Source organism: Colossoma macropomum, unplaced genomic scaffold, assembly GCF_904425465.1.
Source record: "Colossoma macropomum unplaced genomic scaffold, Colossoma_macropomum, whole genome shotgun sequence".
Lineage (NCBI taxonomy): Eukaryota > Metazoa > Chordata > Actinopteri > Characiformes > Serrasalmidae > Colossoma > Colossoma macropomum.
The window spans coordinates 8445-80533 of NW_023494915.1; the positions used below are offsets into that span (position 1 = coordinate 8445).

General features: G+C 38.3%; 2 protein-coding genes across 2 annotated transcripts in view; both read right to left on the reverse strand.

The window, feature by feature from the left end:
- Window positions 1–9521: 9521 nt before the first annotated feature.
- On the reverse strand, window positions 9522–15805 carry LOC118800587 (adhesion G protein-coupled receptor E1-like). The gene is made up of 4 exons (XM_036560858.1): window positions 15768–15805; window positions 14489–14639; window positions 12080–12279; window positions 9522–9758 (listed from the first exon to the last, which is right to left on the reverse strand). Exons 2-4 carry the CDS (start codon window positions 14583–14585, stop codon window positions 9522–9524), a joined length of 534 nt encoding a protein of 177 aa, XP_036416751.1. The 5' UTR covers window positions 14586–14639; window positions 15768–15805.
- Window positions 15806–66877: 51072 nt separating this feature from the next.
- The window catches only part of LOC118800586 (secretory phospholipase A2 receptor-like), a 10852-nt gene continuing 5640 nt past the window's right edge, over window positions 66878–72089 (reverse strand). Inside the window, exons 2-4 of the mRNA XM_036560857.1 lie at window positions 71549–71638; window positions 67341–67508; window positions 66878–67221 (exon numbers count right to left, since the gene is read on the reverse strand). Of these exons, the coding sequence (XP_036416750.1) occupies window positions 66878–67221; window positions 67341–67508; window positions 71549–71638 (602 nt within the window). The remainder of the gene's footprint in view (window positions 67222–67340; window positions 67509–71548; window positions 71639–72089) is intronic.

Sequence of the window (72089 nt, forward strand, 5' to 3'; positions counted from 1 at the left end):
TTTTTATATACATACATTTTCCAGCTGTTCCTACTCTAAAAGTTCATGATGAACAGATATTTTAGGGCGGTTAAAAAAATCTCCTGGGGGCCTCCCTATCCATAAATCTTTAGTGACACCCCTGGCATAAGGTCTGTTTTTATAGTTATATAGATGATGCACAGCTACACATATCTGGAGTACCAGCTGATGTCACTACTTTAGCTGTTAACCTGTCTGTCCAGCATTGTTAACTGGGTGAATCTTTTTTCTTCAACAAAATGAAGACAATACAAGACAGATAAAGCTGTATAACAGACTTGGAAATCTGGTTCTACAAACAGAAGTTAGGAATGTTGGTGTCACTGTGGACTTTACACCACATTTCAATAACATTACACAAGCTGAATTCTATCATCTAAGGAATATAACAAGGATGAGACCTTCCTCCAATATTGAAATGCTCATTCCTTCTTTAAGCACACGGTATTCAAAAAGGAACATTTAGATTGTTACCAGCATAAAGTTCAAAAGTCAGCATCTGTCATGGTATAGGAAAGTAAAAGTGGGTAACCTACACATCTGTGAAAGCATGTTTAGTGCTGAATACATTTTTGAGCAATATAACACACATACATAGAACACATATCAGAGTGAGCGTGTTTCCTATCTTCCTGTGGTCAGCCTCAGATGATTCGGGTAACCCTAGACTCTCATTTGAGGTCAGAGTAATAGTAAAATAATTTTAATCGGCACATAAAGTAGTAACTAACGATTAAGCAAATTTGTTATGACCCCTGGTCGTAACACACCTGCTGTGTGCCTTATGTGGGCACTCTGTGTTTTCCCTGTTGTGTTCCCTTACATGCAGGTACATGAATAGGCCACACGGGGGTGCATTGATGTATAAGAGGTTGCCAAGCCACCATCTTGGGAGACGTTCAGGGCTCTTTCTATTTTGACATGACCTGGAAGAACACCTGTCCAGACCAGCCCGGCACTCTTCACACCACGCTTCGATTTGCTTCGTTTGTAAACTCAATGAAAGTTATTTAGACTCTGTGCAACTTTCTGTGAACATTGGAAAAGTAGGGGACGGGTGGTTACTTTATCTCCGGTTTAAGGTAGGGAGTCAGGGTAGCCATATGTCTTTTTGTTTCTTTTGTTTTCAGGTTTAGTTAGATTTGTACTCATTAGTACTTTTGTTTGTATTTTGGCATATGCTTGTCTCTAAGGCCATCAACCCAACTTACGTTTGAGCTTTTGAAGTAAACCGGACATTTTCTGACTTCCATGGTGTCCAGTGTCTGGTCTGGCAGCAGGTCTGGGGAGTGAGCCCACCCTCGTTCTCTTTTACGGCTTGACCCTAGACTGAGTCATAACAATATGAAGTAATGAGTGAAACAGATGTAAGGACAGCTCTGAGGGTAGTGCGGCAGCTTAATATGTGGAGTGGAAGTGAAGTGTAAAGGTTAAGGACTGTGCTCCACATAACACCTCACAGTGGAGGAAAATATAATGATAGATCAGTAGATTAGTTAATAGATAATAAATGAGACAAGCTTTAGTATGAACATTTTAATTCTTTACATAAGTAAACACAATTATCAGTTCATTAACTGTGTAATAAGTGGCAGTTAGTATATAGTTAATGAGTGAATATGCTATAAAGTAATAACAAGCTAACATTTTGGTCAGCAGTGTAGTCAATTACTAATTCCTAAGTACTTAATCAGTAACTAAGTAATAACTAATGATCAATGAACACTTCATTAATATATAAATGGCTTATGAGTAAGAATTTGTTTTTCATGTGTGACCCTTAATGTACCTGTCCCTTAAGTGTTACCCGTCAAGTACAACACTTATGAGGCTTTATTATAATTATGAATATTTCTGAAGAGAGGGAGATTCATAGTTCAGTATGTTTATTTAAATATAATTTTAATATTTAATCAAGGTAAGAACTTGTTTACATATTGAATAACTGTTTAATGGCACATTCCTAATGCAACAATATCTTAAGCAAAAGTGCCCAGTCCTGGTCCTGAAGATCCACCACACCTCCAGGTTCACTCTAAAGATAATCAGAGCCAGATGTGTTGGATCTGAACTCTCCAGGCTGGTAGATCTCCAGGATAAAGATTGAGCGTAATGTCTTAATGCTAATAATGAATATAAAACAATTTTAAAACACTTATTATATGATGCTCCCCTCTCCTATGGCACTGTATAAATCACTACATTTGGAAATCATAAACTTGGATTACCATCAGACTATTAGCTATTACATTAATGCATGGTTAAACATTGAAAGCATAAATATAAAATTTAAATATAAAATGTTTGCATAGACCATACGTTATGTGTTATTTTTTTTCAATATGTTAAATTCAGTAAATAAACAGTAATTGTGTATTAAATGTGTTCTCTACAGAAGTTGTGTTAAGTTATTTTGGCAAAACATGTCATTTGCAAACTTCAGCACAGGACAGGATCATCACTGTCATGTAAAAAACCTTGCATCTCCATTTTTTGAGTTTTTTTTTACTGTTTTGCATAATTTGTGTTAAAATTTCGTGATTAATGGATCAATATAAATCACAATTAGTTGGAATAAAATCTTGTTACCATTTTGGAGATAGAAGGTCTGAAAGAAAGTTAATAACAGAGTGACATTCAGCATTACAATAGCATAAAGAACAAGATGATGATCTGATAAAGGAATTAAAGTAAATGTAAAAAGATATAGTGTTCACTGTTGTAACACCACATACACCTTTCTATGTTTCTTTGCTGGCTACTTAAGAGATAAAATATTGCCAGAATACAAAGCAGTGAAAGTAACATTACTTTAAATGTAGTGAAATTTTACCCTTTATTTTATGTAATTATACAATGTTGTCATCATGCTGAGTGGAATTAGTAGATGGATATGATGCTTCTGTCATTTGTTCATCATTAATGGCGGTGACCTTTTTGCATGGACAGCAAATGCGTAACCACTTCCTGTACTGCTGCCTGACCTGGAAGCAGAAGAAACAGGGAAAGTTTTTATGAGAAAACTTTGAATAAAGTTACATGAATAAAATCAAAGTGAGAGCGAATGTAACAGATTTATTATGGCTTGACATAGTATTTTCATGAACAATAAAATAAAATACATATATCAGTATCAGTATACAAATACAGTAATCAAAGATGTCAGGAAAAAGACATTGTTCAAAATGCACAGTGAAGACAGTCAGTTGATACTACATTTGTGCTTTAAGTAGGAGATGTTTTATTATGATTTAAACTTAAAAAGTAAATGAAAAAAACATTATTTCTGAAAAAAAAAAATCTTTATATTTCTATTACTTTTAAGCCTCTAATCTATTGATTTTTACCAAAAGTAAATTGAATGTAAATGTAAATCATTATGTCATTAACATATGACATAGGTAGTTGTGCAGTTATGTGATTACATTTAAACAGAATTGCACAATTACAGTAATACCTTTAGACCACTCAGGGTTTTTTATACTTACATTTTTATTTTATTTTGTATTTAAAAAAAAAAAAAAACAGTAATTAAAATGCACTGATTAAACCATTATTATTTTTGGTAACATGTTCTATGAATGTCAAATTTGTGTGCATCTATAAACATATTCATAACCTGTTATAATGCATTCATAAGGCATCATAAACATGGCTATAAATATTTATAAAAAATCATTACACGTTATAGCCATGCTTATTATGCATTACAAATTGTTAACATAATGCATTATAAGTACTGATCGTAACAAATTATGAGCTCATAAGTTGTATTTGTCCGCTCTAAGTAAAGTGAAGCGTACTGTACTAAAGCCTCCTCCAGTGTTCAGAGTGAGGCTTCAAGTTGAAGTATTTACTGAAGGATTTACTGAAACACTAAAACATACACAATGAAGCTCATTACAGGCTTCAAATGTCAGAGTTTAAACTAGTGCTGCCATCAGTGCTTTACCCAATGTGGGAAAGTCAATGTACACCACCATTAGCTTGACACTAACTTAACACTGCATATCCAATAGAATGCTAGCAGAAATTAGCATTAATGTACTGTAGTGTAGTATTATAGAGCGAAGGTTACAGAGTGAAGGGCGTAAAAAGACTTTGTATGTGTCTTTACTTTAGTTCACTTTTGGCACTGACAGTATAACATGTTATTAACAAAACTTGTAATATATTATGGTAACAATTCATAATGTGCAATAAACATGGCTATAAAGTATAATTCAGTGTAATTCGTTTTTATAAATATTTATAACCATGTTTATAATGCCTTATGAATACATTATAACATGTTATAAATGTGTTTATAGATGCTTACAAACATGACATTCATAGAAAGTGTTACCACATTTTCTTTCCTTTTAATTCTTTTTAATATATTTTGTCAAAACACTGGATCAGGGAATGTTTTGGTTCAGAATGAAAGAAATCAACCAATGTTTAGTTTATAAACCCTGATTTTAGGCGTGAGTATAAACAGCATCTGGGAGGGAGAATCGTATGTGAGAGTGGCGGTCAGTGTGGTGGCTGACCTCTTGGTTGAGGACACAATGGACCAGGAAGATTACGGTGCCCTGCTGGGAGATGAGGATCACAAAGATAATCTCCAGTACGATACTACTACTGATGGACAAACCCAGTATCCAGGGGCAACCAAGGATGAAAAACTGGGCCATGGTTTTAAACAGCACACTTCTGATGAGTTTCTTATCAGCCTGAGTTTGTGTCCTCTGCAAGATCTCATTGTTCAGGCTTTTCAGGCTGAAAGTGACAGTGATGAAGATGGCGATGAAGAGAATCACATTTGCCTGCATAGTGAAAAACAATTCAGAACGAAAGTGTTAGTGTGATGTAATGTGACGCAAAGAAATAAACGGGCATATTGTTGTCGCATAAAACCTTGTATTTCTATTTTTGTTCTTTTTGTTTTTTTGTTTTTTTTTTTTGCATAATTTGAAAAGTCCAGTTACCCTTTACACTGTGTAAAAAATTCATAATGAATGGATCAACAAAAATGTTTACCTTGAAAAAAGTCCTGTTACATTAACTTTCATTAAAGTTAAGATTGTATTTTCCTTCTTTAAAATTACCATCTTAATTCCGACAGCAAAGAACCTTATAACAAGCAGTTGTTACATAATAAGCAACAAATCTTATAACAAGCAGTGAGCCGCTAATGGAAAGACTATAGAGCAAATGTTGCTTCACTTAATAACTGAATGTATGGTTTGTTAACCATAAACACATTTTGCATTTTCTTCCCTTCTTTGTTTTGCAGTACTTACTGCAAGTATGAAATACACGGGGCCCAAGAAACTCCAATAAAAGCCCCTGTTGTTCTTTAGCCAGCATCTAAGGAGAGAAAATGTATAATCGGTTTCATTCTTATGTGAAGAAAACATCTGACATTAGCTATTTTTTTTTACTAATATTTGTATTGTACCATCACAATGAATGGCATATTCTGCACCTTTATATATAATCATTACGAACATGTCACACATCGCATTACAGAATGGTACTTTATGTGGAAACCTTCATTTTAGAAGTAGACTCTATTAGTAGTAGTTTATGAAAACAATCCGAAGAGAATGCTAATTTCTTCTAGCATGTATATAAGATTTTTTATTATGTGTTAGCATCAAGCTAATGGTGTTTTTTTCCACACTGGGTTCAAAATCACATGACTTCACCTGCACATGAAGTCTGGACAAACAAAGCTTGTAAAAGTTTCAGATAACTTAGTTTCCTTTATATGTTTTAGCTTTATGCTGAATCCTTAAACACAGTGTAATTCAGAATATTACTGGATTAGCCTTTTAGTCCATTAGCAATCTGCCAAACTGCTTGTTAAACCAAACTAGGTGAAATTCAGTATTTGTTCTGACTTTTATTTCATGCACATACACATTTTGATGGAAACATACATGAGACTGGACAGTTTTCCCAACTTCTACTGTGCTGTGGCTTTGCATGGTGGGATTGTTCAGAAGCTCTGCCCAGATAAGGGGCCATATCACATAACCTTATCGTGAGTGCAGCAGGAGCTTGTGAAATATTAGAACTGTAGCTCTTATCCTGCACTTTGAGAGGGTCTTAACTAGAGGTTTCTAAAGAGTAGATTAGTTTCCTCACTAATATACTTCAGTAGAATTGAAAGTATTATTACAAAAAGTAAAAATCTAAAATTTACTTCAGTTCAAGCAAATGTAATTAGTTCTTACCACATACAGTGCAAATATTAGACTGTATAGACAAATTATAATTGACTAAACTCAATACACATCTAATGAAATTTGCAAAATCATCATCATCATCATCGTCGTTAACCGCTTAGTCCAGCTAGGGTCGCGGTAGCAGTTGGGAGAGCAGATGACCCTGTCTCCCACAGCTTCCTCCAGCTCATTCCCGGGGATCCCAAGCCGCTCCCAGGCCAAGCTGGAGATATAATCCCTTCAGCATGTCCTAGGATGACCCCGGGGTCTTATCCCGGTAGGCCGTGCCAGGTACACCCCCACAGGGAGGCGTCCAGGGGGCATCCAGATCAGATGCCCGAACCACCTCAGCTGGCTCCTCTCAATGCAGAGGAGTAGCGGCCCTACTCCGAGCTCCTCCCAGATGGCCGAGCTCCTCACCCTATCAAATAGAGTGTAGCCCACCACCCTGCGAAGAAATCTCATTTCCGCCGCTTGTATTCGTGATCTCATTCTTTCGGTCATTACCCATAGCTCATGACCATAGGTGAGGGTCGGGATGTAGGCCGACTGGTTTACAGAGAGCTTCACCTTACGGCTAAGCTCCCTCTTCACCACTACAGTCCGGTACGGCGACCGCATTACTGCTGCCGCCTGTCCCAGCCAGCGTCGATCTCACGATCCTTCTTCCCATCACTCGTGAACAAGACCCCGAGATACTTGAACTCCTCCACCTGGGGCAAGCCCTTTCCCCCTACCTGGAGTGGGCATGCCATCCTTTTCTGGGCTAAGACCATGGACTCAGACTTGGAGGTGCTGATCCGCATACCAACCGCTTCACACTCAGCTGCAAACTGCTCCAGTGCGTGCTGGAGGCATGCATGTGATCCAGCCAAAAGAACAACATTGTCTGCAAATAGCAGAGATGCCACCCTTCGGCCTCCACACATAAAGCTCTCCTGACCATGGCTACGCCTTGACACCCTGTCCATGAATATCACGAACAGGAGTGGAGTCCATCGCTAACACTGAAAGAGTCTGACTTAATGCCGAATATACGAACAAAGCTCTCACTCCGGGAGTAGAGAGATTGAATGGCCCGGAGTAGCAGCCCCGGCACCCCATACTCCCGGAGGACCTCCCACAAGATATCTCGGGGAACACAGTCGTAAGCCTTCTCCAAATCCACAAAACGTATGTAGACTGGGTTGGCAAATTCCCATGCCCCCTCAACAATCTGTGAGAGGGTGAAAAGCTGGTCCATTGTTCCACGGCCGGGACAGAATCCGCATTGTTCCTCCTCAATCCGAGGTTCAACTATCGGTCGAAGTCTCCTTTCTAGCACCTTGGCATAGACTTTCCCAGGGAGGCTGAACAGTGTGATACCCCGATAGTTGGCACACACCCTCCGGTCCCCTTTCTTAAAAATAGGGACCACCACCCCGGTCTGCCAGTCCAAGGGTACTGTTCCTGAGGTCCATGCAATATTGCAGAGGTGTGCCAGCCACGACAGCCCCACAATATCCAGAGCCTTAAGCATCTCTGGACGAATCTCATCCACCCCCGGTGCATTGCCACTGAAGAGCTTGCCAACTACCTCAGTGACCTCCACCAGGGAAATGGAGCTTGACATGCCGGAAGCCTCTAGCCCTGATTCCCATTAGGGAGGCATGTCTCCTGGATTAAGGAGTTCCTCAAAGTGCTCCTTCGACCGACCGACAATATCCTCATTTGAAGTCAGAGTTTCTCCACCCCTGCCGAATACAGCTTGGGCGCAGCCACCCTGACCGCTCCTGAGTCGCCAGACAGTCATCCAGAACCTCCTTGAGGCTGACCGAAAGTCTTTTTCCATGGCTTCTCCAAACTCCTCCCACACCCTGGATTTTGCTTCTTCCACCGTTGCGGCTGCCACCTTTTTCACCTGTCGGTACCTATCTGCTGAGTCGGGAGTCCTTCGGGCCATCCAGTCCCTAAAGGCCTCTTTCTTCAGCTTGACGGCCTCCCTCACCCCCCATGTCCACCAGGGGGTTCTTGGGTTACTGCCCTGACAGGCACCAACAAGCTTTTGGCCACAGCTACGCCTGGCAGCTTCCACAATGGAGGTTTTGAACAGAGTCCATTCAGACTCCATGTCCCCTACCTCCTCCAGGACATGAGAAAAGCTCTCCCGGAGGTGGGAGTTAAAATCTTTCCGAACAGGGGCCTCCGACAGTCGTTCCCAGCACACCCTCACTATTCGCTTGGGCCTACCGGGTCGGACCATTGGTCTTCCCTGCCATCTGATCCAACTCACCACCAGATGGTGATCGGTTGACAGCACAGCACCTCTCTTCACCCGAGTGTCCAGAACATATGGTCCCAAGTCCGCTGAAACAACAACAAAGTCGATCACTGACCTATGACCCAAGGAGCTCTGGTACCATGTACACTTATGAACATCCTTGTGTTCGAACTTGGTGTTCGTTATGGACAATCCATGCCTGGCACAGAAGTCCAATAACAATTCACCATTTGGGTTTAGATTGGGCAACATGAGCATTGAAGTCTCCCAGTAAGACTATGGAGTCTGTAGGTGGGACCCTTTCCAGAACCCCACCCACTTGCTCCAAGAAGGCTGAATACTCCGACCTGCTGTTTGGTGCATAAGCACACACAACAGTCAGAGTTTTCCTCTCTGCGATTTTAATTTGCATTGAGGCGACCCTCTCATCCACCGGGACAAATTCCAACTGCACGGCTGCCAGCCGGGGACTTGTGAGTATCCCCACACCCGCCCGGCGCCTCTCACCTTGTGCAACCCCGGAGTAGGAGAGGGACCAACCCCTATCAAGGAGTTTGGTTCCAGAGCTGACACTGTGGCACAGCCTATACGGCACTGCACCACTCCCCCATGCTGGACCTTGCGGGTGGTGGGCCCACATGGTCCCCCCATGTTGCCTCTTCGGGCTGAGCCCGGATGGGTTACGCGGGCTGCCCGGCCACCAGGCGCTCGCCGGGGGACGCTACCCCCAGATCTGGCTCCAGGGGTAGGTCCCAGTGACCCTCTCCCGTACACGCTTGTCTGTGTCCATTTTTCATAGAGGATTTTTGGATCGAGTTAGTCTGGGTCTTCACTCCAGACCTGTTCGCCCTGGGAGACCCTACCAGGAGCATACTGCTCCTGACGACTTAGCTCTGAAGATCCCTAGACCACACAAGCTCTTCCGCCTCGACAAGGCCCCGATCCAGGAAGGGAAATTTGCAAAATTTTGACATAAAATTTGTTTTTGAGCTAAGCCCCTACCCAAAGAAACAACACCACAACACTTACTCTTCACTGCTGTATCCATTAGGCACTGCTGCAACAGACACACCCACCACAAGCAGAGGAATAACATATCCAATCACAGTCAGATATTTCCAACCAAGCATCCTCTTCTGCTTTGATCTGAACTTTGTGAGGTTCTTTGCGGAGATGAAGAGCAGAACAGCATCAATGAACATCCACACAAAAGAAGAGAGGAAGAGGAAGTGCAGCAAACCTGCCAGCACTGCACACGCCAACTGGAGAAGAGACAGAAATACAGAATAAAAAAACTCAGTATCATAATGTCACTTTGTTAATGTCAATCAAAATGCTTTTACATTTTACCCGATTTTCTCCCCAATTTAGTCGTCTCCAATTCCACCCGCTAGTTAGGACTCCCCCAATCACACGATGCTATCGACGCTAGGAGGGTGAAGGCTAACACAGGCTTCCTCCGAGACCTGTGAAGCCAACCACCGTTTCTTTTTCGAACTGCCGCTCACGCAACGTCACTGGACAGCCGAACGCGCTCGGAGGAAAGCGCCAACCGCCAGATCTGTTACGTCAGCTAACAGACGCCTGCGCTGACTAGCATCGCGCTGAGTGATGGGGGGAGAAGGAGGGGCCATCCCACCCACCCAGAGAGAGCGAGGCCAATTGTGCTCTCTCGGACTCCCGGCTACGGATGGCTGTAGCATCACCAGGGATCGAACTCGCGATCTCCTGATGATAGGGCCAACGCTTAGACGGTTGCGCCACTTGGGAGCCCCAAAATGCTTTTTAGTGCAGATTTTGGTAGTTGTTGCTAATGTCCTGTAACTATATATGCTTAATACACTTTCTGTAATGTTAGTTTGTTAAATTCAAAACATCATTTCCAATGGATCAAAAGTTCACAAAGCTGACCATCTTTTTAAACTGTTGGTTCTACTTTTAGAAGCGTCTGACTGGACAAAAAAGAACTGAAAAAGAAGTTGGATCCATCAGGTACCAAGGTGTCTACATCTACCATTAGGAATGTTTTACATCAACATGGCCTGAAAGGCTGGCAAGCTAGGAAGAAATTTCTCTCCAAGACTGGCATAAAAAAAGCCAGGCTGAAGTTTGCAGGAATCACCAGGACAAAAACCTAGACCTAGTGTTCTCTGGCCAGATGAAACAAAAATGGAACTGTTTGGCTGTTATGATCAGTGTTATGTTTGGAGGCAAAATGGTGCTTTTAATCTAAAAAGCATCATCCCCAAATGTGAAGCATGGGGGTGGCAGCATCATTTTGTGGAGGTGATTAGCTAGAAAAGGGACTGGTGCCCTTTGCAAAATGTATGGCATCATTAAGAGGGATTATCTAGAAATACTGAAACAACACCTTGAGACATCAGCCAGAAAGTTAAAACTTAGTGACAGCTGAGTCTTCCAAAGGGACAGTAATCCCCCAAAGTTTTGATTAAATGAATTAAAGACAACAAAGTGAAAGTATTGGAGTGGCCAACATTGCCCTGACCTGAATCCTACAGAAAATTTTTGGATTGAACTGAAAAAGTATGTCTGAGCAAGAAAGCCCACAAATGTGACTGAGTTACAACAGTTCTATCAGGAGGAACAGGCAAAATTTTAAGTTAAGTATTGTGAGAACCTTTCAAAAGGCTAAGTCAAGATTCAAGTTAAGCAGTTAAAAACAATGCTTATAAATACTAATGAGAATGTGTATGTAAACTTTTGACAGCCTAAAAATCTGAAACAGTAAATAAAAGATAAAATAAACCCTGGCTCGTCTAATATTTAGAAAACACCTCTTATGGATATCAAGTACATACCCTAATTGATTTAGGACAGGAAATGCACCACAACAAATGCCTCTATTTGAATTAACTATTTACTTAGAAACAAATAAATATTGAATAATTATTTGAATTTTAATCATTAATCATAGTCTGTTCATTTAGTTATTTTATAATTTTAATACGCTCATGAACGATATAAAATATTATGCAGTAACTAGGCATAAAACAATGATTATGAATTGAAATACAGTACATTTATAAAATAATTGCTCAAATACAGTTATTTACTTATGTTCTCACTAAATAAATGGCTAATAATTGAAATATTGGCACTTATTAATAAAAATGTATAATTATGAACTAACTTTGACAATCTAATAGAAAATGATTAAATTGTATTTAACAGGAAAATGTTATTATAAATTGGGTTTCTACACATTGCTTTACCACCTAGGAGTAGTGGAAATGTGCTGTTTAGATTTTGATTTTGTAAATAATAAATCAAATTTAATAATATATTAAATGCTTGTGTGCATGTCTTAAAAAGTATACATATATTAATTTCTGTAGACTGTTAATATAAACTAATTATGATTAAAACTTGACTACCTATTTATTTAATGACTAGTTTATTATGATGTAAAAACTAATAGAAATCTTATAAACTATTATTATTATATTTAAAAAAAACAATTAATATGAATTTGAAAAAAGTTATAAAACAGATCTACAGTCATACTGATATAACTTTTTAAGTCATTTGGAACCAAGAAAGGTATGAAGGTAATATTTCTCACCTGATTAGTACTTATGTACTTTAGGAATCCCCCTTTGAACAGAAAGAGGAGGTGGGCCAACAGCAGACTTATACACAGGTTGACCTGAGCTGTGTTGTTGACCTTTAGTTGTCCTCGACAAAGAACAAAGGTCAGTAGGGTCAAGCTCAGGAACAACAACCCCACTGGCATAACCACCACGATTAACATGTCCAAATGCTCTGTAAACACACATAAGTTGGACGAGCAATTTGAAACTAATTCACATGACTGGGTAATAAAGAGAGCATGTTAGAGAGGCAGAATCTATCAGAAGCAATGATGGGCAGAGGTTTACCAATCTGTAAAAAACTGCATCTAAAAATTGTGGAACAATTTCAGAAAAATGTTCCTCAATGTAAAATTACGAAAACTTTGTTCTATGGTCAGATATTTGAAATTCTTTTTGGAAACCACGGATGCTGTGTTTACTAATGCTAAATCACATACTGCATCCATCACAACAGCATGGCTTTGCAGAAGAAGAATCCAATAGAAAACATTTGGCGCACCATGAAATGAAAAATCCGGCAAAGAAGACCCAGGACTGTTGAGCAGCTAGAATCCTACATCAGACAAGAATTACAAATCATTGCATTCTATTTTTAGTTACATTTATTTACATTTTACAGAGCGTCCCATTTTTTTCGAATTGGGGTTGTATTATCAGTTGAAAAAAAATATTTCCATCACTCAATTAAGTTAATGCAAAGCTTTAAAGTAATTCCACTACACAAAACTAAGATTTAGAAATCTAATATTTTTGTCAACACATCTGCTGATCAATTGATTAAATTATATACCCCTGCTTTGTACACTGTTTTATTATAAATGGATTTTCCTTGTGTGTGCCTGCCTAAGTTTTGGATTACCCATACTAAAGGGTAATCCATTAAAAAATAAAAAATACTCCTATGCAGCCTATGCATCCTGCCTACCAAAACTTTTTCCAAGAAAGGTTGCAGTGAGTAACATTGCTCTGACATGGCTGTTACCAAATCCTGTTTCTCACCACCTGTCCTTCACTGCACATAAAGGCCTTTACTGGATGCTCCTTTGATACCTTAACATGATTAAAGCACTTCTTTTAAAATGTTAATTGAACATTTGGCAAAATTCCTAGTTTTAAATTGCCCCATCTCAACTTTTTTGAAATGTGTTGCATGCATGAATTTCATAATGAGCTTATATTAACAAAAATGGTTATTAGATAAAACATTAAATACATTGTCTTTGTACTGCTTGTGGGTTTGTACAAATCATCACTTTCACCAAATTGTCATGGTTTACAACAGGTTAGAAAAAAGACTGTTTACAATGGTTTTCCTCACAGGACCTATGATTGTGCAATTGAACACCTTCCAGGGTACTACGCTACCTCAGGGCAGGGCTGTTTTTCATTTCAGGCTCATCAGTCTTTGCCAAACTGGACCTGCACAGCACCTTTAATCTCATTTAAGGCAGGCAAGTGCATGAGTGAAACATGGTCTTCTTTATACTCTCCGACCACTATGAATATGTAGTTATGCCATTTGGGCTAATGAATGCACCAGATATCCTCCAGGTAATAATCAATGATGTCCTATAGGAGGCCTTGAACTGTTACATGTTTGTCTACCTAGATGACATCCTCGTCTATAGTAGAACACTAGAAGAAACATATGTCATGTCAGGTGGATCTTTTAGTAGCTTCTTGCAAAACCAAATCTGTGTGAAACTGGAGAAATCTCTCTTCACACTCCACAGACATTGTGAATATGGGCCTGCCCATGATTAAGACAGTCATGAAGTGGGGTGTGGCTACTCACTTTGATTTAGTCTAACACTTCCTGGGCTTCAGTAATTTTCTTCCTGATTGTCAGGTCTCTGGCCTATACTGTCAGGTGCCCCTCAACTTCAACTGTGTCTGGGGAAGCACATAGTATTCAGATTGACTATGATGGTTATGACCCTAAGGAGGACTCATGGGTCCTGGCATGTCACATCTTTGACCTCTAGCTTATCAGGACTTTTAGACATGACCATTCAGCTGGCTTGGGAACATTGGGAGTTATTTTTTTGGAGTGGTCCTGAAATGGCCTGGCCTGGGGCTGGGCCACCTGATAGCCACAAAAGAGAGGCACAGAGCTCCTCTTCAGTAATCAAGGGTAATCAGCAGCACCGGTGCATGGGTCTGGGTTTAATTCCCACATGAAGCCAACCAGCCCCATCCCTTACATCTACATTGTCAATGAATCTTTGCACTTTTGCTAATCTGATGCTAATAGAGATTTAACATATCTGGAACTATGGCTAATGGATGTGCTTTCCTTCTTCTTAGTGGATCTCAGTTTGTCTTTCTATAAGTACTACATATCTTTCCTCTTATTTAACCAGCATCTAGACACTTACCTCCAGTAAACCCCGTTTGACCAGTGATTTCTTGGTAAACACAGGAACACACACTCTGACTACTGTCTATTGGAATGATGCTGCAACTCCAATCCATCGATTTATTGTCTTCCCAGATCAAACAAAATAAAGAACCTTCAGGGCCAACCTCCTAGTCAGAGCAAAATATAGAAAACAATATGAGCAGTTGGCATATCTTTCATTGTGGATAATATTCAAACTGCATGCATGATGGAGTACCACAATGCTTTATTGTGCTTTTTTTCCTTTTGGTATCATAAGATGTTTCACATGAACTATCAGGTACTAAAATATGTTAAATATAAATTGGTAAATAGCAGGCACCTACAAAGAAAAAAGCACAGAATTCGATGATGTGAAGAGTTAAGAAGTATACACAATAATGTGAGCGTTTTAATGAGGGAAACGGGCTCTACACTTGCAGGTGGTGTTTTACACCCTGCTGTGTTGACAGCTGACTTAAAACATCCAGATTTTTTGTGGTTATGCCGTAAAGAAAATAGGCTTTTTATTAACTTTACTTCTGGATGGGCATCCAAGGAATGCGCACACATGGAATGCCAGCATGCCTACTTGGATGAACAGACAACTGAACTAAGGAAAAAAAGGATGATAGACTGATGAGCTAGTTTACTAACTCAGTTATGCACACAGTAGGCTGCCCAGTCTACACTAATGGGAGAAATTCTGTTGAAATATGCTCATCATTTATTGAACATTAAAAGGCCAGCGGAACAAAATTAACTTAATTATAGACATTCAAACTCATAAGTAGTGAAGCAATTGAGAAACCAATTCCCTATCTAGTCTGGATACATCAGATAGTGTTTATGGTGGTCTACAGAAAACAGTGTGTTCTGTAAGTTTTAAAAGGCTTTAATTTCAGATCAAAATTAAGGGTTAGCTGATTATTTTTTGTGCAAACAATGATAATTTACATATTTTAACCTCTTGGCATCCGCTATTTGAAAGCTATTGAAATAACTCCAAGTAAAAATGAAACCAACTTTACTGCTCACAAAACTCTCTATTCATGTTTTGGTAACCTTCTGTTCCACAAATTCCACAAATGATCTATATATAAATACCATAAAACAGAAATGAACCCTCAGGGCCTTTTGATCTGTAGAAATCAGTCAGTTTTTATTTATTTATATATATTTTTTCCCCCCAACATTTTAAATTTTTTCATATTTCTTTTTTTTACCTTTAAAATGGAAAGCATAGTATATTGCAGTCACTAATATACTTAACTTACTGCAGAGTGTTGCAGGATGACGTTGAATGGGCTGCTGAGCTGCATGTTAGTGGTGTTGTGTAGTGTGGCTGACTCCACAGGGAGCACGACTGTTACTTTGTTCCCATTTGCGTTCTCTGTGCCACCATTTGTCTGGATATTTTGTAGTTCCACAAATGTGACTGGCATTTTTTTGATATCATAATCTGAATTAAACAAATATGTAAATAAATTAGTTGTTTAATAAATAAACTGCAATAATTACATCTGTGTTTACCTCTTGCCTGTTCTTAAAAATCTTTAAATAATCACCTATCACACAACTTGCACCCTGCCTCTGCCTCTCCCAAAGTCATGTGAAGAAGTGAATTATTATAAATATTTGGACATACAGATATCCGGTCTTTATTGAAACAGTGTTCATAGATAAAGATTATATAATTCAACAAGTGACACTAAAATTAACATTCTTGCTATTCTTTATATAATTAAAATAAACAGAAATGTAATTTTATTATGTGGAATAAGTAAGTACACCCTCTATATAGAATTACTTCAAATATATCAAATTTAAAATCAGGAAAATCAGAAAATCTGCAAATTTACATCTCAGGAGCAAGTGCATGCATCTACCATTAGGGTCTGCACAAATGTGACCTATATGGGAGGATATTTTTGCTGTCTAAAAAGAACATCAGGGCAAAATACTGTTTAGTCAAGCACCAGGACTTCTGGAACAATGTGCTATGGACAAATGAGGCTAAAACACAGTTGTTTGGCCACAGTACCAGAGGGCATGTTTGGCTAAAACCATTCATAGCGTTTGATCAGAAGAACCTCATAGAAGCTGCAAAGCATGGTCTTGGAAATGCTTTAGGGGTTCTTTGCTGCCTCAGGTCCTGGCTAACTTGCAATCACAGAAGTAATTATGGATTCTCTTTCATGCCAAATAGTGCTTGAAGAGGATGTGAAGCAATCTGTCAAAAAGACCAAAGAGGGCCATGGTCACCCTGATAAGATTGCTAGCCCCCCACGTGACTCCTCTGGCAAGTCTCATATGCATAATATGCTGCATAATATCTGACATATTACATTAGGTACCACGGCTGTTAACAAATAGTTTAAATTTGATGATATAATTGAATTGCATAAAAAACATACATTAATTTGTGAAAACGAATATTCCGTCATTATCACAGCTGTCTGCCTTGCAAGTTCATGTGTGGGCCTGGGCCTGCCTCACTGAATGTTATGCATGACATACAGGAGTCGGACAACATCACTTGCATGATTTAAAATGAAATGTAGGTCCAGCTCAAAAGAGTCAACAACAAAGTGGTAAAGACGGCAGAGAGTTCACAATCCAACACAGCTTCAGAGAGAGTAATTTGCACTCTGAGCGATCTAAAAATCCCCATTTGGAAATACATCAGATCAGTACTTAAAGGTCAGTAGATGGTAAAATTGTGTAACCTCAAGAAAGTTGTATGCAAGCTATGTAAGCTGCAGTTAGCCTACCATTCCAGGACTAGCAACCCAAGGGTCAGTCAAATTCTTCCATGTCAAACTCACCCAACCATGCCTTTATGGACCTTGCTTTGTACACTGGGGCTCAGTCATCCTGGAACAGAAAAATGCCTTCCCTAAGTTGTTTCCACAAAGTTAGAGGTATACAATGGACCAAAATGTCTTGGTCTGCTTATGCATCAAGATTTCCCTTCACTGGAACTAAGGGGCCTAGGCCAACCCCTGAAAAACAACCCCATATTATTATCCCTCCTCCACCAATCTTTACAGTTGGCACAGTGCAGTCAGGCAGGTAACATTCTTGTGGTATTCACCAACTTCAGACTCATCCATCAGACTGCCAGATAGAGAAACGTGATTTGTCAATCCACAGAACGCATTTTCACTGCTCCAGAGTCCAGTGGTGGTGTGCTTTGCACCACTCCATTTGATGCTTTACATTGTGCTTGGTGATATAAGACTGCCTGCAGCTGCTCGGCCATGGAAACTCATGCCACAAAGCACCTGGCACACAGTTTTTGTGCTGATGTTATTGCCAGAGGAGGTTTGGAACTTTGCAGTTAATGAGTCAGAAAAGCGTTGGCAAATTTTATGCAGTATATGCCTCAGCACTCAGCAACCCAGCTCATAGTTATTACGAAGCCTACTTTATGAAGGCCGAGTTGCTGTAATTCCTAAACACTTCCACTTTTCAATAATACCACTCACAGTTGATCATGGAATATCTAGGAGGGAAAAAATTTTTCAAACTGACTTGTTGCAGTGGTGGCATCCTATTACAGTACCATGCTCAAATTCAGTGCGCTCTTTAGAACCACCTATTCATTCACAAACATTTGTAAAAACAGACTTCATGGCTAGGTGCTTGATTGTATACACCTGTGGCAATGGGACTGAATGAAACACCTGAATTAATGATTAAGAGGTGTATCTCAACACTTTTGCCTTTATAGTAAAGCTGTTACAAAATGCACTGTTTTTAAATGGAAAATAGTCTTGCTTTAAAGATAAATTTGAGTTATCAAACAAATGTGACTTATTAACTACAAAAAAATAATTTGATTCATCACAATTAATCATTTTAATCATCTATAATTTATACTCCTTTTTCTGTAACAGCACACTGCACTAACAGGGTTGTTTACATCTATTTCTGCAGCACATACATGGCTGCACCTCACACCCACCTTGACTGCTCGTACCACATCTCTGTCATGTTAGTTCCAACGTACAAACCTCCACTCAAGCATGTCAAGCTGGTTCTGAAACAGGTCAGAACCTGGTCTGAAGGTGCCATCTCTCCACTTCAGGACTATTTGGAGCAAACAGAGTAAAATGTTTTGCAGTACACATTAGGATTACACTTTCCAGAGTTGGCCCTTGGAAGCCTGCTGGCCCTGACAACATACCTGGCCCCTTTATCATGGATTGTGCTGACCAGCTTGCTGATGTCCTAATCAACATCTTCAACATTTCTCTGAGCCAGGTAGTTGTCCCAGATTGCTTCAAAACAAGTCCCATCATTACTGTGCCAAACAAATCTACTGTGTCTTGCCTCAATGACTACTGACCTGTAGAGCTCACTCCAGTCATCATGAAGTGCTTCAAGTGGTTGGAAACACATAACACATAAATAACAATTTTCCTTCTAGATTGGATCCATTTCAGTTTGTGTATAGCCTTATTCAGTCTACAGACAACAGCATATCCTCTGCCTGTCACCGCTTACTGACCCATGGCCTGGTTCTAAATACCTCCCTCTGCAACTGGACCCTGGACTACCCGACTGAGACCCCGGTCTGTCAGGATCAGCAAGAATAACCACTGGGTGTGTGTTGTTGTGCAAATAACTGATGACATCACCTGGACCCTAAACAACACCTGCCTAACCAAGAAAGCCCAGCATCAACTACACTTCTTACAAAGGATGAAAAATGTAAACTTCTGTCCCTTCCATCTTTACTACATTCTACAGGGTGACAGTAGAGAGCGTGCTGGAACTACACTGTCTTGGACCACAGGACCCTACAGGAGATTTTAGGTCAGCTATTGAGGTACCTTTAATCCTCAATCGACACCTCAGACCACAAGCACTGCATCTGCAAGGCTGCCAGTATTGTGGAGGAGCGCTCCCACTCCTCTCAAGGACTTTTCACTCTCCTGGCAGAAGGTACTGGATCATCCATTCCATGACCACCAGACTTTGCAACACCTTCTTCCTGATTGCACAAGTATTTTGACACAAATATTTTGCCCAACTCGGTCTGCCCTCTGTATAATCCTGTGTAGTGTGCTGCTGTTGTGTGTTGCACCATGAGGCCTAAAGAGTGACATTTTGTTCCAATTTATAAAAGTTATATTGAGGAATGACAATAAACACCACTTGTGCTGACTTGACTGTATTTAATTTTTACAAGTTTGTGCTATCAAAGTAATTGAAGTGCAATTCTGAGCCACTTTCTAGTAGCATTATAATTCACTTAGTTTTAACTATATTTCTTATTTCTCCCTGGTCTGTTTTGGGCTTGTCTTCTTCCTATTTTTCTGCCCCTGGTTTTAGCAAATTTGATCATGTCTTGGATCTTTTTGATCCCTGACTGTCCTAATGACCATGATTTTCAGAAAAGGCTTCCTGCCTTCGCATCTCCTATTTTACAAAAGATGCACACTTTTGAAAATCTGATTTTATAATTTCCTTTTAATTTTTCTAAAAATGTTAGCACTTTGCAGATTGATAATAAGTGGGTAATTATATAGTAATTATATATTATGGTAACAAGTTGTACAAACAAAAAATGTACTAGTTTTCTAGTTATTACTAAATTATGCATTAGTATTTGCAGTAGCACTTAGTTGGTAATAAGACTTTTATATGGATAGTTATGTTTTAAAATTGACTGCATTAAAATCATCTATGGTTGATCTATTTCTTTTGCATATAGGCCCAACTACAGAGAACCTTTGCAATGAGATAAATAAACTGATATTACACAATTAGGGCTGGCATGTTCCATTTGTGTTACTGAGTAACAAACACAATTACTGTATTATAAAGCATAGATCTGACAAAAGGCTCTGAAATAGTTCAGCAATGGAAAAAGCTCAAGCCAAATCACATAAATCTTTATAAAATCTGTTCATCTTTTTAAAATTGTATTATTTATTAACAACAAAAAATTTGCATGTAATACAACTTGTTACCTTTATTGTACTATTTAATACCAACTTGTTAACTTACAATTACTAACTTCTTATTTAGTAACATCTGGAAGATTAGCATGAATTTTTAAAGAAAATACAAATTGTTTTTCTTTGCCATATTATTGCTGACTTATTTCTCATCTGTAAAGTGCTACAGAAAGCTATATACAACTATGCAAATGTACTTGATTGATTAATCACAGTGATTAATTCACATCTGGTATGTTTTAAGTGTATTCTTTGTTCTGCATAACCAGTACCTATGCATTCATAGAAGTCACCTGTGGTCACTAGATATTGATTAGAGTTACACCCACAGCTGCCATCAGAATTATGACATACAACCTTCGACCCACAGGAAGATGCATTGCAGGAAGAGTGACCTGTGGAGGAAAGACATAATTTATGAAAACAGACCAGCCACATTCTTAAAACAGACCTTTGAATCTGTGCATCATGCTGTAGACACTGTCATAACTTACAAATGTGAGTCTAAGCTGTTTTTGCCAATGAGATAGCATCGTATTTTTGAAAATTTGAACAAAAACCCTGTTATGTTATATATGTTATATATTCCTGTTATATATCATCAAATACAAAGTAACTGTGCATTAACATTTGCAGCAAATTATCCTTTGCAGCAACATGTTCACAAATTAAATAAGACAAAGGTGTGCAAATGAAAATGTTTTTTTATGTCTGCAGTTTCAAAGGTCTCTGTAATTATAATAATATAATAAGAACTTTTAGTTTTAGTATGTAGATACGTCTCAAATAATTTAGTACTTTTCCTCAAGTAGTATTTTACCAGGAGCACATCTACTTTTGCTCATGTAAAGAAATACTGTGCTTCATCCACCCCATCTACAACAAATACAGTAATACTACAAAGTCAATTCTCAACACTTATGTGATGACTTTAAACCTACTTACGTGTCCTGTAAGCTCCTCTAATCGGAACGAGGTAGTAGAGGATCAGTCCTGTACCACAGTCTAGATTCTGTGCACTGCCAATGACTGGATCACATAAGTACGGGAAAAAATCTACAGAACTTTCACTGTAATTAAGCCCAACTGTAGTACTGTCATTACTGACGATATTACTTAAGCAGTAGTAGGCCATACGGTCTCCACCAATACCAGTAAAGTGATACCACCCTTCTTGCAAGTTAAGGTCATGCATTTGCCAGGCAAGGTAAAAGCCGAGACCAATGTTCCGCCATGGGTCAGATAGAGTGTTGTGACATTGACAAACATCTGACAAGAAAAAGGATTAAACAGCAATGAATATGCATCTCCACATGTATATGTGTGGTAATAGAATAGATGAAATGTACAGAAAAGTTATTATTTCAGAGATCTGATCAAAACTACCATAGTCAAGGCATTCTCCTCACTGTCCATCTCTGGTGTAGTTATCAGTCGTACTGCACCATGGGTTAGGGTGATCAAAACTAACACAGTCATTGTAATATGATCCATTGTAAAAGAATGGGAAGACACATGGAGCTCCTTTAGAATTTCCATTGGCCGTCACATTGTCTGAACAGAAACAAAATGTTAAACATGTTACAGGTTGAGAGTTGAAAGCAGCTTTTAAAAAAAATGTAATCCTCTGTGGAAACCAGTGACAGAATCCAGAAACAGGTGAAGGTCATACACAGGCTAACAGGTATGTACAGGTAAGGCTTAGACAAAGTCAAAAAGGCAAGCAAAAAGGTCAGAACACAATCAAGGCAAAAATAGAGTCCAACGGATCAGGCAGAAGTTGTAAACAAGAAAACAAACCAGGAAAACCAGTGGAAAACAAACAGCTCAGTAATGCACAGCAGGCTGAAACTTTACTTCCCAAAGACCTACAAGTTCTACAAGTCTGGGCTTTATACTAACTCTAAATGAACACATGACAAGGGAAACAGGTGAAAGCAATCAGTATTCAGGAGAAGCTGAATGTGTATAGGTTGGCTGTACAGAGTCTGGAGTCATGTGACCTCCCAGAGGATTCTGGGAGTTGGAGTTCTCAACAGAGTGAGGAGCAGAGGTTTCAGGGGAGCCAGGGAGAGGCGTGACAATCTTAAGTAAGTAAATCAATGATTAATCTCATCACTCTTTTAACATAATTGTATATATGATATATTTAAAAACTATATTCAAATTAGGAACAAAAAAGATAAAAAAGTCTTGGAGAAACCATTTTTAAAGACAATTAACATCTAAATAAATAAACAAATAAATAAATAAACAAATAAATAAATAACATTTGAAGCATTTTGGGCTTCTAAATTGTCTAGTTGACCAGTTGTTTCAATTTTAGGCTTCGACCATCTCAGTATTATAATTACATTTATTGTTATTTATGTATTTGCATTTTGATGTTAAACAACGTTTCTTGTTGCCCAAGTGTGCCCTTTCAGGTTGATAGTTTAAACATTTAATAGCTATGAATGTCTACTCTAGTTTGAGACCTGGGTTTTGCCTGTGGAAACTGCATTTGTTTTTAAAAAGGATAAAATACCATGAAGACCAGAGAGCTGTTTGTGGAAGAAAAGCAAACTATTTTAAAGCTAACAGAGAAAGTCAGAGCCTATACAACTATTTGGAATGTCCTGAAAAGAAACCACTAGTGTATTAACAACCAGACATCAAACAGGTCAGCCAAGGAAAACATCAACAGTTACTGATAGAAACATTGTGAAAGCTGTGAAGAAAAACAACAGTTAGTGACCTCACCAACAATCTTCACAGGAAGGCGTGAAGGTATTGCAAGCCAATGTTCAAACAGAACTTCAAGAGCAGAAATAGAGGGGCCATTGCACAAGATGCAAACCACTCATTAGCAGTAAGAATTGGAAGGCCAGATTGCATTTCGCAAATAAATATAGGGCCAAGCCGCAAAAGTTCTGGAACAGTTTTAATTGGTGGAACGGGAGTGTCATGGCTTGGGCTGCTTCTGGAATGAGCTCACTAATCTTTACTGATCATGTAACTCATGATGGTTGTAGCATAATGAATGCATAACTACAGAAAAAAACATTCTGTCTGCCTGTTTACAGAGAAATGCATCCAATTTAACCAGGAGGAACTTCATCATGCAGTAAGACAAAGACCAAAACACACTGACAACACAACACAGGACTTAATCAGAGAAAAAAAAAAAGTGGAAGGTTATAGACTGGCCAAATCAGTCACCAGACCATAACTTATCTGAACATCCATTTCACCTCCTTAAGAGGAGACTGAAGGAAGAAACCCCCTAAAACACACAACAGCTGAAAGAATTTGTAGTAAAACCCAGGAAAAGCATCACAAAAGAAGAATGCAACAGTTTGGTGATATTAGTGGGTTGATATTGCAAGAAATGGATATGCAAATTATCCAATGAGATATTGGATACGGGAGGTAGGAGAGGTAAATGTGAACATTGAATTAAATTTGTTATTTATGGATATTATAGGCATTTTAGAAATCCTGGCCAGGCAGTTTTTGTCCTAGAAAAATAGGATGTATCGCCCCAGATTAGGATTTATCAATACTTAGTAAATGTTTGTTATGGTGAAACATTGATTGATGTATCCACTCGTGGGAGTGAAATAAAAGATTCCTCGCACCATTACTGATTCAGACTGCTACTGCTTACGTGACTTCTGTCTTTAGCTGCTATCTCAGAGAAGCTACCTTTTGAAATGAGAAATGACGTATCTAAATCTTGAGCAACATTTTTATGTAAATAAGCAATTCCCTCCATGTTTTGTGAATATTACCAACATTTACTTTATTTGTCCTACAAAATTCTAAAATATGTTTCCTTAAAATACCATCCAAAGCATGTTTTTCAACCCTGGTTTTGGAGGCCCTTCATCCTGCACATTTAAGTGTTTTCCTTCTTTAAGACAGCCAATTCAACGCAAAACAATGTTTTCTTGGTAATCTTACTCTATGTTTAGGACAGTCCCTCCAAATTCACACAAGTGTACCAAAGACTATACAAGTAAAATTAATTTTGCTCCAAACATACAGCAACAGACAAAGATATGTGTTTACTAGACAATATTCCCAATACATTTTTAAGTACTCCAATTTTTACAATATTTCTCACTAAAAGTGCAAATGGGATTATAAAGTTGATTGTAGGTTTTTCCCTTATATATGTGTTACATGTTGTTATATATATTTATCTATATGGCTGGTGACAGAGCGTGAGTGAAGGTGAGTATAGGCTTTACTTACAGTAAAGTGCAGAATTAATCCTTTTGTGAATGACACTGCAATTTCTGGTTGTAGATGGTGCTGTAGTGTGTACTGTAGTCAGTACTGTAGTTAGCACAAACACAGTGACCCCTGGTGGAGAGATACATTTGAGTGTATCAAATCATCATCATATATACTATATGGCGAAAAAGTATGTGGACACCGGACCATCACTCCTACATGAGCTTGGTGGATATGCCATTTCAAAACCATGGGCATTAATATGGAGTTGCCCAAATCCTGACAAAACAGCCCCAGATCATTATCCTTCCTCCACCAAACGTTACTGTTGGCCCTATACATTCTGATAGTTCCCTTCAAATCCACCAAACCCAGATTCATCCATCAGACTGCCAGATAGTGAAGCATGATTCATCACAGCAAAGAACACATTTTTACTGCTCCAAAGTCCAGTGGCCACATGCCACCACTCCAGCCAAAAGCTGGATATGTGCTTTAGTGCTTGGTGGTCCAGCTTTGTGTGTTTTCCAGGTCTACTGCTTTGTAGCTGAGTAGCTGTTCCTCTAGACACTTCCATTTCACAATATTAGCCATTACAGTTGACCAGGGCAGATCTAGCAAGATAGAAATCTCATGGGCTGACTTGTGTTGAAAGTGGCATCCTATGACAGTGTCACATTTAAAGTCACTAAGCTCTTCAGTACGACCCATTGTTTGCCAATGTTTGCTTATTTATCTATGGAGATGGCATGGATATGTGCTTTATTCTATACACCTGTTAGCAATAAGTGTAGCTGAAACACCATGAAATCAGTTATTAAGAGGGGTGTCCAGATGTTTTTGGCCATATAGTGTAGCAAGGGTGAGACTCTTGCCAAGAAATTGATCCATACTTTGTTATTTTCTCAACTTAAATATTGTAATTCATTGCTCATAGGACTTCCTACTTGTGTAAAAGCAGCAAGTATATATAAGGATGATAACTCATAGTAGAAAATGAACTAGTTTCAAAATTCCAGCAGCTGCCTATTTCCTTTTGAATTGACTATAAAATTGTAATACTATTAATGCTATTTAGTACTATTTATTCTTATTATTTATGTTCCAAATTGTGCCTTAAGATCACCCAATTCTGGTCTTCTCTACATTTCACATATAGAACTAAAAAAATATGTAGCCTATTGTTTTCACACATTAGAATCTGGAAGATTTCCTCTTTTTAGCATTTAACTAGCCTTTGCTATTTTCCTTGCCTTTACTGGCATGTTACTTTTGTTTTTTACTTTTGTTATTTTTACATTTTTATTGTTTCATTTAAATTTGTATATTTTCATTTTTATTATTTTTGTTCTTTTTTGCCATTATTTGTTGCATGCTATTGTAATGCCTCAATTTTATTCTTTAATTTGACTACCTTTCATCTTTTATTTCTCTGTTAGCACACAATGGAAAGCATTTTGAACTGCAATTTAAATGCATGAAAGATGCTATATAAATAAAATATATTTTTCATTTTCCTGTTTGTTCATAACAATATTATTAGAATGTTAATAACAATCATATTATTATATAATTTATGTGATCTATGGGTATTATATGATATGTGGGCTCTTCTTCATAGCCAAAAGGATGACTGGAAGACTGAGGCCAAGGACTGACTATGAGGACATTGAGGGTGTTACATAGAGGATGTATACTTACTATGTTGAACCTGAGTAATGCCTACAACCTGATCTGGGAGGGGTACAAATCGAAGATGACCTTTTCTAACAAGACTGAACACTATAAGTACCAGGACATATCCAACGGCTTTGCCAAAGTTCCAGCTGTGTTCCAGTTATTCATCAACATGGTAGACCTTTTTAGCAAGGCTGCTGAAGCACAGCTTATATGCTAGGCCAGGGGGGGCTCTCTTTTTCACAAGGTTTTATTTTACCCTCTCTGACAGACTTGGTTACAAAAATTGGAAAACTGAAGCCCTGGTAAACTATATAACCTGAAACAGTACACTGAAAAAGAATAGCCCATCATTTAGCCCACTTGCTTGATTGCTTTTTGGGAGACTGAAGAGAAGATCTCCAATGTAGCAGGTGACCCTGGACCAAGTGACTACCAACCCAATAAGATGGATATGTTCTGGTTCACATATCAAGTTTGGGAGGCGGTCAATCTGAGCCTTACTTTAGGTCACTATTATGAGGCTAACAGCTAGGTGGAGAGACTTAACCAAGAACTTGGTCACTCTGCAGACCGTCAAGGTGATTGAAATACTGAATATACCCAGAATTTCCTGGCTCAGTTATCTTCAGGATTCATTATTTTTCAAAGCCGAAGTACCAGCCACCACTATTCTCCTGGTTCCTGAGTATGTGCTGGCAGTGGATTTATGGTTTTGTCAAAGGAAAGAGGTATAGGAGGCTACACATGTACTCCCATGTGTACTGAGTTACTGAGTAAATGTAATAAGTTGCTTCTCACTGCTGGTTTGCTAGTGCTATCTGGTGTTATTTACGATAATAGCAGAACTGAAACACTGGAAATAAAATAAAAATAGCCTATTACAATACAACAGAACACAAATATTAATCATTTTACAAAGTATTTATGCAGAAAGTCTTAAAGCCCCCATTTTTACCCTCCTTTGTCTAAAACAACAGAATATGTTACTTACTTGTAAAAAGGTAGTTGACGTTTACACTCATTTTCTAAATCCTTCTGCTGATTTCTTGTCAAAGGAAACAGATGAGAGTTATGTTACATGAGTTTGAATATATCTCGATATATATGGCTGGATTTTAATACCTGGAAATCTCATTCATTTGCATTTTGAAGGTGTGACTTGTCTAAAGGCTGTAAAACAGTTGCCATGAGCAATGTATACCTTTGTTCCACAGAAGATACTATATGCATGATAATTGTGTACAAGAAATGACAGCACTGCCGGCAGGGTACACACACGAATATGCAAATTCATCTGGGGTCATTATGTGTCTGCACAGTGTGTGTTGTCAACTGAAACGGTACAATGAACATGCTTTTGAGAACAATGGTCTGTGGTTGATTCCTTTGCATTTCAGTCATTTGATCCTTTCCTATGGTGGTGCTGGGAATGGGACACTTATATATTTTCAATTACATTTCATGTTCTACAGTGTGAAAGCCTATTACTGAGAGCTGTGTAGTCATCATCCTACGTAATCCAAAACTACAAGACAATAACAGTAAGACAATAAGTCGGGACTTTAGTTGGACTAACTCTCAGGTTCAGCATTGGCTCCACAATACAAAAGCAACACAATAATCTAGTTTATGATTTCAGCATTGATGAATGAAATATTTTCATTAAAATTGGCAATAAGATTGGTCTTTTCACACCACTCCAACAAGATGAACTTGATGTCTTCTCAGGGTAGGTTAAGGTCATTTATGCCCCACATGCTCCTTCTGTCCAAATGGGCTCTTATCCTTTAACTTTACTGCATTTAGCAGATATTCTTATAAAAACAACTATTGTTGTCAACTCAGAAAATGTATCTTTGCTAGTTACAAGTAGGGTAGAGAGAAGGCTAGTCCTGAACTCAGATACTGCTAGAAACAAAAGCCCATGTTGAAACCTAGAGAAAAAGGAACAGAGTTAAACATAGTACAATACAATACATTTTAATGAGTACTTAACTCATATAAGTGCTGTATAAAGAGATGTGTCTTCAGTCTGCATTTGAAGACCGCGAGAGCATTTGTTCCACCACCTGCATGCCAGGACAGTAAAGAGTCTTGATGCTTGTCTTCCACGCATCTTGAAGGATGTTGCGCCAAGCCAAGCTGTACTTGAAGCTCGAAGGGCTCGAGGTACAGTTCGAGTTTTGACCATTGCCATTAGGTAGGGAGGGGCTGGTCCATTTGAAAAAAAGTTGAAAGTGCATTCCTGTTTCAAAGTTTCACTTTATTATTTATTTATTTTTTTTTGCCTGTACAACACACCAAATGATTTTTAGCATTGCTTGTACAATTTCAGCAGTCAAAAACCTCCACATTTTGTTTACACTACAGCGGTGCCCCAGATGGGTGCCATATGAAGAAAAAAGTTTACACCAAATTAAGCGTGTTACACCAGTTGTGAACAGCGGGAGGTGGCACTTTGTCCCTTTATCCTGCAGGGACCAGGTGAAAAAATAACAAATACATGGAAAATAAACAGAAAAGGAAAAATGAACACCTTGCAAAGGAACAATATATTTATACTCAAACTACTAATTTATGCTCTTTATTCAGATTTGAAAATTGAACACAATAGGTTACTGTATGTGGATTAAAAGAAGGATTGTGTTTGAAGGCTGCTGTTTTACTTTGGAAACAACAGGATCAACTGTAGTACATAAACTGACATTCTTTTATGTGCATGATTATGTTTTTGTTAATTACACATTGAGGTACGAGCTATTAGAATGTAACTTATTCCTTAATTAAACTGAAATCTATCTGTTTATCTATTTGTCTACACCAGATACACCAGGGGTGCCCAATCTTGGTCCTGGAGATCTGTCCCTCTGGAGAGTTCAGACCCAACACACCTGGCTCTATTCAGATGAAATCAAATGTGCATTCGTGAGGTCCAGTACTGATGTTGGATGATTAGTTCTGGATCACTCTAGCACATCCCAAAGGTACTGGATGGAGCTCCATACTCCAGAAAACACATTTCCACTTTTCACAGCCTGACGCTGGGGCTCTTTATACCACTCTGGCCAAGGCTGGGCATTGGGTGGGGTGAACTTAGGCTCATGTGCAGCTGCTTTAAAGTGTCCTACTATCTATCTATCTATCTATCTATCTATCTAAATGTCTGTCTATCTATCTATCTTTTGTCACAGGCATGTCTTTTTGTGTCATAATAATAAAAATTTGCTTGTTTACTTTTACATTTTATAAGTTTATTGTTTATTGATCATCACTTGGAAAACCTTGCAAGGTAGCTGTAACATTAGTCAGCTATTTATTAATAACTTAATAAACTGTTAACATTAGCGATATCGTTTGGTGAAACCAATGAGCTACCATTAATCTCCTGTATGAATTTACCTACAGCAGCTGGATACCACAGTGGACAACATAATTGTCCAATTCAAGGGTACATGGGTTACACTATGTAACACTTCTTGGTGTTTAGAGGTGGAGTTAGCAGTTGGCACATGGGCAGTAACACAGACTGGTGTGGGTACTCCAAACAGCTCATTTACTTACTACAGAGACCATATCAAGCCAGGTCTCATGGCTACTAATGTTCCAATTATACATAAATGAGACAGACAGTAAAGCACAGTGGTAGTGTTGCTATAAAAACTGAAAAAGATCAGCAATTTGCTTCTTCCCAACTCAGTTGTCTCGTTGTACAGTAAGTGATGTCACACATAGCACATGAACACATGCAAATGAAATAGCAATGTCCTAAAGGCACACCGTAACTTTGACTGTTACAACTGCAATCACCTACCATTGTAAGTCACTCTAGATAAATACATGAAAGGAGTAACTTGTTACCACACTTTTTTTACGTTAACTTTTAACCCAACAAGCTAGGTGAGAAAAACTACCCAAGTCATGAGTTAAAAATAATCCACAGTTGACAATATGCTATAAAATTCTATGGTTGGGCTTCAGATTGGATTATTTTATCCCAACATTCTTTAGTGAGTAAGGGCAAATAGCGAGGGATTTACTACATTAACTGAGGTTTATCTCTAGTCAAATTCCATTCAAATTCCAGTGTCCTCTCATTAAAGGAAATTACTATGACTACTTAATCTAGCTAATTAGCAAACAAAATGGAAAATGCTGTTTTAAGTAACATATTGGAAAAGAGCATCGTCCACTCTTGTTTCATAAAGATTTGTTCTTGTTTTAACATTGTTGGGCAAAAACTAACAGTCTGGGGTGGACTGCTTTGCATGTCAGTCAAATGACCATTTCTGTGGAGTTTCTTCACACTGAGCAACGAAGCACATAATTTTGTTTGGCTGGTCCAGATGTTATCTGGAATGCCTGTATATTTGCAGATTTTTAAACAAACTAAAATAGATATATTGTGGGTTATTGCGTGGCTGCTAACAAGATTCTGTTTTCTCTGTGTTTTTGTGCAGCCAGTTTAAACCTAATCAAGAGGATAATTAGGCTATCATTGTGCACATCACCCAAATAGAGCATGCTTTATTCATGTGAAAACAAATCTCTCAGCTCTTCACTTATTTGTTACCTCAAAGACATGTGTTTCTTAGGCTTACACGTTTTGTATCACTCCAGTAGTAATATTCAATAAGACAGAAGCAATAACCATTTAAACTGTGAAACAACTGAAAAATGAAATAATTGCTCTGATCTGGTTTGATGTTTTAAAACTCAGGTTTTGCACATGACTTCAGGTCTAATAAGCTAATGGTGTAAACAATGTTTATATATGTAATGCAAACTGAATAATAATCCTGGATTACTATTTAGCAAAAAATTGAGTCTAACTACTAATCAGACAGCTACTAAACTCCAACAGCATTGATTTTATTAATTACTGCAATATTAAACCTAAAACTACTAGCAAGAAAATTCAACCCACTAATTTAGCTTCAACAGATCTGGATGGACAACAAACATGATGATGATGATGATGATTCATAAAAAGGGAAATTACTGGCAGAATCTTGTCTATTTTTTCAGATTTTCTAAAGACTTTTCCATCTTTAGTTGTAACATTTTTTTTTCTGTAAATTTACCTTGAATTTTCCATACATTTTCTATAAATTCCAAAATGTCACACCTCCCTCAGACCATGCTGCGCCTATAGGCTGTTTAGGACTACGTTTCCCAGAACCCCTCGCTGCAGCACATGACTCAGGACTCTCTCAGATTCATATATTCCTGTTCCAGATCAATTGGCTACTGGTTATCCACACCTGTTGCTTGTTACAAGTGTTCGTTAGTTTAATATATAAGTATTGTCACTCATGTGCATACTGAGCATTTCCTTTGTGCCATTTTCTGTCTCTGTGTGTATGACCTGTGTTTTGTTTATGGCCACGATTCAAGTCTTGATCTTTTGGTCTGTACTGATTTTCTGGTTTTTGACCTTCTGCTTGTGTTTACCGACTGTGAGTTTGGACTGCCATGTTAATATTAAAGTATTGAGCTCAGGCCTCTGCTGCAAGCGCCTGGTTCCATCCGCCAGCGTCACACATAAAATTACAGACACAAAATAATTTTATTTTCTGTAAACTTATAGACACAACCAGTAGAAAAAAACATTATGCCATGTCAAAAAATCTGTAAATCTACTATAAAGTATTTATTATTTTACTTTAAACTTCTCACATTATTTCACTTTTTTAATTATGCATTATTAAAGGACTAGTTTTCCATATAGTATGCACATTTAATGAATAATATAGTATGCACAATAAAATACACAATATTTTCCTCATATATATATATATATATATATATATATATATATATATATATATATATATATGCCAACATATACAGCCAACATTAGTCCTCTAGTAACTGACCCCTGATAAAGAGCTAACTAATGACTTGTACAAATCAAATTATGCAAGGAAAGTAGATGAGCTATAGTCTCAAATTGCACACAGTTTCCAACAAGTTTGGTTCTCTAATAAAGTAACCATTGACTGTACTGTGTCATGTGTACATTTTAGGGTCAGACTAAACTACATTTAACTTTGGTTTGTCCATCAGGCTGCCAGATACTAAAGCATAATTCATCCCTCCAGAGAACACATTTCCACTGCACCAGAGTCCAGTGGCTGCATACTTTACACCAGGGGTTTCCAATCCAATCTTTTCGACCCTTTGATCTGCACATTTTTATGTTTTCCCTACTTTACACACCTGATTCAGCCTAGAAGGGCTTGTACATTGTTTACCAAGGCTAAGGTGTGCATAGTGAGACAAAGCACAAAAATGTGCATAGTTTTGGGTTGCCACGACTGAGACTGGGAACTCTTGTTTTACACCCCTCCAGCCAGTGCTTGGCATTGCACATAGTGATCGTATTGGCTAGTGTTTTTAAGTTCTGCTCAAAATTAACTAAAATTGTCACTACAGAAACAGTCGCTACTAAAACATTTGCTAAGGTGTTGGTAGTAATATAAAACAAAATGGAATTATCAGTAATTTCTTTTAATAAAATAAACATAATCAAGTTATAAGATAACTCAAAGCAAAATGGCTGTAGACAATCCAAGTAAAATCCAAGATAATGTCAACATTAGAAAAGCAGTTAAAGTCAGCCTAACATGAACTTCATGAAAATGAAGTATTTACATGAACTTTAGAATTTCTTAGTATTTTGTATTACTAACAGTGACAAAAGCCTCTGATCAGTTGATCCAATCCACTTCAGAGTCATCTGAACATGAGCTTCAATGGAAGAGATACGAATAAAAAATTTGACTTTTTTGTAGAACGGCCTTAACATTGTCACAAATTTACCTACATTTGAATTGTAACAGGAAAATAGTGTTAAATGTTACAGAAGTAAGATTAAACAAAAATATGATAAAGAGAAGTGTTTTTGAAAGAAACATTTTTTTCTAATAACAGCCTTTATGAAAAATGAAAAACAGTATGATAAATGTGTGTATGTGTGTACATGCACAAAATGTTTCCTTGCTAGCTATGTAGGAGACAAAAAGTGGTCTACATACATCTATTGAGAAGACAGTGGAAGTAACATTACATTAAATTATGTTATTGTACCTTTTATCTCAGTTATTTGATATTACTGTGAATTTAATTAGTAGGTGGGTATGAAGCCTCTGCTTCTGTCATCTAGACTTTGTTAACTGTGGTGGGCGTTTTATATGGACAGAAGGTGAGTAACCACTTCTTGTACTGCTGCCTGACCTGGAAGCAGAAGAAACGGGGAACATTGTTATAAGAATATTTCAATTAAAAAATAGTTGAGATAAAGTGAATGTCAGTGTAACACATTTACCACAACTTAATGTGCTATTATCAGACATGAAGAAATATTTTATGTGGTTCATGGCTTATTGAAAAAAACAGAGAAATTATGTGAAAGTACAGATTCTAAATTTCTAAACTATCCACTCCAGATTTGTGCCTGTGATGTGATCTTTGATCACTGCAATTATCATTGCAATAACTATTCCACAGTTACTGTGTCAAAGTTACTCTTTAAAATAAATGGGTGGTTTCTGTGTAGTTGTTATGTATGTAGGCACAGTAATTAGTAATCCAGATGTTGCATTTTAATCAATTTACATAAAAGTACTTTTAAAGATATGCATGTTTCTATGTATATACAACCACATTACAGCATGGTTTAAAGCAGAACTTTAAATACCATATCACAACACAAGTTTATTATTATGGCTAGCTAAATGTTGGGTAAGATGGCATTTTCTTTGCAGATGCAGTGCTATTACTCTGACAATGTGGGTAATTACATACTTGTTACATTCAGAAAAGTCTTGTTGGACAAACAGCAGTTTATCTTTAATGCATGTGTAATTACATGAGTGTAAATATGCTGTTACAACTATCAAGATACACTTGTGTAATTACATGAGTAAAAACTAAAGTTGATACACATCAAGTGAGCTGTATACCTGTAATCCATCTGTAACAGTGACTACATCACCAGTAGTTACATTGTTGTTGAATGTATTGTTAATTTGTAACTACACAGTTATTGTAGACACTTAAAGCAGGGCAGGTAAAACAACATTTGAGTTAAAGTATTGTGTGTAAAAGTGGTTGGTCATTGTGGTGGCTGACCTCTTGGTTGAGGACACAGTGGACCAAGAAGATTATGGTGCCCTGCTGGGAGATGAGGACCACATAGATGATCTCTAGTACAATACTGCTACTGTCAATCAAACCCAGTGTCCAGGGGCAACCAAGGATGAAAAACTGGGCCATGGTTTTAAACAGCACGCTTCTGATGAGTGTCTTATCATCCTGAGTTTGTGTCCTCTGCAAAATCTCACTGTTCAGGCTTTTCAGATTGAAAGTGAGAGTGATGAAGATGGTGATGAAGAGAATTGCGTTTGACTGCATAGAAAAAAAAAAACAATTCAGAAAAAACTGTAAATCTATGTGATGAAATCAGTGTACACATTGGATTTCTGTGTAGCCTGCATACTTTGAAATATAGACACTAATACACAGCAATAACAAAACAATTAGGCTATAAATACAAATGTTCTTATTGCTGAATAACTGACCCAATCATTTGTTATCCATTTTGTATTTCCCTCTCTTCCTTGTTATGCAGTACTTACTACAAGAATGAAATACACAGGGCCGGTCAAACTCCAGTTAAAGCCCCTGAAGTTAGTGAGCCAGCATCTGAGGAGAAACAAATGCATAATAAATCATAAATAAGCCTGACATAATTATTTCACCCTGTGTAACCTCCACATCATTTACTCTTCCACATCAACTTTCTTGAAGATATAGAAGGGCATCTATATCCATTTTAAATAAAGAATTCAAAAGCATTTTGCTGGCTAGTTTTATAAAATTATTAGGAAAATGATTCATTTTGAAGTAGCAAAGTGGCACTGCACCTAGTTCTAATCCTGCACTTAAATATCTTTTATATAAATATCCGAGAGGGTACTTGTGAAGCTGCGTGAAGACCGAAGGTTGCCTGTGTCTCCTGATTCAGGGAGTCCTGCCGTGGCCCAGGCTGCTGTATTACATGGGGTGGATAGTGCTAGTGTTGCTGTAGGGGATGGTGGTGTATTGTCCATGTCAGAGGCTGCAGGGCATTCACCAGGAACTTCCCCGGGCATAGATCTAGTCACTTCTCCACCAGGAGCTGGTCCTCTGAGTGGCCTTGATTTAAACATGGCTATTAAGCTGAAGGAGTTGGACCTGGCTATTAAGCAGCAGGAACAGGAGACGCAGTTGCTGCATCTCTGGGCACTTGAGCTGGAGGCCAGCAGGAGTGCTTCCTCAAGGCAACCTGTCTCGCACACTTCCGAGTTTGACGTCAGCAAATATATCTCTCTTGTGCCTCCTTTCAGGGAAGCAGAGGTAGATTCCTATTTTACCGCTTTTGAGCGTGTAGCAGCCACTCTACACTGGCCCAAAGACATGTGGTCTTTACTTCTGCAATGCAAACTGGTTGGTAAGGCACAGTAAGTGTGCTCCTCTTTAACTGCAGCGCAGAGCCTGGACTATGACAAGGTTAAGGCTGCTGTACTCCGGGCTTACGAGTTAGTGCATTTCTGCTCCTAAATCAGAACCAAGTCAAAAACCTTGTGCTGTTGCCTTCCGTCCATTTATTTTTGGATGGTTTTGTTGCTTTGTCTGACAAAGAAGAGTGTCAAAAGCCAGTAAACATCCTGCGAGATACAGGAGCAGCCCAATCTTTTATCTCCAGTCAGGTGCTTACTTTAACAGAGGAAACTTTTTGTGGTTCATATGTAGTTGTATGTGGGATTGATCTTACCCCTGTTGGTGTGCCCTTACACCATATTTACTTAAGGTCAGAGTTGGTCAGTGGGATGGTACGGGTAGCTGTACAGGAGAAATTAACAGTTGCAGGCGTGGGTTTTATTCTTGGTAATGATCTTGCTGGTGGCAAGGTGTTCCCTGTTCCTGCCTAAGGGTATAAGGCAAGAAAATGGTAGTACAGTGGGGTGTATGATAAACCACACAAGGTATTGTGCTGTTGTGTTGGTCTCTCTTTCTCTCTCCACCCTCTGCTCGCTCTCTCTCTCTGGGGGCTCGTCCGGGACTCCCTAACTTAAAATGATAAACAGGAGACCAACACAACAGCTACGTCTAACTCTACATCTGGATTTTTCCCGCATTTTATCAGCTTCCTGGAGGGGCTTCTGTGGCAGCCTTCAGGATCAGGGACAGCTCCACCTAGTGACATGGAGGGATACACAAACAGACACAGAGAAAAACACAGAAAGAACAAGACACATAGGCACAGCCGTAACAATATATACAGAGAAATTTACTGTTATTTAGGACAATTTCATCACTTCATGTATAGGATATTCCTTGCATTTACAATAGATGCGTTTCAAAATGTAGTGAGCTCTATACACAGATGACATTTTACCTCATGATATGCGCGCTCCTGATAAGAAGGCTGTCACAGTTCTTAGATACCTCAAATATGCTGCCCGAGGGATCTTATTTTGACTGAATATCGAGAGAGCATAGAATATTTCCTCAGCTGCTAAGGCAATCCTTCAATGCAACGCAGTGCAACGTTTGTTCGAAGATGGCAGACAGAAGTGGTGCGGCAAGAAGCCTGGCAAACATGTTCAAATGTAAGTTATTCAGATCTTCTGAATTTCCGTTCGGGATCAATAAAGTTCTATTTAGCTATCTATATATCTGTCTATCTATTTATCTATTTTTATATGTTTTCTTGTGACAAAGGTACGCAAATGGCCTACAGTTTGCTAATTGGATTTTTCAGTGACCATTTTGCAATTTTTTGGAGTGCCAAGCCATTAACATGCATGTTAGCGGATTCTGAAGTCTCAGCGTGGTGTTTTGAATAGCTGCTAGCTTTTGTCGAATGTTAGCTAAGCTTGAGGTATCACTATCTAATCGTTGATCCGTTTGTGTGTGTACTTATTAGAATAATGAGGCTTGCGTGTGGTTTTTCTGTAACTAGCTATTTAGTTGTCTCTGTTCACATATACAAGTTATTTCTGCTCTTTCAGGGACCAGATTAGTGCTCAAACCTTCATAAAGGCTTGTATCAGGAGAGAGGCTGTTCACTGCAGAGAAAAACTGCTTTGTCAGCAAGAAAGTAAGAAAACTAGAGTGTTTGTTCACCAGTTAGTTTGTGATGTTCAATTTTATCAAAGGGTGGCTGTAGCTGCAGGTTGTCATTGCACACAGCAGGAGCTCACTTGATTTTCCTTAATCAGGAAAAACAATTAATCATGAAAACTTGCAGCCATACTGGCTCTTTGTGGATACAACTGGACACCAATGAGTTAGTCATGCATACTCAGGTACAGAATAAAATGTAGCATTAGCTAATCATAACTTAAAAGGAAGTAGAAGTAATTTGCTTGTGCAGTTAACCCTTGTGTGGTGTTGGGGTCTTTGAGACCCATTTTCAATGTTTAACAAAAGAAAAAATGATGCGATTTATTAGATTCCTTGTCCTTTGCTCATTTTCTGTGAAGAACATATAAAATAACACATTTTCAGTGTCTTCACACTGTTCACCCCCCACACATATTTATATTACACATGTGGTGAACCCACAGGGAATAAAAGTGTAGAGGTGCTGTGTCCTTCACTCTGTTCTCCTCCTACATGGCCTGTTGTTAGTGTGTGAGTGTGTGAGGGTGGACAACATGGACAGGCTGCTGACTGGCTACAGCTGCTAAAGGAGAACCCTACACTGACCACTTGTAACAAACACCACACAAGGGTTAATTAATTTGGTTTTAGCTGAATAGTGTTAGATCTTTTAATCTCTTTACCTACTTTCTAACAAAGTTTTAAAGCATTAATTTAATTTTTTTTGCTTGTTGATTGGACTATCCTTTGGAATTGGGGCTACGATAAAAGGTGGCAACCAAAAAAAGAGATAACATTACAAGGTAAGTTCCAAGACAGAGCTGAAGTAGATTAATTGAAAGATTAAGGATTTACCTATTTTAAACCTTTGAACACATTAATAATTCAATTATTAAAAAATGAGTATAATTAAGCTAATGGCAAAGGCAAAAGAGGTTAGATTTCAGGTTTGCATGTATTTTCTGTCTCTTCTTCATTCTGTCTCTCCTGCACCAGTCTCTTGTTCCAGCGCCGCTCGAGGTGGCTGCCTGTTCCAGGAGTTGCTTGTCTGTGTCTTCTGTTTTTTGGAAATAATGTCTTTTTACCCACTTTCTTCCTTTTCTAGATATTGAAGCCTGGTCTAAAGTTGTTATACAACTTCTGTAAAAAAATTTTATTGACTTTTTAATGGCTCATTCAACTGAATTTTCAAACGACGACTGCACTGCGCGTCCTCACTTTATCTACATGAGGAATCATCTGATCGTGCTGAGGAACCTGGTGGCTTTGTTTACTTTGTTTACATACCTACACAGATTAACACACCTACACAACTACGCCATGGGCCATCCACAGCCTCATCCTCCTCCACCACAGCCATTCACACCTGTGACCATCAGCAACCACTGTCTGCAATGGACGCCTCTCACCCACCCCCCACAATTGGAATGTGCAGTGATGTTACATTCACTGCTAATCAGGTGAAAAAGGAACTGAAAAAACTCAAGCAGAGCAAAGCAGTGGGACCTGATGGCATTGAACCTAGGGTGCTGAAACTGTGTGCACAGCAGCTGTGTGGAATTCTTCAGCACATCTTCAATCTGAGCTGCAGCCTGAGGTGAATCCCAGTTATGTGGAAAACATCTTGTGTGGTTCCTGTCCCCAAGAAAAGACAACGAGTAGCACTGAATGATCGACCCTCTGCAGTTTGCATATCAGGATGGCATTGGAGTGGATGATGCAGTTATCTACCTGCTGGACAACAAGCTGGACTGGAGCTGTAACACTCTTGCGGTGTACAAGAGAGGCCAAAGTCATCTGTACTTCCTGAGGAGGCTGAGGTATTGTGTGTGCACTAGCTCCTTTGGACATGCTACCAGTCTGCTGCTTTATTCTACGCTGTTGTGCTCTGAGGCAGCAGGATTAACAAAAGTGCTCTGAACAAAATAAACAAAATTACTAGGAAGACTAGCTCTGCTGTAGGAGTCAAGCTGGAGTCTTTGAAGGTTGTGGCAGAACCAAGGACCCTCAACAAGCTGTTAGCCATCTTGGACAATACCTCACACCCCCTGCATGCTACACTGGAAAAACAGAGAAGCATTTTCATGCTTCTTCAATGGTTAATTAGATAGTTTGAGTTTATGCAGCAGCAACATCATCAGGAGGGTCAGTTCATGCATGTGAGGTTTGCACAGCGTTGTACAACATGAAACTCCATGGTGGCCAAAACGGTGCAGATCAGCCAACAGTCTAGTTTTAAATGTAGAGAGTGTGTCTGAGTCCAGGACAGAGGTCGGAAGATGATTCCACAGTTTTGGGGCTGCGTAGGAAAATGCTTGACTACCTGCTGTGGTTTTTGTAATTGTAGGAACTGTCAGCAGGCCGTTATTTTGTGGGGCCAGGCCATTTAATGATATAAGCATCAAATAAGCAAACAATAGCAAATCTGTGGGTCTTTCAAAGCTTTGCTGCTATCATGAACAATGAAAAGATGACATTGTTAAAACCTCTTGCTAACCATACCATGGTCAAAAGATCAATCTTGTAGACATCTTCTTATGAGACCCCTCATCAGCAATAATTAAAAATAAAAGCTGATTCTAAAAACTCTAAAAGCTGATTCTAAAAACTCTAATTGGCCATCATTGTGTGTTATATCTGCTAAAAGGCCAATGCTGGTTCATAAGTGTTCATAAGTGTTCTGACACTACTTTAACCTGAATGTAAGTTTAGCCTTCTTTGCACAACTCAAGTCTAGCTGAAGTGTAAAAATAAAGAACCAGACTTCAGACACCAAACACACCTTGGCTGTTTAAGGAAAGGGGAAAATATTTGCACACACACACACATATGTGTATAAACCTCATATCTCCATTTTTGATGTTTTTAATTTTTTTACATAATTTGAAAATGCCTGTTACCTTTTACATTGTATGTACATTCCACAATGAATTGACTAAACGAAATGACTTGAAATGATGTGGAAAAAAGTCTGGTTTCATTGACTTCACTTACATGAAAAGTAATGTAATTGTTTTCTTTCTCTTGCAAAGTTAATTCTTTAACTAACATCATATATATATATATATATATATATATATATATATATATATATATATATATATATATATATATACACACACACATCATCTAAACCGCTTATCCTTCTGGGTCGCAGTGGGGTGCTGGAGCCTATCCCAGCTGTCATTGGGCAGAAGGCAGGATACACCCTGGACAGGTCGCCAGTCCATTGCAGGACAGACAGACATACACACACACACAATCACATTCACACCTAGGGGTAATTTTGCAAGTCCTATTAGCCTGACCGCATGTCTTTGGACTGTGGGAGGAAACCGGAGAACCCGGAGGAAACCCACGCAGACACGGGGAGAACAGGCAAACTCCACACAGAAAGGACCCTGGTTGCCCGGCCGGGGAATTGAACGCAGGCCCTTCTTGCTGTGAGGCAACAGCGCCACCCACCGTGCCACCTTGCCACCTTGCCACCTTGCCACCATATATATATAGATATAAAACATCAATCTGCTCCATGTTAAAACAATTTATTTTCAAAAAGCATACAGTTTTCATGCTATTCAATCTGAACTATGAAAACTGCAGTGATAACCACCCATATCTATCCCATAACCAAGACAATCAATGAGAAAGTGATACTCTCCAGCATTACAAGATTATAAAGAAGGAAATAATGAAGTATTGTAAGGTTTAAAATGTCATCTGTTTAAAATGAAAACATTCAAGATGTAAAAAGTAACATGATAAATATTATATTTACTGTTGTTACCACATACACATTAATGTAAGGAAAAAGCTGTCTTACTAGCTACATCAGAGAAAGAACGTAGACTACACAAATATTTAATGACCATAAAAATTACATACTCAGTAGAAACTGAATTACATTAAATTCCAGTGCTATTTACAATTTTTGTAATATTGTTAACATATCTTCATTTTTTTAATTAGTAGGTGGTTCTGGAGCTCCTTGCTGTGCCACCTGGGTGTCATTAATGGTGCTTGGCTGTTTCTTGCACCGGCAGAAAATGCTTAACCACTTCTTGTACTGCTGCCTGACCTGAAAGCAGAATAAAGAGTTTTTGAAAGAGAGCACTCAAAATAATGGAGCTGAATTAGATCAATAAAATAAAAGTGACTGTGAAATAAACATAATATGAAATGTGATTTGATGGGATATTTTCAGAAATCTGGCACATTTTTGTCAGTTCTGTTGATACAAAATTAAAGTCAAATGTAAATGTGTTAATCACGCAGAGTCTAGGTTTATATAAAACTGATGAAGCTTCATGGCATTTTAGGTTATTGTTAACCCAAGAGTGACCAAAGCATTACTGACAACCTACATGAATTCCTACCTACATAAGTCACAAACACACTTACCACTGCAGTTAAATAAGGCTGTTAGCTTCCTCATTGGCCGATTCTTATTTAAATAGTCCATTCCACCTTAAATGGTGATGCGGTTACAATCAAAGGTGCTAATTGATGCACAATTTAGAGGGGAACAGAAAATTCAAATGAGAAGTTGGAATAGTCTTTCCTGGTAGAACAAATTTCTCCCCATAATCTGATATCTTACATCAAATCAAAGTTTTGATATTTCCAATCAAATTGCCAGCAGCTTTTACAAGCTGGCTGCAAAAATCTGATGAAGAAGACATAGGAGAAATCATTTTCTTTTTCTGGATTATAAATAACATAACAATAACGATGAAAAAATACATTTTACTGATGGGATAAATATAATTATGCCTTGAATATAGTGTTTGAATATTACACTGTGCCTATATTTATTTATTAGGGGATTACTAGGGGGTTATTGGTTTTGGAAGGAAGAATGGACTTGAATATACGTTATGTTTATTATTAAAATTAAACTTGCAAAAAGAAAACAACAACTTTATCTGTAGTGGTATTTTTATATACCGAATTAACTCTTTATATGTGCTCCAACAAATGCTCCTCAGCCCCTCTGTTTTTACAACAGTCTGCGTGTGCCTCTGTGGGTGGGAGTATCGTATGTGAGAGTGGTGGTCAGTGTGGTGGCTGACCTCTTGATTAAAGATACAGTGGATCAGGAAGATGAAGGTCCCCTGCTGGGTGAGGAAGAACTCCAAGATAATATACTTCATATTGCTGATAGGCAAAAACATCAGCACCCAGGGGCAACCAAGGACGAAAAACTGGGCCATGGTTTTAAACAACACACTTATAATGAGTTTCCTATTAGCTACAATTTGTGTCCTCTGCAAGATTTCACTGTTCAACTTTGTCAGAGTGAAGGTGACAATGATGAAGATGCCGAAGAAGAGGATCACATTTAACTGCAAAGTAAAAAGAAAAGATTAGGAACAAAACTGTTAAATCTGCCATATATAAAACGAAATGAAAAGCATGTATTTAATGACATACACACAAGATTTCTATGAAGTTTTTAAGCTCTAAAAAAGAAATTTCATAAAAGTAAGCAGTGAGATACTAATACACAGCAATAATATGACTACATTAAGGCTACAAAAACAAATATTATTGCTTTACTGAATAAATGAAATAATGTTTTCTTGTCACCATAACTTGTTCCGCTTTGTGTATTGTTGAAAATTATTATTCTGGCTGTGACCTTTCAGCTACAGTTGTATGTAAATGTTGGACCACCCAAGGGCAAATTACACATTGTGTTGATTTTTTAAGTGAAAAAATATGAACACAGTCATTGCAGCAAATGTTTAGTATATCAGCCCGGGCTTTAGTTAGGGGTATTGCTTTTTCGTAACTGCAAGGTATTGCTTCTGCGTTACTTGCTGAGCGTTTTTCTGATCTGTCTATGAGTGCTTGTTTTGACCCACATTGGTTTTCTTGACCTTGATTTTTGCCTACTCCTTTTGGTACCTCTTCTGATTCTGTTTTGGATTTGTGTTTTGACCTTTTTGCCTGCCCTTTGACTACGATTTTGACTTTCCCCTTGGTTTTTGTCTGCCCTGTGTTATGATCACTTCGGTGATCTTCTGCTGCCTTTTGGTAACGACCCACGCTTATTTTTCGACCACGCTTTTGTCACCTGATAATAAAACCCTGTTTGCATTTTTCATCCGCGAGCGTCTGAATTCTGTGGCCACGTTACAGTAAGTTTGAACACACTTCCAGTTCCAGGTGGCTGAGAAGCTGATTGATGGTATTGACATTTGCAGATCAATGTTATTTTTTTAAAACAGATATATTTGTATAAGCGTACCCCACAATCCTGATTTTCTATTTTTGATTCTTACTTACTATGAGAATCGCATTCAGAAGATAAATTAAACTACTGGAAAAGATCAAGTCCATAGTCTGCCAGCATCTGAAGAGAAATAAATACACAATGTATTTAGTTCATATGAGAAGTTTTATGTGATTAGCTATTTCACCCTGAATGACCAAATGCACTTCAACTGTATAATATTTCTTCATGTTATAGGTGACACCTTGTTTCTGTGCTGCTTTCTCAAAATAAATAATTTATAAGCAATTAGTTTGATGTCCAAAAAAAAGATGCATGACCAACCATTACTGTGGTGTGTTTGCTAAGAGGAAAAAAAGAAGCAAAGATATTAATCTTTTGGTTCAGTTCTTGTTCAGATAAATACAAAAGGCACTAATGACACGAAGTTCTGTATATGAGTGTTTTACTGCTTAACACATCCACCTTTACTCAGGACGAGTATGATAATAAACTGAATAGGTAGTGCTTTACTTTACAGATCCGTAATAACTGGACACCTTGTATACCCAGACAACCTCAAAATATCCATAATAATGCAAGAGTGTGTAACAATGTTGGAACTGAGCAATATGAAAAACCCACAGTCAAGTAAACATACTGGTTAACATTTTATTTGAAGGTCTCCTACTCAGGGACTTCATAAGAAATGCATAAGCATTGAGTGTTATATTTATAAAGCGATATTTAGATCTTCACAGGGCTCCCAACTCCCTGCACTGGCCATGAGACTCATGGATTTTGGTCTGATCTCAAGCTGTCATACCACACATGACATTTCTCCTTTATTTCTACCTCACAAATCACACCCAAAGTTTAGAATCAATTATGAATTTATTATAAACACTCTGGATTAGCACTTGAATGTAACTGGAGGTGAGCAGCTAAGTAGTCCGTCACGGCCCATTCATGTGTGCTTTAGATCAGTGGAGTGACCAGTATCCATAGTAACAGGGAATCAATGAGCGACAACTGCTTTCATGTAGCAGAGAGAAAAACCTTCAATAAACACACAGCAAACGCCCCAGTTAATGAGAACTGAAAGAAAATGAAAAGGTAAACTACCATTTTGGTCGACTTGGCTCAATTCTTATTGATCTGGTTTAAAAATAAAACGAGAAGTGTTCATAACTACACACATCAACATAGTTTAAGCTGCAAAATTCTATCTTACAAGTTAAGCAGCTAAAATCAGGCTATTTTTTACCCATTTTCATTGTAGAGTTGTGCTAATTATAACCATGTTATAAATAAGTGCATTTCTCTTTAGTTTAAAGCTCCTTATGTCTATAAAATGTTGTTTTCTTCATAACAAATCTAAGTTAATCTTGCAATTAATGAAAAAGCGGTTTATAATACCCATGTAATACTGCTTTATAAGTATGCTATTCAATGCTTATGCATGTGTTATGAAGTCAGCATATGAGCTGCCTTCAAATAAAATGTTACCATTTACTGTTACTTCAGTCAAGTAATGTCTTAATTAATAAGACGAAGAGTGTTACTGTTGCTAAATGATTATATTAATACATTTAACACATAACATAGCTCATTAAGAATTTTACACAGTTTGAATTTTTTTTGTTCTGAAATTATATTCAGAGAATATTACACACATGCTACTAATGTTTTCAGTGGGAAGCTCACACTCACAATTTGCCTACGCATCTCTGAGACATCACTGCAGCAGCCACACCCCACACAAGCAGTGGGACAGCATAACCAGTCACAGTCAGACTTTTCCAGCCAAGCACCTCCTTCTGACTGGATCTGATCTTCGTTAGGTTCTTCGCAGAGATGAGGAGCAGAACAGCATCAATGAACATCCATGCCAAAGAGGAGAGTATGAAGTACTGCAGAGTATTTGCCATAACTGTACACAACAACTGGACAAAGAAACGGAGAGAGAGAGAGAGAGAGAGAGAGAGAGAGAGAGAGAGAGAGAGAGAGAGAGGTCATTTGTGAGAGAATTTCACTCAAAACCTGTTCCATAATATTTTTATTCATGATTTGGGAAAACTTTGCAAGGGGGGGTGCTCTAAGGATGGTGAAGGAAAGGGGGGGTGGAGGAGGGTTTGTGCAATATTCTAATAACTCCAAACAGTTCCAATAACTCCAAACAGATATATAATAAAATGAAAAATGAAAAAACATTATAAAAATGTTTAGAAACACCTGAAAATGAAAAAGCATTACAAAAATGATTAGAAACACCTGAAAATGGAGAGCTTCTTTACTGATTTTGTTTGTACAGTTGAGTACAAATCATTTTGCATATGATTCTAGAGAGAAGCAGCAAAAATCTATGCTGTTTGTTTTTATAGTTGAGTTTTCCATTTAACATAAAAGTCAAACTTTACTGGTAAAGGTATCTTGAGTTTGAAAAGGCCTACAAAATTCACTTGTTTTGGAGTTTCAGACTCTAATGTAATTAATATACATATATAAAACTTTGATATATACGGAATGAATATTGATATATGTATATACAATGAACTTGTTCTTGTTGCTCTTGTTCATTCCATATATATCAAAGTTCACTGTATATATATTAGTGTTCACTGTATATATATTAGTGTTCATTCCATATATATTAATCTGTGTTCTACTGAGAAATATATAATGAACGTTGATATATATAGAATGAACATTGATATATATATATAGAATGAACATTGATATATATATATATATATATATATTGAATGAGCATTGATATCTATATACAATGAACATTGATATATATGGAATGAACATTGATATATATGGAATGAACATTGATATATATTGAATGAGCATTGATATATATATATACAATGGACATTGATATATATTGAATGAAAGTCGCTGTTGAAGGGTTGAGAATGGCCAAGAAAAACTGTACATCAATAAATGGGCATTAACAAACTCCAGGTGGAGCTTAAAGAAAGGGAATTCTGATAAAGTGACCGGTATCTATACACACTGATCCTGTGGACAGAGTGACCTGAGAGCGGCTGATATATGATGTGAAGACACAGATGGGTGGAGCTTCAATATGTACATAATTTGACATGGTGCAGAAGAAGAGTCAGATGAGGCCATAACTTCTGTTTGAAAAATGCTCTTTTATTGAGAGCAAGGGAAAACAGTGCCACTTGCAAAGCAACTGAAAATTGAGGTAGGTCACACCTAGCCCTACTCTCTCACTAACTCTGAGCTGGACACAAAATAACACAGTAAACACATACACACACTGTAACTGAAGAACAACAACATAACAACATTACATAATGTAAACAGACTGATTGGGGGGGGGTGTCCCTTTCTGTCTGAACAAAACATTTTATGAATTATATTCTTCAAGATTGACATATATTGAATGAACATTGATATATATGGAATGAACTTTGATATACATGGAATGAACCTTGATATATATCGATCGAACATTGAGATAAAAAAATGAATAATATAATTCATAAAATGATGTGTTCAGACAGATAGGGACTTTTGGGGTTGTGTGTGTTGTAGCCTTGCACCAATCAGTCTGTTTACATTGTTATTTAATGTTGCTATGTTGTTGTTCTTCGGTTACAGTGTGTGTATGTGTTTACTCTGTTATTTTGTGTCCAGCTCAGTGAGAGTGTGTTTGGTGACCATCAGAAGAAAGAGTAGGGCTAGGTGTGACCTAACTCAATTTTCAGTTGCTTTGCAAGTGGCACTGTTTTCCCTTGCTCTCAATAAAAGAGCATTTTTCAAACAGAAGTTATGGCCTCATCTGACTCTTCTTCTGCACCATGTCAAATTACGTATATGTTGAAGCTCCACCCATCTGTGGCTTCACATCATATATCAGCCCCTCTCAGATCACTCTGTCCACGGGATCACTGTGTATACATACTGGTCACTTTATCAGAATTCCCTTCCTTTAAGCTCCACCTGGAGTTTGTTAATGCCCATTTATTGATGTACAGTTTTTCTTGGCCATCCTCAACCCTTCAACAGCAACTTTTATTCCATATATATCAATGTTCATTGTATATATATCAATGTTCATTAAATATGTCCTGTTTGGCTTGCCATAATATATATATATATATATATATATATATATATATATATATATATATATATATATATATATATATATATGGGTGTGTGTGTGTGTGTGTGTTAATTAAACTCTTAACAGATTATCAGTAACAGATCAACAATATATCAGTGAGGTAGCAGTAGTGAAGCATCTGAATACATTGAGGTAGATATCTTGAAGATCTACTGTTGATGTAAGTAGATGTTATATTAACCATTCAAATCGAACAGGGCATATCTGACACGTTCAAAAGAAATTTTAACTTTAAATTGAATAGAGGGTATCTGACTGGATGAATGTTACTTGGTAGCTCACTATCTCCCTTAAGCTGAATCACAGCACATTGTATCTCATCAGAATAACCACAGCACACTTTCTCTCTTCAGCAAAACCACACTCTCCCCTCAGTAGAACCACAGCAAACTGTCTCCCCTCAGTAGAACCACAGCAAACTGTCTCCCCTCAGTAGAACCACAGCATGCTGTCTCCCTTCAGGAGAGCCACGGCATGCTGTTTCTCTTGATCAGAACCACAATGTACTGTCTCTCCTCAGCAGCACCACAGTTCACTGTCTCTCTTCAGTGACACTGTCTCTCTTCTCTACAGTGACTTCACAGTCATAGTAGAGTCACAGCAGAGTCACAGAGTCACAGTTTTTTTTTTTTTTTCAGCAAAACCACAGGGCATTCTATTGTCAGCAGAACCACAGCACATTGTCTGTCATCAGCAGAACAACAGCACACTTTCCAATGAACAGAACCACAGAACACAGTCTCCCTTCAACAATCCCACAGAGCAGCAGAGCCACAGAATACTGTGTCCCTTCACAGCATATTGTCTCCCTTCAGCAGAACCAAAGTATGATGTCTCCCTTCAGCAGAGTCATAGCACACTGTCTCACTTCATTGGAACCACAGCACACTGTCTCACTTCAGTTTCAGCTAAACTACACAGCACACAGTCTTCCTTCAATAGAACCACAGCACACTGTCTTCCTTCAATAGAACCACAGCACACTGTCTTACTTCAGTTTCAGCTAAACTACACAGCACACAGTCTTCCTTCAATAGAACCACAGCACACTGTCTCACTTCAGTTTCAGCTAAACTACACAGCACACAGTCTTCCTTCAATAGAACCACAGCACACTGTGTCCCTTCAGACAAACCACAGCACATCTGACATCAAAAGAATCACAGCATGCTGTCAGTAACTCATAGTTGTGAATACAGACAAGAAAATAAATATAATAAGAGTAGTTTTTAATAACTTCTACAGAATACTCAGTGCTGTAACCATTGTGAAAAAATGTTGGGAAAAAAAGGTCTTATGCTTGTTTATGCCCTTAACAGATCATACTACAATTGAAGGAAAATCTAAATTCCATCTAAGGAAGATTACCTTTGATGTAAGAAAATTAGTCGTGCAAATTATTCATCAATTCTTGGGATGACAGTATTGGCATTTAAGCTCCAAGAGAGTCAATTAAATCCAAGATAATAATACTACCTGAGTCACTTTCAGCACCAATGAGGAAGATCATCAATAATTAATAGACAACTAATCCTCGGGGTAACAGTGCTAAAATGTAAACTCCAGAAAAGCTGATTAAAAGGATAAGCAACACTTTTCTCAACAAGGTATACATTGTCAGATTAAAACAATAATAGTAAAAAACAAAATCACTCACCTCATCAGCACTTAAATTCTTACAGAACTGTGTTGTGATCAGAAAGAGGAGGTAAGCCAGCAGTAAGCTAATGCACAGGTTGACCACAGATGTGTTCATCATATTCTGTTGTCGTCGATGAAGAAAAAAGGTCAATAGAGTCAAGACCAAGAACCCCATCCCAACTGCCATGCTCACGATGAAGAACACATTTATGTGACCTAACAGATTAAAAGAGGACATCATTTTAGAAAAATGCATTGATTGAATAAGAAGATGCCTTCAGCAATATGATGAAGATAACCGTATGTACAATCCCATTTCCGAAACAGTTGGGACACTGTGCAAAATGTAAATAAAAACAGAACACAATGATGTGTGAATCATTTACACATTTCATTTTGTCTGTTTTTAATGTAGTGACACCTGAGAGTAACAGCCAGCTAATACTGGTTTTCAGCCTTGTGCCTTGCATTCAAAGATTTATCTGGATTCTCTGAATCTTTTAATGATATTGTGTACTGCAAAAGATAAAATTTCTTTGCAATTTTATGTTGAGAAATATTATTCTTGAATTGTTGCACTATTTGCCCACACAGTCTTTCACAGAGTGGTGAACCCCTTCCCATCCTAACTTCTGAAAGAGGGATGCTTTTTTAATACCCAATCATGTTAGTGACCTGTTTTTTTTCTTTTGTTGATTTTTTGTTCCTGGCATCAAATTTAAAATGGGCATATATTTTTCAACAAGCATGGGATTTTGTCTTTGTACTACTTTAAATTAAGTATAGGGTTTAGATGAATTGCACATCATGCCTTCTGTTTTTATTTAAATTACGCACAGCGTCCCAACATTTTTGGAAACAGGGTTGTAGTTAATATATGAGAATACATTGTATGCAATATGCTATATAGTGTAAAATATATATTAATAGATTGCTTAATCTAAATCATGCTACATTAAAAGGACTGAATATGCTGTTTTGATGATACTGCGACATAGAGAGATGGTTCAATTTCTTGTGAAAAACAAAACACCTTCGTAAACTTCAGTGAGACAGGGCTAGTACTATTTAAGCCATAACTACTCACATTTACTTCACATGAATACCTTAATTTATCACAACATGCGTAATTATAGACAATCTGAGATTGGTTATGATTTTCACAGCACACATTTAAAAGTAGTTAGGAACTTATAGCCATTATTTTTGTACATTTTGTATTAGTTGAAGTTTAATGCAAAGTTCATATTCGTTAGTGTTAGTGAGTTATGGACCTTTTTTCCTGATTTTCTTTGATTGTATAGTCAAGAGAGAAATTTTAAGGAAAGTGAATAAATATAACACATTAAATTCTACTATACAAAACAGAAAAATCCATATAAATATAATGTTCAATATGTTCACAGAGGTGGAAATGAAGAAGATACATGCAATCTAGTATCATGTATGTTCTTCCTCTATATCTTTAGTTAGCAACTTATTTTCCCTTTTTATACCCCACCACATCTGGAAACAATCTGATGCTAACAGAAGTTTAATAAATCTGGCACTTTTTTTTTTAATGCAACATGACAGCAGGAATTGAGAACTCACATTAAAGTAGTGAAGTGTGCAAATGACCATCCTCACACACACCATATCTAATTATACTGCTTCATTGTCACGCATTCGACATGTTCTCACAGAAACACGGACTCCATCTCCCAGACTCCCCTGGGAGATCACATGACTGAGATACTTCCCTCAAAACCGGAGTACGGCTCGGACTCAATTACCCAGAATGCTCTGGGGAATCACATGACTCCTGACTCTCTATCGCGCTCCCATTAGCGCTCTCAGTCATCCAAATACTAATATGTATCACCTGTGTGTGTAGTCATATGACTCATAGAGTTTAGTTTATAAACCCGGGCTTTAGTTAGGTCTAGTTGTGAGGTATTGTTTCTCTGTAAACTACTGAGCGTTCATCATTGCTGTTTGTATCCTGTTTTTTGACCATTTGCTTTGTTTTTTGACTCTGCCTTTTGCTCTATCCCTTTGCTGGACTGTGTTTTGATTCGTGTTTTGACCTTTTTGCCTGCCTCTACAACTAGGTCTTTTGCCTTGCCCTTTTGTGCTTGTTTGTCTGGTGTTATGTTCATCAAACACTTCTGCTGTGTTTTCTGGATTTGACCCACACCAGTTATTTGACTATGTTTTTGGACTGTGATTCTGAAAGTAAACCTGCTATTGTCCTTTTTATCCACGAGTGTCTGGTTTCTGTTGATTCATCACATTCATAATGATCACATTAAACTGGCCACATTGTCAATAGAAGCATTTAGCTCAAACAGAGTTTTATTTGATTTGTGTAGGCTTTGCAATTAATCTATTTGCACAAAATCTTGTTGTGAAGTCCCTCTGACATTTTACTGCATCCAAGGCAGGTTGCATCAATGTTCAGAACTGAACATTTTATTTACTTAGTGAACAGTGCGATTCATGGCCCTAACAGCATTCAGTGCTGCAGCTGCATGTTGCTGCTCAGTGAACTTGTGAATAGATGATGCCACTGCTAAGTCAACCAGCTCCAATTTTACATTCCTCTTTTTATGCAGTAAGGTTCTGTTCCTGGGAAAAACAGATTTCTTAACTGAGCAAATCATTTAGAGCTTTCAGTTGATATTGCCTGTTTTTCAGTTAATTTTCTGTTGACGTATGGAACATTTGTCAATTCAACTCCAGTGTTGTCTAGCTTTTACAACTTTCCATCAAGCATTAATATACAGTACTGTACAAAAGTCACGGACCACCCTTCATTTGTTTCATTTTTAGTCAAAATGGCTATTAAGTAATTAATTGTTCAAATTACCAAGGAGATTAGAGTAGATACAAGAATAGATATAATGAAAAGGAAAGTGAAAGTCAAAGGAAAATGGAAAAACAAGAGTTTTAAAAACTGGAGCTCAAAATGATTGTAAAATACAGAGAAAATGGCACTCCTAACAACCTCCTGCTAGACCAGTATACCAGCTAAACTGTCCTCGTCAAACAGCACTTAAAGCTTTCATCTTTGAAAAAGAGGAGACAATCATGCTCCGCAACCTTGCTTTGGAACTTAAAAAATCCACAGGTGTTTCTGTCTTTCTTTGTCTCATAAAAAGAATGCAAGCCATAATAAAGGTAACTAGTGGACACACTAAATAATGAATAGATGGCAGCAGGACATTTCTGATGCAGAAGCTGCTTCGGGTTCTAAAAATCAGAAAATCATTGTAGTCAGTTTTCTAAAACACTTCTGTCCAAGATGTGCATCAGGAAAACTGGACAGATCTGGACTGCAGGCAGGCCAGTTTAGTGCCCGGACTCTTTTAATATGGAGCCATGCTACTGTAATACCTGCAGAATGTGACATTGTCTTGCTGAAATAAGCAGGGCCTTCTCTGAAAAAGATGTTGTCTAGATGGCAGCATATGTTGCCAAAACACACATATATATATATATATATATATATATATATATATATATATATATATATATCATTCAGCATTAATGGTACCTTCACAGATGTGCACATCACACATACCATGTGCACCAATGTCCCACCTCACCATCATGAATACTGGCTTTTGAACTGTGCACCAATAACAAGCTGAATGGTCTTTAGCCCCGAGGACACAGTGTCCATGATTTCCAAAAACAATTTCAAATTTTGATTTGTCAGACCACAGGACACTTTTCCACTTTGCCTCAGTCCGTTTTAAATGAGCTCAGGCCCAGAAAAGGGAGCAGTGTTTCTGGATCCTGTTTATATATGGTTTCTTCTTTGCATTTTAGAATTTTAATTTGCATTTGTGGATGCAGTGACGAATTGTTTTCACAGTGGTTTTCAGAAGTGTTCCTGAGCCCATGCAGTGATTTCCACTAGAGAATCATGTCTGTTTTTAATGCAGTGCTGCCTGTGAGACCAAAAATCATTGCCAGCAAATACTGGTTTTGGCTTTGTCCCTTGCATATATTATATTTTTTAATGATATTATGTACTATAGATGATGAAATCACCAAGTTCTTTGCTATTTTATGTTGAAAAACATTTTTCGTTTTGATCATGCAGTCTTTCACAGAGTGGTGAACACCTCCTCATCTTTACTTCTGAAAGACTCAGCCTCTCTGAGATGCTCTTTTATACCCAATCATGTTACTGACCTGTTGTCAATCAACCACCAGGAGTTTTTTAGCATTACCCAACTTTACCAGCCTTTTGTTGCCCCATCCCAACTTTTTTGGAACGTGTTGTTGGCATCAAATTCAAAATGGGCAAATATTTTTCAAAAACCAATACAATTTTATACTATTTTCAATGAAATATAGAGTTTAAATGATTTGCATATCATTGCTTTTTTTTTTTTTTTTATATATTTTGCACAGCGTCCCAACTTTCTTGGAAATGGGGTTGTAGTATTGAGTCACTGCCCGACGCTGGTGGAGTTTATTATTGTAAACACTTGGCTTTTCTACTTCCCCAGAGAGTTTACCATCATGCTCATTGTTGCGGTGTGCATTCCACCCAGTGCTAACATGAGGGAAGCACTGAACAAACTCTAAGGGGCTGCTGACCATGCACCCTGATATGTTTTTCATCATCGGGATTTTAATCAAGCAAATCTCAAGTCAGTGCTGCCTAAATTCTACCAGCACATTGATTTTGCGACTTGTGGAGTAAACAATTCAGACCTTGTTTACACTAATATCCATGGCACATACAAGGCTGTGCCTCACACCCACCTCAGCTGCTCAGACCACATCTCTGTCAAGTTAGTTCCAGCATACAAACCTCTGCTCAAGGGTGAAAAGCCTGTTCTAAAAAACATGAGAACCTGGTCTGAGGGGGCCATCTCAACACTTCTGACTTTTTTGAGCACACAGACTGGAATGTTTTCAAGAAGGCTGCTACATTTAATGATTCAACAGATTTGGAGGAATTTACAGCATCAGTGATTGGCTAAATCAAAATCATCACCTCACAGGCTAACTAGAAGCTGTGGATGACTGCAGAAGTGTGTGTGCTGCTGAATACCCAAAATGCTACCTTCAAGTCAGAAAATAAGGCTGCTCTCAGCACAGCAAGAGCCAACCTGTCCCAGGCTATCAAAGAGGCAATGTGTAACTGTGCATACGGAATCCACAAGCACTTTCTAGACACCGCGTATGTGGCAGGGCATTCAGGTCACTTTGTGGTCAGTAATGGCATCACACGCCTGTGATGGTGAGGCCTCACCCCCAGAAACACTGAACAAGTGCTTTGAGCGGCTGCTAATGAAACACATAAAGAGCAATGTTCCATCCATACTGAATCATCTTAGTTGTGTATCGCCCTACCTGGCAAATATAAGGTTAAGCGTTAACTAATGCATGTACCAATATATGAAGATGATAGTAATGAAGTCTGAACTTAACAGGAACTAATGTGTTAATTAAGCCTGCCAAAAGAAAGGTAAATACATATAGGCCTACTGCTAATCTCCATTGATTCCATTGTGTTCAAGCAATTCATACTATTACTTATGCCATACTACTGCCATGTCATACTGTTACTTATATACTTTATGTGCTGCTAAAATGTGAATTGTTGTGTTTATTTCATTTAGTTTTAAGAGCAGCCTAAATTAAACTATATTATAATTTCCCTTTTAAGAAACAAATCCCATGGCAGGAAATTGCAGCTGTTTGTCAATAGGTAGAAGTAATTGCAGTAGTGTGTGTTTAGCAGCCACAGAATCTTGTGTAAATATCTTTATAAATCCATGCCAGCCAAACAATTGAAAAGCAATTCTGTCCAATGTAATATGTTTTTCTTACTTTAACAGGTGACCTGGTAAAATTAATGCCAATGCCTACTGGATTCAGAGTTTGGTATACACTATTTGCATTGCAGACATAATGTTTACACATAGCATTTCCCAGCTGTCTGAGGGTTATCCTAGTGTGTATTTTCATGCCTCATTTTTTGTTGGAATGAAAAACATGCAGCTGTAGCCATGGAGAAATGTAACAGATTTTCAGGTGCTGGTTTTTAGTGATACTATCATAAGCATATTCATAATGCAAAATGGCAGACACATTCTCCCCTGTTCCCTCCCATTATCTGTGTATGTTAATATTAATGAAAGCCTGACAAATAAGAGATTGCAGTGGTGGCAGCAAATAATGAGGAGAGGAGTTGCTTTAGGAACAGTACCACAGCGCACAGGGAAAGCTGACTGTTTGCCTTTGTGAAATGGAAACTGGAACTAGGGAGTCCACGTTAAACAGCAAGCAAGACTTGTTACTAAAACTTTGAGGTTGTCTTTGCTTTCATTAATTTGATTAGGTGTTCATGCCTCACCTGTGTACTTGTGGTCAGTCACTAGGTAACAGACAAAAATTGATTAGGATTGACAATGATTTCCAATAACACTTAATTTGCATAGCCCATTGTAGATGCTCACCTTGTATTCAAATTAAATTCAACTAAATATATAGTCACATTAATTTTACTAAACTCTAGCCCTGACCCTAATCCTAACCCTTAGCCTGGTCCTAAGCCTAACCCTGGTACAAATACTAACCCCAATTCTAAGACTGTTAATATTGAACAATGATACTTTGTTAATAATTTGAACATCTGTAGCTAACCTATTGGGTGCTGTCCAAACAAAGTGGGGCCAAAATTCCTAACTGGAGATAAGATGTTCCAAGTTAAGATGCATAAATTTTGTGTGTGTGTGTTGGGGGGTTGGGAGGTTGGGGGGTTGGTGGGGGTAAATAACTTTTCTAGTCAGATCTGAACTTAAACACTAAAGATAGGAAGTTTCTGCAGTACAGCCTCTGGTCCCTAACCATACCATTTTCTTACCGTTACAGGAGCACATAAGTTCATTACTGCCAAGTGGAATAATGCTGCAACTGTCATCCACCCTTTCAGTTTCTTTCCAATTCAAGCATAATAAAATATCTTCAGGCACAACCTCCTATACAAAGCAAGAAGTAGAAGAGATTGTGAAAGCTGGCATCTCTCTTATTAAAACATATTCAGAATGCATACATGAAGGAATACAATGATGTGTTATTGTCCATGAAATGTTAAATATTGAGTCAATAAATGAAAAAGGAAAAAAAAAAAAATTCTTTGATTGCAAACCCAATTCCACATGTTCATTCTTTAATCTTTAGGTTAGTCAATGGAGATATATATGGAAATATATGGAGAAATTATATTGTGGGCTCTCCTGATGACCCTGGTGTAATAAATGTCCTGTAGAACATTTTAAGGTTTTCACCCTCTCTACCTCTGTCTCACCTATTTACAGGGGTGTGTGCAGCTCTCACTTCCTCCTTGGATCAACGATCATTTCCTTGGTCTTTTCTGCATTCAAGGAAAGATTGTTGTCATAAAACCAGGCCACCAGCCCACCCACCTCCTTCCTGTACGCTGTCTCGTCCGCACCAGTGATCAGTCCAATGACTGTAGTATCATCAGCAAACTTGATGCTGGTGTTGTTCTGGGAGGCCACGCAGTCATACATGAAGAGCGTGCACAGAAGGGGGCTCAGCACACAGCCCTGGGGGACCCCTGTGCTCACTGTTCTTGTGCTGGATGTGCGGCTGCCGACTCTGACTGACTGGGGTCTGTCTGTTAGAAAGTTCAGCACCCAGTTGCAGAGGCCGGGTGTCAGTCTGAGAGTGAGGAGCTTTTCTGAGAGTTTGTGTGGGATGACCATGTTAAATGCTGAGCTGTAGTCAAAAAAGAACATTCTGACATATGTGTCCTTGCCCTCCAGGTGTATGAGCGCTGTGTGAAGGGCAGTGGTGACTGTGTTGTCTGTGGACCAGTTCTGATGGTATGCAAACTGGAGAGGATCTATAGTGTTCGGAATGATCTCCTGGATATGAGTCATGACTATCCTCTTGAAGCACTTCATCACGATTGGGGGGGGGGCGATAGTCATTTAGGCAGGTCACAACGCTTTTCTTTGGGAGGGGCACAATGGTGGTGATCTTGAGGATGGCACAAAAGCTTGCGCGAGTGACAGATTGAATATGTCCACAAACACGTCAACCAGTTCTGATGAGCAAACCCTGAGTGCACACCTGGGGATGTTGTCTGGGCCGGCTGTGGGTTTATTTACTTCATGTTCCTGTGCACATCCACTGATGTCACAGTGAGCAATGTGTTCTGTGTGCTCTCCTTGGCCATAACGTCTCTCAGTCGGCCAGGGTTGAGGACCTCGAAGCAAGCATAGAACTCATTCAACTCATTAGGTAGTGTAGAGTGGCTGGTTGTGACCACACTGCTTGTCTGTTGGTAGTTGGTGATGTGCTGCAATCATCACTGGACACTTCAACCACATTAACCTTAGGACTGTACTGCCAAAATTTCACCAATATATTGATTTTTCCCACCAGAGGTGAAAACACATTAGACTTTGTATATTCAAACATTATTGACGCTTACAAAGCCTCACCCTCCCCAGACAATCAGATTACATCTTCCTCTTCCTTTCTCCTACTTACAGACCAGTTATAAACAGGGTCAGACCATCCATCAGGACAGTGCAGACATGGTCCGAGCGTGCATATGTATATGTTCTTGCATCAGGCTACCTATGATGGAATGCTGGCATACATAAACTACCACATGGACAACATGACTGTAAAGAAACGCATCCAAGTTTTCCCCAACCAATAGGCCTGGATGAACTGCGAGGTTTGTAATGTGCTGAGAGCATGGGATGCAGCCTTCAGCCCAGGTGACAAAGTTGAAGTAGATGGCAAGGCATTCAGTCTCTTATTAACCACAACAGCAACAGCACAGTCATGTCTACTAGTCTACTAGTGATGCCACACTAGCTGAAGAGCTCAACAGCTTCTTTGTCCACTTTGAAAAGGGTAGTGGAGAAACCACAAAAGCACAACCCAGAGCATCAGACCCACCATTGGTGCTACAGACACACAATGTGAGGAAGCGCATTGCATATGTGAACTCCAGGAAAGCAGCAGGTGCAGATGGGATTCCTGGAAGGGTTCTGAAAGGCTGTGAGGCTCAGCTTGCAGAGGTATCCACCAGCATCTTCAAAATGTCTCTGTCACTGGCTGTTAATCCTAAATGCTTTAAGATTGCAACCATTGTTCCTGTATAAGAAAACAGTCAACAAAAGCATCAATGACTTCCGTCCCATCGCACTCACTCCTTTTGCCATGAAATGCTTTGAGAGAATGGTCCAGACACATTAAAAAACATCATCCCAGCTACTCTTGATCCCCACCAGTACGCGTACTGTGCCAGTCGATCCAAAAAGGATGCAGTCTTCACAGCCTTTCATATCATCTTATCCCACTATAAGCACCTCCACACATATACTCGAATGCTGTTTATTGATCACAGTGCAGCATTCAACATAATAATGCCCCAAAAACTGGCTTCAGAACCTGGGCTTCAATCAGCATCTCTGTACTTGTATACTGGACTTTCTGACCAATTGCCCTCAGTCAGTCAGGCTGGGGACATACCAGTCCTATCCACTGATACCAAACACTGGTGTCCACTTCTGTACCCTCTCTTCAACTATGACTGTGTTGCTGTCTACAACACAAATACCAGCATCAAATATGTGGACAACGCCACAGTGATAGGGCTGATTTTGGGCAATGACGAGTCTGCCTACAGAGAAGCGGTACAGTGCCTGTTTGCATAGTGTTCAGACAACAGCCTAGTTCCTAACACCAGCAAGAGCAAAGTGCTCATCCTTGACTTCAGCAAAGGCAGGGATGGACATGCTCCATTCTTCATCAATAGTGACATGGTAGAAAGAGTACCCAGTTTCAAGTTCCTGTGTGTAGATGAAGTGTAACTCGATCCAAAATTCTCCATGACTAAGAGACACAAGAGACTGTGTACCCTGCCTAGGAGAGGGTTACCTACCCCTGGAGCCAGGCCTTCGGGTGTGGGGATGCTCACGAGTTTCCGGGTGGCTGCCATACAGTTGGAGTTGTCTCGGTGGACGAGAGGGTCACATTCATGCGAATTAAAATTGCAAGGAGGAAAACTCTGACTGTTGTGTGTTCTTATGCACCAAGCAACAGTTTGGAGTATTCAGCCTTCTTGGAGCGAGTGGGCAGGGTTCTGGAAAGGGCCCTACCTACAGAATCCATAGTTTTGCTGGGCAACTTTAATGCTCATGTTGGCAATGACTGGGAGACCTAGACAGGGGTAATTGGGAAGTACGGCCTGCTCGATCTAAACTGGAATGGTAAATTGTTATTGGACTTCTGTGCTGGGCATGGATTGTTCATAATGAACACCAAGTTCAAACAATGTTCATAAGTGTACATGTACATGGGATCAGGATGCCCCCTGGCCACCCCCCAGTGGGGGTTTGCCAGGCACGGCTTACTGAGAAGAGACCCTTAAGTCATCCTAGGATGCGCTGGAGAGATTATACATTCAAAGGATCCCAGGATGAGCTGGAGACGTTTGCTGGGGACAACATCATCTGGAATTCTCTGTTCTCCCAGCTGCTAACACACCCCTAGCTGGATTAAGCAGTTACAGATTAATTAATTAATTAATTAATTAATTAATTGATTGATTGATTGATTTATGTTATTTAATAATGAGCCATGTTTTCGTATGTGACCATTTCCTTGTTTCCTGGTGTTTGTGTTTGTCTTATGGATTTGGCTTGCGTATACCTGCCTGTGTGGTGTTGACCTCTGCGTACCCTGACGACTATGAGTGTTTGGTTTGCCCCACATGAAGCCACTTTGCAATGTAGCATGCTTCTTCCCATTTGTTACATGTTGCAGATTTCATCCCTGACTTTAAAGGTTTTCCTGAGCAATCAATAGTTACAGTTAAGGACATTGCTGTAACGTTGATGCTTGTTAAACATTTGGGTACTGTATAAGTAACACCTGCATTTCATCACTTGAGGAACATTTCCACAAGACACATGCTATACCAACAAGAGGCTGAGAAGTAGGTTTCTAGATTAGACTACAGACTAACTGACTAGACTAGTGTTCACTCAGTTGAGCCAGGCTGACTACAAAGTCCTAGAATCTCTTACAGATCAGTTGGTAAAAGATAACTCCTAAACAGCATCCCATTGAATATTAGGTCTGCATGCTCAATAGGTAGTTTTAAATCCAGATTAAAAACATTTTCATTTTAAGTTTAGGTTAACATATGTTTAGTGTATTAGGTATACTTTTTATAGTTTGTAATTAATGCATTTTGACCATGGCATTTTATCTTTCAAAAATTCCTGTGTATTATTATTATTATTATTATTATTATTATTATTATTATTAGTAGTAGTAGTAGTAGTCGTAGTAGTAGTAAATATGCTATCAGAGAAGCTAAATGACAGAATTTGTTTAACTTATATTTTTGATTTTTTTGCCAACTTTTTTATTTTACTTGATGCATTTTGACTTTCAGAGGGTTCATTTCAATGCTGATTGAATACACATCTGAAAGCTAAAGCTCAATTCAACTGAAATAAAGAAGAACTGGAACATTATTTAATCCACAACATGCATTACAGTCACTGAAACACTTGACTCACTGTTTGTTTCAGGGTGTCACTGACTGGTTTGCTGTATTGTATGTTGGTGGTAGTAATGGCTGACATCACAGTGGACACCATTTTGTTCAAGAATCTGAAATACATAGGGTTTGTGAAGATGGTAGGGCTTACCAATGCCATAGCAGCAAATCCTGAAATATATAAAAAAAAAAATAAATAAGAAATTAAAATAAATTATTTGGTTTTGTTTGTGTAATATTTGTTTGTGTTAAAATTATGGGTGACCCCAATTAGTCAACTATTTGATGATTCAATCTAAGGAGCCTAACACCGCTGCCAAGCTGAAGTCAAAATGTTGCAAAATGTGGTTGTGAAACAAGGATCATTCCTTCTTCATTTTTTCATTTTTCTGATTCCAGTTGTTTTAATTTTACACAGAATTACTTGGTTTCACCCAATAAATCATGATATAGCCTATTTGGCATAAATATTAGCAAATTAATAATACTGGTAATAAAAAAAAATTAAAACAACTCATGTGCTTTTAATGAATCTCCTTACACCCGATTCACAGATGCTACCTCTGCATGGCGTGAGCGACCTGGCAGCGTGATTGATGCAGCTCACATGTGCTGGCCATTCACACATACAGGGTTTGTGCCGCAGTGTGGAGCAGCAATAAAGTTATACAGTCATCCTTTATCCAAAAGGATAAACATTCAAATCAGTCACTCTGCTCAATAAAAATAATAACTAATTAATTATTTTAACTCAATAATTAATTAGGCGATGATTTCAAGCCTGGCTGACCAACCGGGGGATTTGTATGCAGCATGGAATTTGAGTAGTATTTAGTTTAACAGCGTTCATGAATGAAATTAAATTGATAAATGTGCATTTTTCAAGTTTTTATTTGGTTGTCTGTTTCATTGATTTTTATGGCTTATTTCAGTGTCTTTTGCTGGTTCAAGAAGGAAACTTGCGGTTCTCCCCTCACTGTCCTCGTGGAGCTTCGTCCTCACTTGGAGTTCCTGCCAGCTCACGTGGTTGTCATCAGGGCCCAGGGGTGGGCACATGCCACCATTAGCTACTTGCTCAACATTAAGACTCACAGTGTTTTTTTCTGCAATTGAATTTTATAGGGGTGGAGTACAATAATACGGATGGACATTTTTTCTTTAGTGGCTGCAAATATGACCATGCCAAAACTGGTGTGACCTCAGTTTCAGAAGCACGGTATAGCAGTTAGCTAGCTATAGGTTGAATACGGATGTAACATTAATACTGCTGTGCATTCAAATATTGGACACGATCTGTCCACAATCTACCTGTCATAGGATGTAAGCCTGAGTTCTTAAACATTAGATGCAAAAAGTAATTATACCTAAAAGATGAGTATTAGAATGCTTGTTCTCCATTTTGCACTTTAGTCACCATTCACAGACCGTCAGAGAAGAGAGAAGTGGTCTGTTTTTCTGCAGATAAGGCTATTTTTGAGTTGGGCGGAACATTTCCAGGGAAATGCCACGGTCAATCATTATGCAATCTGATATGCCTACACAGTTCTGAGCAGACAGCAGCTCAGAATTTTTGGAGCATTTATCTGCTATAAAGCTTGGTAAATGCTTTTATTTTTAACTATTTAAACAAAATTTGAAACATTTGAAATCACATTGTCAGGGGATAAGATAAGATCTGTAAGAAACTAACACTGATTTTAAAGCTGTAAAATTATAATCCGCTTTCCAATTTATTTATCTATTTTTTTCTTGAAAGCTTTACACAACTGTACAGATGTCTATACTTGACTGATTACTGTCAATGATTAATACATGCCATGGTTTTGGTACTGTCAATGATTAATACATGCCATGGATTTTTCAGTGTGTTCTTTACTCATTGCAATCTATACCTGAACATTCGTCAGAGTCTTCTGTAGGCAGGAAGCTGTTAAGTGTGGAGTTTCCAGAATTGCAAACACATCTGACAGGTTCATGAGTACATTGAGTATTTGCTCTGCAGGAAGTTGCACTGCAGGAGGAATTACCTGTAGAGAAAATAAATAACTCATCAAAACAAACCAAACACACTCTTAAAAAAATCACTTAATAGAGTCTGTTTCTTGCCCAGGTAAAAAGGGCTGTTTCAGGTGCACAGCTGTGGAGGATAAAGGTATGCCTGAAGGACATGGTGAAGAACTTATGAATTGCTCCACAGAGCACATCCTCCAGAAACTACAGTGGGACTGCTCTTTGCTCTGAAATTTTTCTAAATGTTTTAAGTCTAAGCTGAAAATGTACATGTTTCGTCAAGCCTGAAGTAATTAGATTTTCCTGTTAGGTGCAGATCTGGGGGTAGACCTACAGAATTGAAGTAAACTGAGACATTGTTGCTGTCGTTCTGCTGCTCTCACGTGCTCACTCAGGTTTGTTGATGGTAGAGTGGAGGGGTGCTGTTATTTCTGGAAGCCATCATGACTCTCGTCTGGCTTTTCTTTTCAGCTAAATTGTTGTAACTAGGGCTGCCTGAGTCTCTGCTTGCAGCACTGAGCAAAAGTTTTAGGTACACTCTTAAAACAGATGGTTCTTCAAGAGTTCTTTAATAAAGAAAATAGCTCTCTATAGAACCATGAACACTCAAAGAAGTTGTTGCATGATTAAAGGGTTTTTAAAACAGTCAGACTTCATCACTTTAAACACTGTCCTCTGCTGTACACCCTGTATTGCCAAACATCTGAGCAGTTACATCAAGTTTACTGTATTATCATGTTTTATGCGGTGCCCATCTTCAACTTTCCTGGCTCAAGTTCTTCTGTCAACAAGGATATTTACACAAAACTATATATAAAGAAGGCCTGTAGTATCACCGAGGATCTCTCAAAAGGGCTGCGGCATCAGGAAGGATTTGCTTGGTTTTGCTGCTGCTCTCTAGTGTTTGTATGTGTAAAGTAGTTTATTGATGGACTGACACTACTTTCAAGATGGGATGGGCGAGTTATGTCTGGACAGCCTGGATAGATATTGTCTATAAATTGGACTACATAAGTTTTCCTGGAGTTTTTCTGGATTTGACTTACTTGCACTGGCCTTTAAGTTACCTGCCTAAGATGAGCCCTCACAGCCCTGTTCTACTCTGTGCCTGTTTGGCTATTCATGAGTAAGCTTCCATTTTCTCAAAAATGTTGTTGGTTAGGTTGTTTCAACTACTCCTAGACAAAGGCGCATTCCACTCACTGATGCAATCAGCAAAACATTGCCACTTGTGGTGGCAGAATTTTCTGTTGTGACACCATTGAAAATAATAGGACATCCATTTTGCTGTTGTCCATCTACCGCAAAATATGAACACAGCATAAGTCTCAGCTGTCTCCTCAGCTTCATTGCTATGAGAACAGGCTGGTGCTCATGCTACAATCACTAGGAATCTCTGTGTATCTGGAAATACTGCTCTGGATGAGCATGTTCCATGGATTTGGCCAGCTTTTCACCACTGCCCCCATGTGGTCAAAGCAAAAGTGTTAGACTTAGTAACCTCCACCAACTAGAATATACACAGTCCATATATCATTTGTCTAGCAATGTTTGATAATCAGAACCGACAGCAATTAAAAGCATTAGTTAATGCTAGGTCACTAGTAAATAAGACTTTTATATTGAACAATTTCTTCATCTCCCCTGGCTTAGACTTCCTCTTTGTGACCAAAACTTTTGTGGAGCTCTTGGTGATTCAAGCACTCTTGCTGAAGTCTCTCCTAGTGTTTGTAACTTTTTAATACATACAGGACCACTGGCTGAGTGTCAGGTCTAGCAACCATTTGATAGAAAAATTATAGATATAATTTTAAATCCATTTGATGACTGTGACAGAGCATTCAAGTACAGCTATGTAAAGTGGAATTGTCATGCTCTGTTCTCTGTGTTCTGCTGTCTAGACCTCCTAAAACTCATTAAGGATTTTATTCAGGAAACCTCTGACTTTTTAGCAGTTCGTTTACACTCATTGATAAAGTTTAATTCTTGATCAGTTTAACACCCATTAATATTTTGTAATGTGGGATGGCTCACCAGACAAAGGACGTGAACCCAGGCCGTGTGAACCATATCCCAGAGGCCTACCAGGGGAACCACCACAGGTTTTAAGGAGACCTGACTCAAGTGCCAAGCTAATTTACAACAGGGATTGAACCGTTCACAACTACACCACTGAAGCCGCGGTAATGAATGGGTGGGAAACATATCCGAGTTCTAAACCCATCCGTTTAGGTTCAGGAGGGAAGAGAGAACAAAGGACGCCAGAGGAACAAGTGGCTGGAGCAACTCAAGAACTGAGGGAGAGTGCAAAGATTTTTACAACTTATGAACTCCTTTTATCTGACTCAATCTGTTATCTGCCTTACACATAGGCAAACACCTTTTTTATACCTTGTTTTATTATTTGGGTTCTCAGTATGCAATGTAGAGAGAGCAAATGCATGGTAGTCTGATCACAGACCCATCCTGTTTAAAGTTGTGATTCCATGTCCTCCTCCCAAACATATCATATTGCACATGCTCCGTAACAGCTAGTCAATTCACAGCTACCTATACAACTTCTCCTCTAGTTTGTACCATCGTCAATTATCTTCAAGGCATAAGCACTTTTGAACTGATTGCTTTATTCAATTCAACATCTACTAACATAATGAATTCATTTGCTCCACTTAAATCCTGGAATTCCAAAGTAAAATCTCAGCCCTGGCTCAATAATGATACTTGTATACTTAGACAGGAATATAGGAAAATAGAACAGAAATGGAAGAAAGACAAGCTTCAAATCTCTTACCACATTTTCAGAGAATATATAATTATCAGCACTATATTTTTCGCACATGATCTCCAAAAATTCCCGGTCCCAATGTTCTTTTTAAAACAATTAAAACAATTAATTTGGTATTGCACCTGCCTATTGCATCTACTATTTTATTTATATTGAAGAACAGTTTAATTAATGTTTTTTTTTTCACATTTTAAACACACTTGTCTAGGCCACAGTTAGGTTTTACAGCACACTTTGTTTGGAATGTCTAAAGTGTGGTGTAAGCATCCATGGTTTGCCTCTTATCTGGAGGTTAGAACTTTTTTCATCAAGATGCATACCTTTTCTCCTTCTCGGCACCTTTTATTTATGGGGAACCTCAGGGCTCTATCTTGGGCCCTATTTTGTTCTCTTAAATAAATGATCCCCCTTGGGTCCATCTTTCAGAAGTATGAAATTGACCATCAGTGTTATGCACATGGCACACAGTTATACCTCCCGCTTAAGCCAGGCAAAAATGACTATATGTTGATGGATGTCAAAGAGCTTTCTTAAACTAAACCAAGACAAAATAGACATTATTATTATTATTTTTGGAAATCCAGATTCACCCACATAGCACGGCTCTGAGCTATAACACTGACCTCCTCTGCCTCCATTCCACCTATTGAGCCTTATGATCTTCCAAGCAGTTGTTCCTAGCCATTCCACACTCTCGCTTGAGGTTTAAAGGCAGCCAGGCCTTTTGCACTGCTACCCCAAGACTCCCCGATATTTAATAAAGGCATCCCCCACGGTAGATCCATTATTATATATTTACTATATATTTAGTCATCTGTTTTGTCTTGGTATGACCTGTCCTGCTGTAAGTAGCTCTTGTAGTTTGTCTTTTATTGCTCGTATTTTATTTGTTTTTATCTGCATTATATTTTCCTTGTTAAGTTAATTCACAATAATTCACAATACTTTAATATTGTAACAAAAAATGATGGCTTTAGACTGACTCACTTGTTGTGTAAGTTCCTTTGCTTGGAACTAGGTAGTTGAGCACTAGTCCTCCACCACAGTCTAGATTCCGTGCACTGCTAACAACTGTGGCACATGTATACACATAATAGCCATCAGATCCTGGGGGGCTTCCACTGAAATTCCTCAAGGTTTCATTGCTGGTATCACTGAACATATTACTAAAGCAGTAATAGGCCACATGGACTCCACTGTTATTAGTGAAGTGATACCATCCTTCATGCAAGTTAATGTCATAAAAAGTAAAAAAGGTTGAGTTAAAAGCAGAATTCCACCTTGTGCCATATAGAGTCTTAGGAACCAGGCAAACATCTGAGAACAAGAGGATTGAAAATGAGTAGTTTATTTCAGAATTGTTATATGCATAACACATACACATAGATTCAGAATTACAAAAAAATATGTTATTTCAGAGATTTGATGAACACTACCATAGTCAAGGCATTCTCCCCACTGTCCATCTTTGGTGTAGTTATCAGTCGTACTGCACCATGGGTTAGGGTGGTCAAAAGTAACACAGTCACTGTAATTAGTTCCATTGTGAAAGAATGGAAAAACACATGGAGCTCCTTTAGAATTTCCATCAACTGTGACATTGTCTGAGCAGAAAAAAATAAAATAAAATAAATAAACAGGTTACAGGTTACATGTTGAAAGCACACTGATCCTGCGCAAGTTTTTCATGCTTCACATTTATGTTGGTCAATGAACAAGAAGTAATAAATGTTTCATGCAACTTAAATGCAAGTAAATGCAAAATCTCATTTAACACAATTAAAAATCAAATTATCTATATCTTTTAACCATATGAATGTTATGTTTTATTATGTTTTACCATATTGGGAATTTGCTTAGAAACACAATTATGGGGACGTTGTCTGAAAATGTATGTTTTATATATTGGTTTAAAACATTTACTACTATAAGTCAAACTAGCATGTTGTTTAAAAAACTGCATACTCAGTTAATGGTCTATAAAATACCTGCAGTAAACAGTTAGACTATGACGGGGGGTTGTGCAGTGTCATCATGGACTCCCCGTGGAAACCCACAAATATAGTAACAGTTAGCGGTGTGAGTCTGGTCCCCAAAGTGCTGCCTCCTGAGCCCCACCTCCTGTTCCACAGCGAGGCCACTGCACTGCACCTGATGTTCGACCCTGGCAGCTGTCAGTGACGATGATGAGGAGGAGCAACAAAAACAGCTGTCTCTTTCTCTCTGAGATCAGGTGTGCTGCCCTTAGAGCCCCTGTCTGCTCATTTTCATGATTTTCTTATAACAATTATCTATAGGGTTTGTGATGTTTTTACAGTTAACTGAGAGAGAAAGAATAATGTTGGTCTTTCTGAGATTTTTAAAATCAATATTTCTGCCATTTTCTTCAGTTCATTTTGAGTTGGATGGGAGTAAATTTGGCACAGGTGACATTAGATCTCCCAAATATATATATATATATATATATATATATATATATATATATATATATATATATATATAATGTCAGCTACTCACACTCCTCTCCCTTTCATAGAGTTACTGATCTGCTGCTGCTCTGAATCTCAACCAAAACTCCCAGTAAGTAGGTTATTTAAGCTTTTTTAAATTTCTTTACCCGCTAGGGCCTACAAATGTGCCAGTGCACCAATTTAGATGTTTCTTGGTGTTTCTATTCTATTATCTTTGTGATAAGGCAGCGCAGAAATACAGTTCAAACAGTTCCTGAATCTGCAGAGTCGCCTTTTTCATTCAATTGTATCACAAAATCGTACATGACTCATATCCAGAGTTATGCGCCAATGAAGACATGTTGAGACACACACCATCTGCCTCTCACTGTGTGTAACAAGTCTGTCAACAAGTGTGTCTGTCATCCATCTCTCGCCCATATTGATGGATTCGTGTGTCACACGCGTTGATGGACACACAGGAAATCATTAAGGCCTTACCCATCACATCGAAAACAAGTGTTGTGTAAAAATCTTGCAGCTGCTGAATAAAATTTAGAAAATTTAGAAAAGCTTAAATAACATACTGACTGGGATTTTTGGCATAGAGCTGGCATACAGTGAAGAGGCTTATGGGAGGCATGTGCCCCAATGAAAAGAGGTACTGTTTGATATTGGTTGTGTTGTTGTTAGTTAAAAGGTATGTGTATGTGTTCTAGGTGTTATTCTGTGTTAGGGAGTGGGTTTAGTTGGGATTGTTGTGTGTGTGTGTCACTGGTAACATGAAGCATATGTGGCAAGTGATGACCTCCCCCCATTAGTTCAGTGTCGGGTATGTACCTATTTCTGCCTGTTGTTCATTAAAGAACTGTTCTCAGATCAGAATCATGGCTTCAGTTGATTCTTCTTTTGATTGCCATTACAATAATATATTGAAGCAATCTTAATTATGCCTTGTTGATCTTGGCATTGTGAGTACAGGCTTATGCTCTTTTATTTTGAATAGGCACTTCAACTGGCAGCAAGAAATATTAAGTAGAGCACTATCTAAGTATGAAAAACAGGAAGGGGGTAATGCGAGAGGATACAACATATGAATTCTTTGGCTACACTGGATTGTTCTCAAGCATAAATTGCCCGTTTAAGGTCTTGCCACAGCATCTCAGAGGTGGACTTGTTTGTATGTTTCGGATCATTGTCCTGCTGCATAACCCAACTGTGCTTGAACTTTAGGTCACAAACTGATGGGCAGATATTCTCCTTCAGGATTTTCTGATAGAGAGCAGAATTCATGGTTCCATCAGTTATGACATGTTATCCAGGCCCTGCAGAAGCAAAGCAGCCCCAGACCATCACACTACCACCACCATGTTTGACTGCTGGTATGATGTTCTTATGGTGGAATGCAGTGTTAGCTTTACACCAGATGTAATGGGACCCATGTCTTCCAAAAAGTTCCGCCTTTGACTCATTAGTCTACAAAATGTTGTCCCAAAATTTTTGAGGGTCCTCATGATGTTTTGGCAAATGTGAGACAAGTCTTTGTGTTGTTTTTGGTAAGCAGTGGTTTGTTCCTTACAACTCTCCTATGGATGCCATTTTTGCCCAGTGTCATTCTTATTGTGGAATCATATATGTAACGTTATATGGCTCACCAGACCACCACATGTTTTAGGGACAGAGGACCCAAGTGCCAAGCTTCTGTACTTCAGCACCTGATGAGTCTGGGGATCGAACCCGGGCCCTATTGGTGCTGCGCGAGCGCTCTACTGCTCCACCACCCGTTTTTGTCAGGTGGGAAAAAGAACAAAGGACGCCAGGGGAACTGGCTTTCCCAGAAGTTGAGGGAAAATGAAGTAACTGAAAAAGGACAAATGACTTTCCCAACAGAAACAGAAAAATGACTTTTGTGTTTTTTTTTTTGTTTTGTTTTTTTTTTTTGAGATCAGATGATTAGATGTTTGTCTGGGTTTTTGAGACCTCCTGAATGAGTTGATGATGTGCTTTTGATGAAATTTTGGTAGGCTGGCCACTTCTGGAAAGGTTCACCACTCTTCCAAGTTTTCTTCATTTGTGAATAATAGCTCTCACTGTGGTTTGCTGGAGTCCCAGAGTCTTAGCAATGGCTTTGTAACTCTTTCCAGATGGTGGATTTCAAAGACTTTGTTTCTCATCTATATTTTAATCTTTTTAGAACGTGGCATTTTGTGCTGCTTCTTGAGACCTTCTAGCCTGCTTCACATTACCAGACAGGTTCTATTTAAGTGATGTTTAGATTCAACAGGTCTTGCAGTAATCATGCCTGGGTGTGTCTAGTGAAATTGAACCCAATAGTCAATTGAACTTTGTTAACTGGTTGATTTAGTAGCTAGAGGGCAATTACTTTTTCACATACTGCCAGGAAGGGCTCAACTACATTTTTCCTGCAGTAAATGAGATCAGCATTCATGAAACAGCATTTTGTGTTTACTTGATTTATCTTTGTCTAATATCAAAAGTAGTTTAATGACCAAGTGTGACAAACATGCAAAAATAGAAGAATTCGGGAAGGGTCAAATACTTTTTTCACACCACTATATATACTCTGCGCCTTGTGGTAGATATTACTAAGTTTATTTAATTAAAACTTTATTTGACATTTTTTTTTTTTAGATTTCAATAAATACATATTATTCCCTAGTTCTTACTGTCCCAGTTGTTGTCACATTAATTAACATATTAAAAAACTGCTTAATAATAACTTCATGAATATTGAGATTTAACCATTACATAACTACTACTTATCCATTTATTAATGATTGTAAACTAGCTAATAAAATCTAAAATCTTCTTTTTTTATCATAACTTAATGATTGATTGTAACATTACTTAGTAATGCTTATTATTCTCTTAAATACCATTAAAAGACTAATAGGTTAATTACCATCAAGACAAAGTTTTACCCAGTGCCATTTTAGAGGAGATATTAAAAAAATGAGCATCACATAATGCGACTATGTTGGGGTGACTAGAGTTTATCTTTGGAAGGCATACTTTTCTCAGCTGTTTTAGGGATAAACATTTAATTCCTTTTCAGAGACTGGATAAGCTAAACAAAATAAACTAATTTTATAACTTCTATCAACTGACTTTCTTAAATTTTAAACACTGTACCACATTTAATTCAGTGTAACATGCCTTAGGGCTTTACTTACGGTAAAATGGAGCTTTACCCTCTTTGAGGAGGACGCTGGAGTTTGCAGTTGTAGGTAGGACAGTATTTAGTACGAGAACAGTGACCCCTGCTGGAGAGATACAAACAGCTATATTCAATGGCAATACAAGTGTGATAATTTTCCCTAACTAAACTGCAGTCCAAAAACAACTGCTGTGCGGCTATTGCTTGAAGAGGTTTTAAATCAACATTTTTTTTTTCTTGCCTGCAAGTGGAACCTGTGTTATATACACACTCTTTTCTAGTTCTGACACTTTCACTGGTGTAAAGCAATACAATCATAATCCAACATTATTTGTAATTTATAAAAAAAAAAAAAAGAAAACTGAGAATAAAAAAGCAAAACAGAAAAATGTAGGAAATTTTTAGGAAAATTTAGGAAATAATTTAGGAAAACACTGAACTCTTCTTTGTGAGGTAGATTGTATCCACAGAGTGGAGTGGATGAAGTGAGCTGTTTTACAGAAAGAAGGAAAACTTTTGGAAAACAACCCAGTGAAATTCAGCATCTGGTTCTCATT

Bases quoted from the DNA above. Each gene is read 5' to 3' on its own strand.
- LOC118800587 (XM_036560858.1), bottom strand. From the start codon at position 14,585: ATGGATTGGAGTTGCAGCATCATTCCAATAGACAGTAGTCAGAGTGTG. The intron at 12,280-14,488 runs GTAAGTGTCTAG...GTGTGTTTACAG, and splicing joins TCAAACGGGGTTTACTGGAG to AGCATTTGGACATGTTAATC. The intron at 9,759-12,079 runs GTGAGAAATATT...TCTCTTCTCCAG, and splicing joins AGTACATAAGTACTAATCAG to TTGGCGTGTGCAGTGCTGGC.